The sequence below is a fragment of the Phaethon aethereus genome (assembly GCF_964289735.1).
Source record: "Phaethon aethereus genome assembly, chromosome: 1".
In the NCBI taxonomy this organism is placed as follows: domain Eukaryota; kingdom Metazoa; phylum Chordata; class Aves; order Phaethontiformes; family Phaethontidae; genus Phaethon; species Phaethon aethereus.
The window spans coordinates 132,209,087-132,280,901 of NC_138575.1; the positions used below are offsets into that span (position 1 = coordinate 132,209,087).

Here is a 71,815-nt window from a genome sequence, read left to right on the forward strand (position 1 = left end):
TGGGACAAAGAAGAAGGAAGAGGTGGAGGGACGTTTGGAGTGATGGCGTCTGTCTTCCCAAGAAACCATTACGCGTGACGGAGCCCTGCTTCCCTGGAGATGGCTGAACACCTGCCTGCCCGTGGGGAGTGGTGAACAAATTCCTTGTTTTGCTTTGCTTGCGTGCGCGGCTTTTGCTTTACCCATTAAACTGTCTTTATCTCAGACCATGGGTTTCCTCACTTTTACTCTTCCGATTCTCTTCCCCGTCCCACCGTGGGGGAGTGAGTGAGGCTGCGTGGGGCTTAGTCGCCAGCTGGGGCTAAACCACAACAGGGTCAAGTGAATTTTGACTTCTGTTCTCAACCTTTGAAATTCTGCAGTCGTGTTGGACAGACAATATTTTATTAATATACTCTCCTTTCCACTACCCATTCCGGTAGTAGTGAAGACATTGAATAGAGCTGGCCCTGGAGCGCCCATGTGGGATCTCCCCTTCACATGCCTGCTAAGGGTAACACTAAGTGTGCAAAATACGTGTATACACACACACAGAGTGCAAATGGGTATGAACAGAGTACAGAGATGGAGTTGAAATTTGACATGATAATTCCTTTCGTACCACAATAACTTGGGGATTTGAACACAATTAAATTTCATAGTAAATTTTTTTTTTCCAAACAGTGCCATTTGACACCATAATTTGTGTTTAAAGCGCAGATCAAAACTGCTACCACAAGAAATACTATGATTCTGTAACTATTTAAAAAAGACTGATGTAGCCTCTCCATGTTCGATTTAATTCTAGCACTCGTATACTAGACTCACGGTACATTTTTTGTAAAAATTAGTAGCGTGCTTGCCCCTTGCTCCCTCAGCCGTATTTTGGACACCAGTCATTAGATCATCTTTCTCTGTTTCTGTGGTTTAGTGAGGAAAGCAGAAAGTTGTTCATTTTGCCAGAATTACAGATTGCTTTCCTCTGCCAATGGAAGTTGTGTTGACTTAAGCTGGAGGGGAATGGGCTGAGATCACCCTTTTGCATTGGAATATCTTATGTGCGTGTGTGTGAGATAAATGAGGATGAGAATAAATGAGGGGAGAGAAGGAGGATGGCAGTGCGGGAGGGCAAGGTGCCAGAAGATCTTTCTCTGAAGAAAGAGAAAGCTGTCTGGAAATGTGCGTTGTCACTCCCAGAGGAGAGGGGGGAGGCCTGCGATGCAGTGCCTTCGCATGTCATGGAGGCGTGGTGGGACAATCCGTGGACCCTTGGGCAAACTGTCTTTCTGCAGAGCTGCGCATCACCTCCCTGTTTGTAGGGCATGCCGGAGATTTACCTGTTCTCCAGCCAATTACTGGCACGATGGGCCGTAAACACATTGCTGGAAAAATGCAGTCCTTTAAGCAGTGACCTAGTTAAGGCTCCTACGTCTGCAGAAATTTGGTTTTCCCACCTAGGCAGCTCCTAGCTAACCCCTGGTAAGCTGCTCCTTTTCTCTCCCACTCTCTCTTGAAGGCTGTAGCTCTCTCTTTGCAGGTGTAATTCAATCAAACAGGCATTGCATATTCCTCGCCAGTCATCGCCAGTCCCCCAGGCACTGACCGAGTCATTGCCTACCCATCGGCCTTGCCGGGAAGTTGCATAATGCTGCAGAGACACAATGGAGAAAGGGATATTTTTAAATGTGTGCTTTATTTTTTTTTTAAACCTGTATAAATAAATACAAAATGACAAAGAGGTTCATGTTTACTAAACATTGCATTTGATTGTATGACATTACACAGTGTGTGTCACAATAGTTCACCTTGTAATTGTGTCCTTTTAGCTGTTGGTGCATAATTCTATAACTCATAGGATACAATTAGTCCTGAAGCTGCATCCAGCCACCCTTTTAGTGGAACCCCTGAGTGCTTACAATTGCAAGAGTGTATTAGGGGAGCGCATGAGCCAATTGGCCAAAATTGGGGAATTTCATAAGAGAGGTCTGGCATAGCAAAAGAAGAAGCTAATGGGAGGGGTAGGATAGATTCTTGAGAAAAGAAAAACTATTAAAGCTTTGGAGCACTTTTATTTCTGATTTTCTTCCCTTAGCAGTTAACAGAAATATAGCCGAAGTAATCAAAGTCAGCAGAGATCACAGGTTCATTTAGGAATATGATTTTTTTCACGGTTGCTGAGAGCACGCAAATTGACAAACCTTGCATGATCAGTTTTTACCTGAAGAGCTGGTTCATATTTTGATAAGGGTAAAAACACACTCAACCACTTGATGTAATACTGATTCTCCAAACCACTTACCATCCTCACCCAGTGAAGGTCAACTGCCAAGGTTTTATAGACATACTCTGGTCATGATTTGCTTGCTTGCTTGCTTCTTTAAATCACACTCCACGTGCTTTTTCACACTCATTCTCTCTAATTCTCTTCAGAAGGCTTGAGTAGAGATAGTTTACCTTCACATTTAGAGCTTATAAAAGTATTTGCTGGAAACAATTTTTTCATTCTGTTTGGCCTGTTTAAAGCAAATTGTTGTTTTCAGGTAGACAGAATTTTGTATAGATTTTTTCCCATTATTCTGTGATATACGTATATTTCATATGTATTTTAGGAATGGGGGTAGCTGTAAAGGATGACCCTTGACTACTTGAGACCTATAGTTGGTCACCTAAGTATGGTTTACATTTGCTCACTGGCTGATTTAAGGTATATTAATGGGAACTATGCCTAAAGAAACAATTATGGAATTGAATGGTGTGTGAGCACCAGGGAACTGGTGACATTACACATAAGCCATAACAAGAAGTTAAAAACTGTAGAGAGGTTTTGGACTTTGACCATCTTTCTCTGGCTTTATTTTTCGTGGGTCAGGGGGGTTTTGGTAACATTTAGTTGATTCTGCATCCAAATCTGTCTTTCCACATGAGCACAATGTTTGCTACTGTTTGCGTTTGCTATTGCCCTCCTGTGAAGTGCTGTTCGCTTGTGGTTCATCTGCCCCGTCTTCCCCGGCTGGTGGAGTTGGAGCTCAACACCTTCCTTCCCTTCGGCATCATTTTGAAATAAGCTTGGTGGTATCATCTGCTTTACCGGGGAACTATTTACCAATTTACTGTTCCATAAAACGATTGTATCTAAACACAGGTACCCCCCTGCTTTGGTACCGGACATACTGCTGTTACCTGAGTGTGTGACAAGGTTGAGACATTATAGGAGTAAGTCACAAAAGATACGTCTTTTCTCAGCTCACCTTCTGCCTCTCCCCTCCTGCACAGAAGTTTTCGTAAATGATTTTATGTGCTTCGAATTCATCAGACTCAGTAAGACTTTCCTATCGGAACAAAGGCAAAAATGTCAACTTTTTTTTAAAAAAGAAAACCCAAAATTTTCTGTGGAAAATCTCAAATCCAGCAACTCTATCCTCCTCTCCTCCCCTTTCCAATGTTTTATTTCCACTGGGCAACAGGTTTTGAAGCCAGCTCTTATACTCTGCTTGGAGTGCACCAAAACCCCATAGTTCCTTCTGGCTTAGGAGTGGAACATTGAACAACTTTCGAAAATTTGGTAGTGGAAAATAAGGCATACAAAATCACTGGTAATTAAGCCTCATAAAATCAGCTGCCACTTAGCAAAGTAATGGGACTTTTACTTGCTCTCCTTCCCGCTGTGGCCACCTTCATTTCCAAATGTACTAGCAGAGGATAGAGATGGCAGGTGCAGAAAACCTTCTGGGGTGAATAAACCAGTTCATATTTAAAAAGATTTGTTTGATCTAAGCAAAGTATCTTTCACCGGTTGTCTCAGTAAAACCTGCAATATGAATCTCAGATGGGCTACGTGGCATGAAGCCAGAGGCCGAGGGACATCAAGCACTGGAAAAAGGCAAGCATGGGTACGCCTGAACATCTGCATCTACAGAGTACCGCAGAGGCCAGTTTTTCTTACAAGCTTTTAAAGAACGTTAAAAATACGAATGCCCTCTTTTGTACTCCTCTGATGAAGGAGCTTTGCCCTGCAGTGGCTCGGGTGTGGGTTGTTGCCCATCACATCTCTGCTGGTCCGTGCTCCCCTCTTTGTCCCAGGTCCTCGGTCACTTGGGCAGTGTCAGAGGGAGCGTCTGCCTCAGAAAGCGGACTGAAAAAATGAAACTCAGCCTTCGACTTCAAGGGGAAGAGGAAAAGTCATCTGGAACGTGACGGGCCATGCTTTGAAGAAGTGCTATCAGCTATAACTCCCGTGAAGTCTGTGGAGAGGTGCTGATGTACACAAAGAGTACATCATTAAAGTATTTTTCCCATCATTTTTTCCATTTCTCCCTTACCCAGACTCCACAGTTTAAAGCTCTGTTGGCTGCAGTTGTCAATAATTTAAAACTCTTACCTTATTTTCAGCCTGGTGCTGGAACAGACCACCTGAAGAGCTCTCCAGGGCTGTGAGTACATTTGAGAGTTTTTCTGTGTAGGTTTTTATGGAGTGCTCTACAATAAATGTAGGCATTTCTCATCTCAGTACACTTTTCGTTTCCCTTGACTTTCCCATTTCCAATATGTATTTGTCATTTCTACCTATGAAATATTCTCCATAAACTTATTTGCTTCTCACTTCAAACATTTTGTATTCTGAGATCTTGGCTTTTGAAGCACACGCTGGGCAAAAAAAGGAACTCACCGATGTTAGAAATCCTTTCTGTAATTCTGAAGTCACATGTCTCAGCTCCAAATTTCCCCTTTCTAAGCCCAATTCCTTTAACCTTTTCCTGTAAATTAGATTCTTCAGGCTTGGTGTCACCACTGCCTGTGAGATAATAACTCTTCCTTTGATGGAGAGGTTTGCAGAGTGCCAAATGAGCAGTTTAAATGGTGTTCTCTCTCTTTACTCTCCCCATTTCTGCAACTTCATATTATAAATCCACTGTATAGCATCCACACAGATGGAGATATTAAATATAATATGATGTTCTGACACTGAGCTTTGAATGTTTCTCCTTTCTAGACCTAATAATATATGTTATGTCACTTGGATATAATCGGAGATGTGTCAGAGCAGCAAAATGTTGTTGGCTTTCCTGTGATAGCTGCTGTACACCCTTCCAGCAGGATCCAAGCTGTTGACAGAAATGGCTCCCATCAGAGGGGCTAATGAGCAGGAATAGTCCTGAAATTATAATGTGGCCAGAGGCTCTGGAGCCAACGCCAGGAGAGGCTCAGCAGAATCCCACCTCTCTTGCAGCCAGGGGTACGGTGTACTGCTTCGTAAAGCTGTCAACAGGCAAGTCCAAAACAGCTTGCAAGAGCGTGCTGAGAGGAGAGAAAAGAGAGAAACTCAATTGCAGATGTTCTTGACTCAGGAATCGCCTTAAGAGAGCTGGTATTTCCCACTTCCCGCTGTAGGTAATGTGCCTGAGGGCTCACTTTGTCCGGAAAGAAAATCGATCACGTCTTCAAAATAAAAGAAAAAAAAAATCCCTCCAACACATGAGTATTTTATCAGGAAGGTACTGCTATTTCAGAAACATTAAAAGTCAGCTGCTCTTCTCTAAGCATTGTAGTAAAAAAGAGTGAGGGTCCATTCGTTATTTTTCAGTAAATTATGAGCCAGAATCTATTTGACTCACCTCTTTTTCTGTATGATATTGTATATATATCATGCTAAAGTCTCCAGCTCTGGGCTCCAGATTAGATTAGGAATGATATCTACCTTTCATTCCAAAGCAATGAGGTACTGAATCTATATTTGAATTCATATAATTAGGCCGCTGTAAATTTTTATTTTCCATACAAGGACAGACCCTTTGTTCCCAAACGCCTTACCAACTTCTCTGTTGCCCCCCTCCCCACCGCCCCGCTGACCCATTACGAATTTCAGAACAGCTAATCCATTCTGCCTGCCAGCTTTCAACTATGTTTCTGGGTTGGCTTTTCCTCCTCCTTATAAGGATGCAACTTGAGTTGGGCGTACAAAAAACATAATTGGCACGGGGGTGTATGCACTATATATATATATATTAGTGGGGCATCTCATTTTTCTGAATATAGCTGGCAAATATAAAATCATTTTTACTTGTAGCATCAGTGAACAGATTGCTTATTATGAAATATAATCAGTATGTGAAGGCATATTTTTTTGCAAATTGTGTTTTCTGGCATCAACTTGTTTGTATACATTTAAAATTTTGTTTCCAGTAAACTTCACCTGTGCGACTCAGCAATTTCTAGGAGGATAAGTGTCAGTCTTGCCCAATAGCATGTCTGTTCATGGAATAGATCATATTTAAGGAGACTGTATGTGGCCGAAGAGAATCAGAATAGAATATTCTGCATTCATTTATAACATACTCTATTGTATACAGTCCGGATGCCCAGCTACTGGGGTCTTTAACATGATTCTTGCATTTCCCATATCTATGAATTTTCAAGGGGACTTTTTTTCTGCTGATGGATTGTTAGATGTCTTATTCCCCAGTTCTTTCTAGCTAGGTGCTTGGCATATATTTCAGTTGTTCTCTGCCAGTAAACTGCAATCAGCAAAACAAATCCAGTTCTCCTCAATAAGTTCTATATTGCCATTAACCTTTACATGTTTAAATGATATTTACAGGATGAATGTAAATGTGAGCACACTTCACTGTTTTGAGTCCATAATCCTGCCTGGTTCTGTGTGCAAATTAGTTGTATGAAGAAGAAAGTGTGGTATTTTGGACTGACAATATTCTCATTTGTATGCAAGAGTGCAAGAATTGCACGTGGAAATGATGTATCTTTCGTCAACACTTGTTTGGCTCAACTGTACTCCTTGACAACCTAAAAATCAGACTTAACATGCCTTTATTCTGAAGGTATACAAATGGATGCATTTTCAGAATAAAACGTACTGATTACACATTTGGAAAACCTGATTTTTCTAAATTAGGTCTATGGAGAATTGCATGAACAGCTCTTGCTAACCTAGACAAATGAGGCACACCAGCCTCCTACGGGAGTTTTGCTCTTTTGAGTTCCTGTGCGATGCTTAGACGTAGCCTCTCCTACATTAGATTAGCAATTAGAAAATGGATATAATTGGATTTTCTGTTTCAGCCAGAATTTCTGCCAACAGTGCTTATGGATTCTGAATTTAAGGCAATGTAAGAAAGAACGCCTGGAAGTGACAGGGCCAGGAGCTGTAACAGGTGACAGAAGTCACCCTTCAACAGCAGACCCAAACTTCTCACTAAAGTGGCCAAAAGCCCATGGCAGCCAAAAGCCCACCAGCTCTCAGGCCTGCTGCTGTTTGCCATGACTGGGGCTTGGGACTGGCTCATCTGCTTTTTAGAATGAATTGATTTTTATTTCACTGCTGCAACCAGGTGTGACAGAGCAGCCGTAACTAGCACCCTTGTCACTCGGTGCGGTGGCTTGCTTCTCCATTGAAGCAGTTGGTCCAGGTGGGCCTACAGGGGTGCTGCTCTCCTTTCCCAAAACATTGGGAAAAGGTGTACAGGGTGGTCTACCTGGGTGTGGGAAGAGGATGATGGACCACAGTCTCCAGAAGCTGCGGTTCTGCTGGGGAACAGGAGAGGTGAGTCTCTCTGTGGTGATGGGGCTTCCTGACTTTGCGGCTGCTAAGGTGCCAGTAAGAAGATTTTTAATAGTTAATAATTCTGTTCAATAGTAATACTTCAGGTCTACCTACCAGATCTTGGAAGCTCTAGTTCTTGTCTGAGCAGATAACACTAGTTCTTGGTCAAATCAATTTGAGATTTTTACCTTAAGCTGTTGCTCTGTCTGTTCGGGCTGGGGTTCTGCTGCTGGGTTAGCTAGGAACCCCTCTGAAGAAAGGACTTGGATCCCAATAACATGGAAATGAATAGGTGTGAATCCATTTTCCCTGTGCTTGCTGCTGAGCAGCGTGCAGCCTGGGACAAGAGGGGCTACTGGAGAAGCAGTGTGCCCTTCGTCTTTGGGACGCTGCCAGCTCCGTGCTGCAGCAGGTGCCCCTGAACTGCTCCACCACTCCTCTCTGATGGGGGTCAGAAAGGACGCGCAGCCCGATTATTTGGGTTAGGCCAGGTAAATCGGTTTGTTGGGTTGGTGATTGATGGTGTGGGACTTCTGGAGCAGTCTGGGAGCACAGGAAGCAAAGAGAGAGACAGCCATTTTATTTTAGGCTTCTGCTATACATTGAGATTCATTATACAATTTTTTCCCTAAATTAATACAAAAATAGTAAAAATAGGTTAAAAAAAGCCCAAACGAAACCCCCTGACATCTTGCAAGCCATTTATTTGACGCACAGATTAAGACTTCTTGGAGCTTAAATAACCTAGATTTATTTATGATGACCTTTTTTTTTTTTTTTCTTTTCCTAAATTAAAAAAAGATGATGACTTGCAGAACGCCAACTGCATCAGACCGATTCGCACCTGAGAAGCGGCTGCTCCAGGCAGCCGCAGGTGATGCTGAGGTACCCTCTCTCCTGGCAGGAAGCTGTGCCAGGACCACGACGGGGCAAGTGGTGGCACATTGGGGCATGTCGATCTGTCCCAACCTATGCGTCATGGGCAAGAATGCATCTTCGAATCCCCTCCTGGGATGACTTTGCCATGTTTTTCTCAAAAAACCACCCCCCAAAAGTTCTCCCTTGCTCTTTCCTGGCAGCGGACAGGTTTCACAGGGGCTCCCTGGGGGCCCATCCCTGCCACAATTTGGAGTTAAAGCTCCCCACCCTGTTCTCTAACGAGACTGGGGAGTGGGTGAGGGGGCTTAAAGTTTCCCCTGTCCCTGCCCTGGGCTGAGGTCCCTGGGGCTGCCCTGCGGCGATGGTGCGGTGCCTGGCCGTGGGTGGAGGATGCTGCCTACCTTTGTGGAGGGAAAGTGGCTCTCTCCCTTCCACTCCCCCTTCTCATCAGAGCTCTGTGTACCCTGGGAAGGCTTACTTATTTAAAAATATTTGTAAGTAAATAAATGACAAGTAGTTTTAGCGATAAATGTAGGGATAAAACCATGGAAGGAATATTTTGCCCCTACGTAGCTAATTGTACAATTTGATTTGTACGAGTCGGGGTTTTAATACCCGCGAAGGCAGGGGAGGAAAAGGCTCTGAGTAATCCTTTCTGACCAGGGTCTTCCAAAAAGCGGCTTCCCACGGGGCTCGTGCCGTACCACGCGAGCTCTGGTTCGGCGAAACCCGGCAGCGCCGTCGCAACGCGAGGCGCGCGAGGAGAGGAGGGGGCCGGCTCCCGCGCGCTGCGGGCTGCGCGACCCCCGGGAGCCGCCAGGCCGGGCTGCGAGGCGCCGGCACGGGAAGCCTCCCCGCCGCTGTGCCCGGCGTCCCCGGGGCCCAGGCAGCAGAGCCGCCCCTGCCCCTCCTGTCCCACCATGCCGAAGCAGCGAGCGCAACTGGGGGTCCGCAGTGAACCCAAGGCGAACTCCGGTTAACTCCGCTCGCCTTCCCCGCACCTCCTTGAAGACACTATCTCCTTCCAAAGCTAACAAATAGGAGAAACACCAGCTTGCTAAGTTTTGAATCAATCAGTTCTTCTCTCCACAGAACCCACTTGCTAAAGAGCTGCTTCTGGCTTTCTCGCTTTTAAGAGAAGTCACGGTCCTCCTTCTGACTCTCCTGAACTCTGCCCAGTCATGCTGCCACTCCCTTTTGTTTTCTCTTTAAATAAAAATAAACCAGGTGTTGGTCGAGGTGGGCTTTGGTGGCTCACCGGAGCACAGTCAGCCTAGAGAAAAGCATTTAAAAGTACACCTTTCGATTTACAGTACATGTTTTACCTGAATTCAGCGCGGGCTCAGAATGCTTCTGAGAGCAGATGCGAATCCTCACGTGGCTCAACGTAACCTCAGGCCACTTTGGTACTGTTTTCCCTCCAGGTTCATGCAGTTGACCATGATAAGTGTGTTTGCTTGTCTTTGGAAAAGAAGCTCTTTTTCTTTGCCAGACAAGTTTTTCTCAGCTGTCACAGCTCTAATTTTAATCTAACTAGAACATTTTCACTTAAATCTTTGGGCAGAAAATTCTGGTTTCGTAAATTAATTTTTATAGCATAGTTATTCCAACTATACAAACTTTCCTCTCTTCATTTTTTCCTCCAATTAGAGTACTTGTAAATTGAAAATGAACTTGTACTAAGACAACATTAGGAATTATGATCTTAATGGTCATATGCACTTGGGTTTGTTTTTTTTCCCCCATGCTTTCCCCATAGTAAAAATATACTGTACCACATACCTTACTGTATGGAAATTTCAATGTTTATAGAAGATACATGTGCTCACTGAGTCAGAGTCCTATATAGTCTTGTTAGCTTTAGTTAAATTTTTGCTGCTAGATTTTAGTCAGTGCCTGACAGTGTCTAATACTGTTATACTCACTGAATTTATAAAAAAAATAGGGTCATCTATATTGCAAACAAAACCACAGTGATACCTGGGCTAAAAAGCCACTTAAGAGTATGACAAAAAACTGCTTAAGCCTAGGTAGTCTTCCAAAACAAAGGTTCACTAGTAAGGGTAAAATCTTATGCACAGTTAGCCACTGGGACTGCTTTGGACTGAGAACAGAGCACGGCATCCGCACCTATTAACCAATCGGCGCAGCGAGGACCAATTATCTTTGGTGAAGATAATCGCTCCAGAGGAAAAGGTCAATGAGGAGGAAGGCCGAAGTGGGTTAGCATAGTCTGAAACCTGGAGAACACGCCGTTTCTGCTTCATGTTGAGGTATTCAAGCTACCTGGAGAGAAGGAGTATTCGGTGCATCTCTCAGACACATCAGGATTCAGGCAGAAGTCTCATGGACCTGGGCTGAGTACACCCTGGACATTTTCATGGCTTTACCTCGCCAAGCCTGGAAGTGGGGAGCGGAGTGGCAGCTTGAGGTGAAACACGGTGAAAAATGTACATAAGCTCTTTTCGGCTCTGTTTTGGGGACGCTTCAGAGACTGTCTCCTGCCTTGCCTATCCTTCCCTGGGCGGAGGGGCATGGCTCCTCCTCCCCCTCGCAGTCCCGGGTGACCAGCAGCAGTTGCTAGTTACTGGTGGGGCAACACTGGTGGGGCACCGGGAGGAACTGCTAGGGGAGGAATCTGCTCTTAAACAGATTTTTAAGAATGGGGTGGACAAACATACTTCAGAAATGATTTAAATGTCGTTGGCTCTGTCTTGGGGCAAGGGGGGTGGGCTGCATGACTTCTCACCCTGTCTTCTGTGGACACCCAAGCACGTCCTGCGGCCCTTTGCCATAGGAGTGCCTCCAAATCCTTTTTCTGACGGGTTTGGAGATAGAGGAGTAATTTTATCACTGGCTTTATCACCTTCCTTGAAGATCTCTGAAGGCCTCACATGCTGAGATTTAATAAGAGATCTGTGAAACTACAAGCTGGTCTTTGGACATCTCTTTAAAGACGCTCCTATCTATGCGTTTCAATTAGACGTGAAGAGGTTTATAGTAGCCATCGTTGTGCCTGGTGGTTGCAAGTGATAGCATCAGGGATAGCAGAGGTGTAAAATCAGTGTTTGCCACGTATTCCTCTCTGCAGTGTACAGACAACCTCTTTCACACATCTCCCGTCTCCCGTGTCCCACAAGCCAGTAGATTGCTGCTGCCAAAAGGGGTTTGCAACTCCCCTGTAACTTCAGCTAATTTGCTAATGCCCTCAGAAGTTTAAAAGCCACTGCAGCCGCCTGTTGAACAGCCAGGAGAAAGGGTGACTGTTATGTAAATGACAGAATGACCGTCACAGAAAATCTACAGCAAAGTATATTTAAGGAGTGATTTTTGGCTGGACAACATAGCCCCAAGCCTGAGTCTAAAGGAAACAGGGGAAGCAGATCTTTCCTCTAGCCTCACATTCATTTGGCTGTCTTCAACGTGTCCGCCTGAGTTCTGCCAAGGCTGAAGTTTTGTTACAGCTTTCCAGCCGCTACCGCAGCAAATGTTGTTTGTTCAAGCAAAGAGCCTGTGCATCCCTGGACGCAGCTTCCTTTCCTTCTGCTCAGAGAAGGGACGTGTCCAGGGGAAAGTAAACGCTGCCAGCTGCAATGCCGACTTGTTTTGCTAGTCAGTATGTAACATTTTGCTTCAGGGCAAAATATCCGATTATCTTATTTTCTGCCAGGGAGGAAGCTTCAGAAGTATCTCTTTGCTTGAAAATTAATAGTCACTAGGCAGCATTTGCGGGTTTTGCACAGGGCATTCCGAGGGTTACTGGGATTGGGTGCTAAAGAGAAGTTTCCTGCGATGAAGCATGCCCTGGGTTTGTGACCACAGATGTGCTCATCACCGCACGGGTAACCCAGGCAGCCCCCCGAGGCGCAAGCCCCACGGCGCCCGCGGTGCCCCTTTGCCCTCCGGGTACTGCGATTGAGGCAGACCCTGTGCCAACTGCTGAAAACGCCTCAAGTACTTTCCTACTTTCTGGACAAGCTGTAGAAAGGAGCCTGGTCACCATACGTTCGCCTTGCGCTACAAAGCAATAGTCCATCTGCTCACGAGGCCACCCGACGCACCAGCCAGCTTCCTGCAACTGGGTTTTCGCAGGCAATGCATAGTCGAATACTCTCAGCAAAACCTACAGAATTGGCTTACGTATCCCCACTGGGGTTCAACCGCATGATAAAACCTTACAGTAATGAGCCTGTCGCTCTTAAGGGTGGAGAGGGTGGAGGAGGAACAAGATGCTTCTTTATCTGCATTACTCCACATCACAGATGCTGACAGAATTATTGATTTAGAACTCACAGCTCCAAAGAGACTCAGTAATGTAATCTTTTTAAGGTTTTTCTTTTTCTTCCCTCAGATGTGATGTTTTCAATAGGCGCCTTAGATATGGGCTCTTTGGGGATGTTGTTAAACTTGCTGCTGCTAAATGCAGTCCCAACCTTCAGTTTGTTCCACACAACTCTCCTGGTCTACTGTCTCTTGGAAGAGCCCATAGTTGCAAGGTCTATTGCTTTACAGGTACTCTAGGAAGATTGAGGGATTAAGTTACACATTACGTAAAACTACCCACTAATCCTCTTAGTGTGCATTACCAGTGAATGGCCTGAAATAGGCTCTCACTAGAAGAGCCCTAACATTCACTTTCTTGATGACATTTTAGTATTTGAGGTTTGTGTCATGGGTTTTGGTGCTGAAATATTCAGTACACCATCTTCTGTCTGCTGCTAGATCCACTTGCATGTGTTAGTAGAGTGCTAACAAAATTACAGTTGGTAAAGCAGATTACGTGTTTCACTAGTAGCGAGACATGTATAAAATAGAATTATATATTTTCTAGAGTGACAGAGTCACTGGGATTTTTTGTCCTTTTTTTGTTCTTTTTTTGTTCTTTTTTGTTTTTATAAGAAAAAGAAACAGCTATAAAACCATGATTAAAAATGTCACAAGGGATGATTTACATTTTAAAATTATATTATTAGGAAAAAAAAAGTGATTTATAACATAAAAGTGTTTGGAAAGTGTTTGGTTGCTGTGTACTGCCTTCTTTCCCAGTACAGTTTGTTATCTGTTATAGTCTTGCATAAATGTTTAGATTAGGGGAGAAAAGAAAAATGTGACGGCTACGACCTATAAGAGCTGACTCACTGACTTGAGTTATTGCTGTGCAGAAAGTTTGTAAAGCCTTTACATCCAGCAAACATTTAGTGCTACTTCAGCCTTGACAGTTGACCTTTCAATCTGATTGGGTTTAGCCACAATAATTGCAGCATCTGCAGTACAGGCGATGCAGACAGCTGCTTAGGAACCCAACTTCTCTCATTAGATCTTACTTCATGCATCTAAAATTGAACCCTTCTTTGCATGTGTGTGCAAATTTTCTCATAATACCTGTTATAGGAGCTGAGCAAGGTACAATCCCCCAGCTCTTTTTTAAAATTTATTTTTAATTTCTCCCATAATTTTGAATATTCCTGGATTTAGATTAGAGGGGGGAGGGAAAACCTCCAAACTCCTTCCTCTCTCCAGATATTTAGTCAGTATTGGTTTCTTTTTTTTTTTTCCCTCAGTAAGACCTAGTGTAAAAAAGGAACAAACAAGTTAGACTGTTGTAATTTGGTCAACCACTCGGGTGCTATCCATATCCACCATTTCAACACACTCTATTTCCTCACGGTTTTCAGGATTCTTCTTCTCTTTCCTCTTCTTCTTGGACGGTGGCAGGAAAGTCAGTATCACAGGTAAAATGGCAAAGCAGTGAAAGAAGGTGACTAATGCTATTAAAAACAAGCACCTGAACAGTGTACGGGTCAGATTTGAAGGCACAGCTGCAAGAGGAATCAGACCAACAATATAGCAGAGGTAGCTCTGCAAAATAGCTACCCCATGCACTTCCAGGGCATTTTTCACCCATTTAGTTCTTGTGAACTCTTTGCCCAGGACAAAGGTTGATAACAGTGGAGCACAGTTGTCAATTGTATAATTAATTCCGTAAATTAAGCACAACACAGAAATACAATCTAGTTCCACTTTCCACAAGGTCATAAAACCTATAACTCCAAACTCAACCGAGGCAACAGTTAGAGTGAGCCAGACATTGATCAGAGAGTCTGCCACCAGGAATGCAGAGAAGAAGAGCAGAAATAAAGCACTAATGCAGGAGTTTTGTAAGGGGGCTCCCACTGAAGAGGCGTAACGATCCATGTACACAAACGATGGATTGAAAACGATAAATTTCACCTTGGAGGTGAGAGAGAGTTTCCTCAGGGTCTCCAGGAGGTCATAAAGTTCTTCCCTCTTGGTTTCCATTGTCTTGGCCACCAAGAACATCCTGGAGGCCACGACATCGACTTCGTTGTTGTATTTCTTGGAAAAGATGATATCCTCTGAAAAATGGGCGAACTGAGGGGCCTTTAGGAAGGAGTTCCTCAACATATCAGTGAAGTTTTTCTTGGGCAATCCAGTAGATATGTTGAGTTTCCTAAGGTAATTTAAGTAGCTTTCGAACCAAGATATCCTCACAAAGCCCTTGGTATACTCCAGCACGTCCTCCTGGACACTGGTGTTCCAGTACTCGATTGACTCGTAGATGTAGAACCCAATCACTGGGCTGTAGTTACTGAAATACTTCTGCTGGGCAGTCGTATACTCAATGGTCCGTGTCGCAGTCGCTACGATGTTGCTCAGGTCTGACCCTTCACTGACCTGCAGGTAGCCCATTAAGGCAAAGGAAATATAAACAAGGTAAAAGAGAACTACAAAAGGCTTGACGTAAGTGTTTGTTATCCAGTCACAATAATAGCGTTTAAGGAACCACACCAAAAGATGACTCTCATAAGTGTTCGTTTCCTCTGAATCCGCTGTGTCCTCACTGAATTTGGCCGTCAGAAGAAACCTATACCATGCAGGCTTCTCTTGCAATACCTCTGGCTTTGGTACCTTTCTGCAGAAGATACTATGCTGGTAGTTGTTTTCTATGTAGCCAGTAAACACCAGGCTGGAACCATAAAAGGAGAGTACATAGAGGTAGTTGAAGAAGATTGCAATACAGGAATTGCAGCAGAAAATCCTGGCTGCTTCAATGTTAGTGAAGGGACTGGCACCTATTCCAAAAGTGACCAGGTACATGGCAGTGGTGAGAGAAAATGAGAGCATGGAGTCTGCAAACACGGCTGCAGTCCTCTCTTTAACGTGTTGGTCTTCTCTAGTTTTTCTCCAGGAGGACAACATTTCAAAAGTCCCATATAACCCATGACCTACAACAGAGAACAAAGTGAGTGTTTAAAGTAGTCGAATCAACATGTGGAGAAATGTAACGTGGATATGTTAAAAGACTCAAAGGAGACACAGCTTGCCGTTATGAATGCTTGAAGTAAACGTCCTGCAGAAGAGAGAAATTGTTATGTTGGTCAAAGAGCCAGGAGTGCATTCACTACCTGACTAGCAAACCTTACTGCCAGAGCTCGAGGAGAGTTCTGCATCGCTGGTGCAGGGTTGACGGGTTAAAGAAAAAGGATTTTTTTCTGGCTGGCTGTTTCATTTCATTATTTTGAAGCGCCTGTGATGGAAGATGCTTTGAAATTAGTTTTTCCTGGTGATGGGATCTGACCTGTGGTGAAAACAAAGAAATATGGCCTTGAAGTGCCTATGCTGGAAGCAGAGCATTGGTTGGCTGCTTTGTAGAACACCTGTAATAAAATGAAACCTTTATACAAGCTGAACATTTTCAAGTAAATCAGTCACTGATTTCTCCACTTCCTATACAAATTTTCCATCAGGAAAAAGAAATCCTAGAAATGGAACAAACAAAAAAAGCACAAACAAATTTTAGAGATGCAGAACGGTAGAACTGATATGGAACTGCTTAAGGCATTGGTCTTCTTATTTTAATACATCTAAGGGCTTGTAAAACCAAATATAGCTCTATTTTTCTTGGCAGTTCCTACATTTTGTAATGTATTTAATTAAAATGGACATAGCATTCATGAAAGGAAGTAAAGACCTACAGACATAAAATCCTGTGCTCAACCCCCAAGTGCAGGTAAATTGGGAAAAGTGCATGGTTTTATTTTAATCCCTGGTTGGTCATCTTTCTCTTACGGTTTCTTTTTTGTGACTGATAACCAAGGCGCATTTTGAGAACACAGACCTGTGCTTTTTCATAGTGGACCTGAGCGGGGAACGCAGCAATCAACCAGCTATCAGATGAGAGTGTCTGAGATAAAAGTAGGTTGGTGTTTTACACAGAGATGAATGTAAAAATATAGTCTTTGCATCACACCTAAAATGTAAGGCTTTAATATTTTCTCATAATAACTCGTATCATGTTCATCTTTACTTAATAGATCCGTTCCATCTAATCCCACCCTCTTTGCTGCCTTTTGATTACTCCTCCTCCTTATTATTTTCCTGTTTTTACTGTCCCCTGCCTACCTCTCTGGTCTGCTCTTGCATTGTCTCTGGAAATTCCCAAAAGCCAGTCCACAGTGTTTTGCTCTTACCCACTCCCTGATAAAATTAGATAAAATGATCGGTGCTGAATTAGTTGCTGATGACACTGAAGTGCAATCACTGGATTTTTAAAGCTGATGCGCTAGTCTGGCAGGTCAAGGTAATTCAGAGATCTTTGTTAGAATTTCAGGCTGGCTGCAGAGTACCAAAATTGCTGTATCGGCTCTGTTCTCTCCACCTGTAGATGATTATCACTTTTGCCACAAGGGCTATAAATATCAATCAAGAAACCCCCAAACAAATGAGGTATTCTGAAGAACCAGAAAACCAGAAAATATATTAGGGGGGGTGGAACTAGATCTTTAAGGTCCCTTCCAAGCCAAATCATTCTATGATTCTATGAATTTGATGATGTTTCACAGAATCACAGAATCATTAAGGTTGGAAAGGACCTTCAAGATCATCAAGTCCAACCATTAATCCAGCGCCACCATGTCCCCTAAACCATGTCCTGAAGCGCCACATCCACACGTTTTTTGAACACTTCCAGAGATGGTGACTCCACCACCTCCCTGGGCAGCCTGTTCCAATGCCTGACCACCCTCTCAGTGAAGAAATTTTTCCTAATATCCAATCTAAACCTCCCCTGGAGCAACTTGAGGCCATTTCCTCTTGTCCTATTGGTAGTTACTTGGGAGAAGCGACCAACACCCTTGTCGCCACAACCCCCTTTCAGGTAGTTGTAGAGAGCGATAAGGTCTCCCCTCAGCCTCCTCTTCTCCAGACTAAACAACCCCAGTTCCCTCAGCCGCTCCTCAGAAGACTTGTGCTCCAGATCCCTCACCAGCTTCGTTGCCCTTCTCTGGACACGCTCCAGCACCTCAACATCCTTCTTGTAGTGAGGGGCCCAAAACTGAACACAGGATTCAAGGTGCGGCCTCACCAGTGCCGAGTACAGGGGCACGATCACTTCCCTACTCCTGCTGGCCACACTGATACAGGCCAGGACGCTGTTGGCCTTCTTGGCCACCTGGGCACACTGCCGGCTCATGTTCAGCCGGCTGTCAACCAGCACCCCCAGGTCCCTTTCCGCCGGGCTGCTCTCCAGCCACTCCTCCCCAAGCCTGTAGCGTTGCATGGGGTTGTTGTGACCCAAGTGCAGGACCCGGCACTTGACCTTATTCAACCTCATACAGTTGACCTCTGCCCATTGATCCAGCCTGTCCCGATCCCTCTGCAGAGCCTTCCTGCCCTTGAGCAGATCAACACTCCCACCCAACTTGGTGTCATCTGCAAACTTAGTGAGGGAGCTTAGTTACTAATGTTTATTCTTAAATGCCTCATGTAGGCGAAACATTTAATTAACTTAACAAAATAACCCTTTTGTGGTCTGTACCTTTTACTGCAGGGGCAGCTGCGCTTGAGTCACTCCACCCTTCCTGCAAGGAATATCCCATCTACATTTTACGAGATGTCAGAGCTAATCGCTCTCATAATGCTGAAAATAAGTATGGGGTATTTTATAGAGAATTCAAAATACAGAACTCATGAGATAATAGGACAGTTGGTGTATCTCCTTAACACGGTCACCTGGTATTTAGAGTAACAAAGTCCGTGCTCTCATGTATATCAGATATCTTACCTACATTGTTGTTTGGAGTCACAGCACGGACCACGACTGTCCAATTTGTAGAAATATTATGCTCCTGGTTTTGGTATGGCATTTGGCATTCATCTTAATTTTCCCAAACAGTGTTTTACAGCTGCTTTCAGAGGCCAGGTCAAGACTGTCAATTTGATAACTAGCACCGTGGCCCCTTTTAAAGCTAATGGGGAATACTGGAACTCCCCAGACGTAAAATCAAGCAAAAAGCACAATCAGTGACTGGCACCCCGTTGCTAATTATGCTTCAAATAGTTATGTTCTAGGCTCAGTAGGGAAAGCTATTAAGCTTGCTTTCTGTGTGTTCTTTGTAAAGACAGACTGACCTTTATTTAAATGTAACTGATCACTTGCCAAAGCGGGGAGTGAGAGGTTTAATCCATTTATGGCTCCCATAAGTCCTGCAGACAGGCTCGTCTGAGAATTTCACATGGCATCATATGCATTAGCTTCGAGTGAGCAAAACAGTATAAAATGAGGTCATTGAATATTACAAATTACTTCTACTGTGAGCTTTAGCTATAGCATGTTTTTGTAAAAAAACATTTCAGTGTTAATAGGCTCTTGCCTAAAAATACTCAAATAGCTGTATTAATTTGGAAAGCCTTTGACTTTCCAATGAATAAAAGAATTTGGAGCTAATTAAAGATGATGCTGAGCATGAGTTTTTAACAGGTATAAGATTTTGGATAATGTCTGATAACATGACTCCTGATACTACATATTTTCTTTAAGTAGGAAACATAAAAACACAATTTGCTCTTACATAATCTTTGAGACTACCCTAAAATGGAATCTGATTTAGAGAACTGCTCAAGTAAATGCACGAAGAGGCATCACCGCATGTGCTCCGCAAAGCTAACAGAAAAACATTTAGATATTCTTCTATCTTAGGATAGGTTCCTTTTGTTGTTTGCTACACAATCTGCATGCTAGGAATTGCTATTTTCCTTCAATTGTACAATTTGTGATGCCTCATTCCATTTGTATAATAGTTACAAAATTCTCATATACCTTTAGGAAGACAAGCCTAAACAACAAACGTGCACACTTTTTGCACTAGTGGCACTATTGACCTGGTCCAGTATCCTCTGAGAAAAAGATTAAGCTCAAACTTGTGCACAAATTAGGCATGGCAGTCCAAAGATTAGCCCTATTTATTTAGCTAAAACGGGATTTACCTAGCCTAATTTACTCCTCTAAATACTGACTGCAAGCACAACTTGGGGTGACAATCTCCAACGTTGTCTAACTTGCTGATGCTTGTATTAATCCAGCCCGCAGAGATTAGGGCCAATAGCTCCATGGAAGCATTTTGTGAGAATTTCTTTCATTATTCTGTCATTTCAGAGTTTCCATTTTTGCATCTCTAACTAATTTGCACCGATAACCTCTCTTTCTCTTGATGGTGCTGTATCTTCCTTATATAATATTAACCAGAAGGTGGCCAATTTTTCCTTGCAAATAAACTCTGTAATTGCTTTAACTGATTTTCCTTTTTTACTAGAGATTTAGCCACAAATCTGTAATAATTTAAGCAATTTGTTCATTATTCACAGCCATTCAGTAAATAATAAATAGGAACTCAAACAGCTAATGGGCTACTGGAGATCTTTTCCTGTTGACATTTGCTATTATGATTCACTGGTCATGCCCTACAGTCAGGCTGTACAACCATGAGCTAAAAAGAAGGAGTACACGGAAAGACGGATTTTTTTAAGGAAAAGAGGTTCTGAATGGGCAAAAGAAAATCTTAGGGGAATAGGAGAAAGGTATTGGAGAAAATGGGGACCAAAATATTTCTTTCCTTACTCTCTTTTTCTACTACTTTGCATTGTAGGAGCTACTCCTACCACGTGTCTTGGATGACTGAGGACAGAAATTCTGGCTTTTGTAGCCAAACAAAATGAAGAAGATAAGATAGATAGTCACTTTTATTTCTGAGGAGCTTAAATGTTTTATGGGCTGAGGTGGGCTATCTTTAATTTTAGAAGGTAATAACAATACCAGCAATAAAAACAGTAAATTATGCCTAGCTTAAATACAGCACTTTTATGAGTAGCCTGAAAATGCTATAGTTTCATTTGCCTCCTTCAGGATCAAGTCTTTCAATTACACATACTCCACAGAATCAATGCAGAGCGTGCATGAAAAAAAAAAAAAGCACTTGTAGGAAGTTGTGAAAACTAAGGCAAATTTTTCTGTGGCTTAAAATTATCGAATTATCTACCTCATTTTAAACACTAATGTGCAGGCACTTAAACTGTTTTTTTTTAGTACCATTTTAAAATCCCCCAAAAGAAACGCATCCTTTCCCCTGCCAAGTGGTTGTTCAAGCCAGAGGCCTTTACGAAGGGGCATCAGCAGCCTAGGCTTAAAGTTGGCTCCCTTCCTGCCTGGCAAATGGCAGGACTGAAGCAGAGAGGGGTGAAGGGATTTAAAGCAGCCCCAGAGCCTGTGGGAGGGCAGTGAAGTGACCTCCCGGTCACCGGAGTCACAGACCAACTCTCTGTTCGCTTGGCTTAATTGCTTCCCGAAAACAAAGGCTGCTGCCTGCTTTTATTGTTTAAAGATTAAGGCATATGTTCAATTCTGCAGTAAAATCATGGGAGGTTTTGATCTTATCGTGGTAAGATGAGGTTTGGGTATTGAAATAGACTTCTTTTGTAACAGAAAGTAAGGGGAATGGCTGAGAACAAGGGTTTGGTTCTTCTTCTTGCAGCTTTACCCATCTATGAAAGTAGAGAGTAACAGCACACTGCGGCTCCCAGCTTTTTGTTCTTACTGTTTTGAAGGGGGGTCGGGTGTTTGACACCTGAGTACAATCTCTCCGAATAAAGTCTCGCTTACAGGTTGTGAAGTTCCAGCTTTCTGCGTGGAAGGTCACGTTTCAGGGGTAATTAATTTTATGCATCCCATTTTAATGCAGTGGCACACAAAATGCTAAGAATGATTGGTCTCCACCTCAGTGAGGCTGAATGCTGCACCAGTATGTGTGTTGCCCATTAACTGCCAGAATTAAGACTAATAAAGCACCAAACTTTCTTCTGAAGGGGCAGACCCCTCTAGCAGCAAAGATGGGTTAAGAGGTGTTTCCCCTTCTCGGGCTCTGCTTGCCCTCCCCTACCAAAGTCTGCTGCTCCCTCATTGCTACTAATTCACTTGTTTCTAGTCTAAATTGGACTAAAGGAATGCTCGGGATTAGAAACATCAGCAACCTCTTTTTTTGAGGGTTACTTTTTAATCTGAAATCTTTTCCAGACACGGATGGCACAAAAGACTGGCTGAAATTGGGAATGAGTCGTGGCAGGAAATATGGGAGCCTTGTAAACTGGGTAGGCAAAAAACTGAAGGGGAAGCATGCTCTGACGGAGTTACTGAGGTTAAGTCTGGATTTTGATTTAAGGTTTTTGCTTGTATTGTAATGGCCGCATCCTTGTAACACTATCCATTCAGCTGGACTAATGCTGTCTCACTTAGGTTGATTTAAGCCTGAAATCATCCCACTGAATAGGAGCACTTGTCTGCGAAAAGAATTTAGTGTGCTGTGAAAGAGTGTGTGAATTTACAGAGGACTAGCTATGTTGCACCAGCTTTCTTTGTGGAAATCTGTGGCCAGCTTGGTTCACATTCAAAGTGGAGTGAAATATCATCCGCAGAGACAAACCCCGGATGAATTAACATGAAATAGCTAGGATGCTATAAATTCATATCCCAGCTTGCTGCCAATGCAGGCAAGGTCTCAAGAACTGCACTTGTGCAATATTAGTACAGGGGAGATCAGAATCATACCGTAGGAATTGCCCTTTCCAAAATGATACCTGTAATAACATATATAACATATGATATAATGAAGGTGCAATGAATTTTCCTAGCTGACAGCATTAAAAATAACAACGTACACTGCTCTGGGATCGCTTTCCACAGTAATGTCAACAAAGAGGCTGAGATAATTTCCCCCTGCTGACTTATTTTTTCCAGCTAGATCAGTGAGCTCATCAGCTCCCATCTTCTGAAAAGCCAAGTGAAACAGCTAATCCGGACTCTTCTTTGTGACAGGAGTTGCAATCAACCAGTTGTTGACTAAATACACAACCTGCCTCATGCGGCCTCTCTCAGCAGGCACAATTTTAACTTGGAACATACAGCAGGTTCAAAGTGCTCCTGAATATGCAGGCAGAGCATGAGAATTTGCATCCAGTTAAAGCAAACATCTGGCTTTATACTCTCTTCTCACTAAAATAATAAAATACTGCAGCTAACCGAGATCCTTCGGTATGCAGACGGAATTAGCACCAAGCCTAACTTATATGACAGTTCTCACGGAGTTTATCACAATTTAGTGGCATGGGTTGCGCCAAACAGTTAGATCGTCGTTAGCACGCTGCTAGCTTGTTAGCTAACAAACTGTGGCTTACTCTAGCCGACGTCTACCTTTGTGGTCCACAAACAGCACCGCAATGCTACAGTTTTGCTGTGTGAATGTCAGACCTCAAAGAGGGTGCGTTATCGTTGGACATCCCACCATGTGCAGACTTGCCTGTCCCAAACATTTCTGCTGAGCAAAGAAAATGCACTGTAAATCCTACTTGCTTTTCCTACGCTTGCCTGAGTATTTTGGGGGGCCCAGTTCACAGCGTAGAGTAAAATTCTATAGGATACTAATATCCTATAAGGTACTCATCCCATCAGCTGTGTTTCCAGGCAGCAGTACTGCTCTTGGGAGAACAGTGGCAAGGGCACCGAAGGCTGTAGACAGTTGAGTAGTCCTAAATGTGTCCTCATTTGCAAAGTGAGTGAAGTCTCAGCCAGCCAAGCACAGCCTGACTTCATTTCACACCTCCAAGCGCAGGTTCAAAGGGCAAGTAAGCATGAAGGCTACGTGCAGGCATGGCAGCTGGATTAAGAAGAACACATGAAGAACGATACAGGATGGGATGTATTGGTATAAGCTGGTAGGCTGTATGTATCGCAACGCCTTCTTTACCTCCTGTCACACAAATCCTACGTGTCTGTATTCTAACTGGATTACAGGTATGAAAACATACCTCAAAAATATCAGTGCTGTTGGGTTCAGTGTTTGCCATTATTGCTTTAAAGACTACTAAATTTTACATGTATATCAGTAAGGTGTACTATGCCTCCAGATGTTAACATCTGACTTGGGATCTTCCCAAAAGAGAAACATACTGAAATTAGATACGTCAGTCTGTTAGGCATCTAGGCATGATACCAGGGGATCAATCTCTGGGATTGCTTTACATTTGAATATTAGGCATTTACCCTCAAATGTCAGGCTGATCTCTCCAACTGTGCTTACAACAGCACCGGCCATCCCAGTCAGAAAGCTCCAGGCATGCCCACGTATTTCTCAACTTACTACCGGGATCAAAACCACGAGCATCTTGGCGCGTTCACACCAGATAAAAATCTGCCTCAGACTCCGGAGAGAGAGTTGTGTTTTGTACTGCATCTACTTGGCAACAAAATAAGAGAAAATGAAATGTTTAATAATACGCTCTCAGTATCTGCTGTGTTTCACAGCTGTGGGCGGTTGTGCCCACAGAAGCGCACCGCTGAAGAGAAAGTGTCCCCGTACGACACACCGTATTGGTTGGAGCATGCAGAGAAGAAATCTTCAACTGGTGCTCAGCGCTTCACGCTATGAGACCACGACGTTATTTTTAGTCGTAGATCCTGCAGAAAGGCTCTCTGGGCCGTTAAGACTGTGCTCAAATTGCTCAATCAATGCACAGGCAGGAAAACAGGGTATTTTACTGGTAACTGGAAATCCAGTACAAGGTTTATGCCTCATTTGGGTCTGGTGTAGCGCTGCCATGCACAGCTTAATAGGGGGTAAGTTCCTTACAAGACTCATACGGATCTACCGCACCGGAGTAATTTCGATCCCAGTCTGCTGGCAATGAATGTCTGCCATAAAATCCAACCTTTTCTACATTTCTAAACTTAACTTTTGGAAATGCAGCACAGGGTTAGCTCTCTGTTCTTCTGTGAAGCAGTCTGCTTTGGTCAGCTGGAGACCTTTCTGAGTCATACTAAAAAGTACACATTTGCACAAAGAATGCACTGACAAAGCCCAATCACCCTCACACTCTTGGTCTCACCCTAAATGGTTGGGACACAGTCAGTGATGCTTGGGGTACATGATGGATCCCAGTTATAAACTCCCCTGTACTATCTTTTCCTGTGGCAAAAGAGCAACAATGAGCCAATGTTTCAGAAAATGGTACAATTCACAAGCTAATTTGAAGACCATGATCTACATATTACTATTGAAATGAAAATTGTTCTACATCTAAATTTCTAGCTCTGAAGAAATACCTACACATACACAAGACACATGTAGACATATCTGTCATTTTTCTACATATAGGGGAAAAGAAACAAAGAGAAGGAGCAATATTTTAAATAGGTACAATTAAACAATCCCTCAGTATTCATAGTCCTCGTCTTCACCACAATCCCTAATCAGCAATCGCAGAAACATGGTTTGCCAATTTTTATTTTTGGAGTATGTGTATTTTAAAGCTATTTATTATAAAAAAGCCATCTCACTTAATATTGCATTTTAAAATTTCTTTTTAAACCATACCAAATTCAATTCAAATCAATAATCTCTTATTTTAATGATTATATAGGTAATTCAGCAAGTACATGGTTAATCTTGAATAGTCCCATTGATTTCAGCAGAGTAAAATTTACTGATTTAGGCTTTGGGAAAATGCTGGTTTTTTTGCTTGGATCACCCTTTCTTAGTATTGAACCAACGTAATATTTCAGGTTTTGTCGTTATAGTGATAGCAAGAATATCAGATAAGCTCATTTTAAAAACAGTAATACATTTGAGAGAAAACTTGAGTGTCTCTTCTATTTTGAGAAAGACAGATAAGCAAAGCAATTTATGGTTCAAAATCTACTTTTATATAGAAAGTGAATATTTAATTCCACTTAAGAATCGGTAAAGGCTTCTTTTAGTGTCTAAATAACAGACTGTCCTCTCTGTTTAAACGTGTGGCTTGCTTTCCTCTGTTTTCATGAAAGACCTGGCAAAAGTTAAAAGCTGTGTCTTGTTCAGCGCAACGGACAGAGCTGAGCGTTAGCAAAATCTGATTTTAGCTGCCGGGATATTTACGCCTGCACGGCACCCTCATCTCCTGACTACCCAGACCTTGTGCAGATCCGAACCGAAAGCGTTTGAGCCAAACCTGCGCCGTACGTGCCAGCCTGCAGTTCTGGAGCAAACTCCCCTGCCCTTCCAGTAACACCTCTTCGCCGCCTTTAACTCAGAAACGTCGGAAAATCTCCCAGGAAGCACAGTGCCCTGCCTAAGCCATTATTTGAAGAGACGGGGAGAAGGCTTAGTTTTGCGGCGTGGGGATGACAAGAGGAGGAGCGCGCAGGGCTGCAGTTGCCCGTCACTGCTGCGGGCATGGGGTACGGACCCCGGGGTGCGCAGGAGGAGCCAGGACCACCCTCTGCACCAGGACGGGATGCCAGGATAGTAAAGGAATGACAGATGTGGCCAGCAAGACTGATCTCCCCCATGACGTACATACCTCAAGCCTCTCTAGCCAAAGAGGTGGTTAGATGTAGAGTTATATGTTAAGTACTACTGGGCTCGTCTTGCATATGGCATGCTTAGATTCATACCTGCAGACAAAATTACAAACAGATTTTCCCCACAAAGTGTCTTTCTTACAGATTTTATGCATGCTGTGTAAAAAAAAATACATAAAGGCAAATGAAAGCTACTTGCAAGCATCTGTACAAGGTTAATGTTTACCATGTTACAGAACAGCCAAGTGACGTATAGTACATGACGTTTCCTGAAGACAGAGTAAGACACAGTGTGTGAGTATATCTGGGGAAAAATCATGTTTTAAATCTGTTTTAAATTTCTAAGCCCACAAGCCAAAATATCAATTGCTTCTAGGAGTGTTTCAGAGTGGAATATAGATCAGTTTACCATACTTCAAGTTCCCCTTTTCTGGTGAGAAAGCTGCAACAAAAACACCTCAGGCGTACCCTTAAACTCTCCTGTTTAAGCGACGTTTGTCATTACTCTTACTCCTGATTTATAAATCAACCATATGTGAAACACAATGTTCAAAAAGTTGCAAAACTTCAGTTAAAGCACAGAAGACCTATTATTTTTACTGACCCTCCCAAAAAAGAAAAATCATTGCAAGTTTGGAACTCAGCTCAGACTTTACTTATTCCAGTTTAGCTTAATCAATCTCTGCCAGTGTCCTCTGCCAGAACACAGAGGTCTCATGACCTGAAAATGGCAGGGCCCTCCCTGCCACACAGGCCTCTCAGCTATTGCCTATTTGGGGGATGTCATTTATTAGATGCACAAAACAGGCACCACCTCTCCCACAGAAAGACATAAAATGAAAAGTCACATCAGTTCCTGCTGACCTTCCCAGGTCTCCATTGACCATCTGATTCCAGTATGCAAAGTATACCACATATATATATATATTCCCTACATGTATATATAGAGATAGCAAAAAGTTTTCTTTTCTCTAACCTGTGAATTTTCAATATATTTTCATGTATATGGAAGCTTCTCCTGAGGGAATTCACTACCTGAAGAAAATCAGGATGTCAGAGGCAAGCTCTCAGTACCTTTGACTGTTTGGGACTTCTTTTGATGAGCCCTTCCATTAAACCATCACACGCACTGACTTCTCTGCAGTTAAGAGAATGCAGACAGTGCAAGTATAACATCTTTCTGCTGCTGTTTTCATAAATGAATGCTCATTAAATGCACTGTATCACCTGTAACACTTTTCACATGAAATACGTGCATATTGGAGCACCACCAGTCAAGAGGCCATGCCTGATCTTACTCAATGACTATACAGTACTTGGTTTCAATATTAAACTGTCCTCTGGACTGCCTACAGATACAGCTCCTCTTTTCCAAAAGGTCATTATATTTACTGAGTCAACACTCTTCTGAAGCCAAGAAGCACATATGCGTGCAAGGATTCCACTAGGGTTTGTGGTGATGAGGGGGGAACATGGACACATGTTGGTTGTGTCATCACCACACATGGCCAGCTGCACACTCTACTTGCTGCTTTTGCACTGCACAGGAAAGAGTTAGTAAAAGCGTCTAAAATACTCTGCCACCATTCGTATTTTAAGCCTATTTCCTTCCCACGCATTAGTGGCTTCTTGGTGTTCACGTTCCTCAAGGGGCTTGGGGCATCATCTTTCAGGAGGAGAACTGGAGAGAAGGAGACCAGCAGGTGGAGGAGGTGGTTAATCGCCTTCGCTGACTTTGGCAAGCGGACTCGCTTGAGTGAGTGAGAAGGGGTGGCCTGGGGGCCTAATTCTGCTCTTCCCCATGAGGAACAGAAATGCCTGGTGATGCCTGAGGGACTGCAGAAGATGCATGGCTGCTTAGAGAGCTCAGGAAGAGACTGAGAGACTGAGGAGAGAAAAAGGAGGGGAAAAAGGAATGACTAGGAAAATGACATGCCTGGGATTCTGCTCAGGGTAAATAAAACAAGATAATTTTATTTATTTCTTAAAAGGGGAATGAAAGAAACAAACCACAAAATGTTTTAGGAGTATAACTGTGCTGCATGGGGTTGAACTGGGAAAGCTGCAGATGGAGTGACAAAAAACCAAGTGTACTTCCAGGGCACTCTAGGAGTCCTTTGGCAGCATGAATAAAGCAAAGGATGAATGGTGGAAATCATTGGGAAATCTGAAGCAGCTGAGATATGACTGCAAGGTATCGCAGCTGGGGTATCTGGGGACCTGTTTGGGAGCCAAGGAAGTTATTCAAGAATATAGGGAGAAGGGTAGGAGCAATGGGCCCAGCTGTGGCTAAGGAGAGGGGAGGATGGGAGAGAAGAGAAATTAAAAAAAAACAACCCAAAACCAAAATGGCAGAGGGGATACACTGGCAGGAGTTGGGAAAACAGGAGAAAGGATGAAGGAAGCTTAAGGAGACCAAAAGATGCTGACAGCTATGCAGGCGTCAGGAAGGAGATGCTGGAGCAGGGAGACGGGCGAGACCTGCTGGTGGAGGCTGCCAGAGGTTGCAAACGAGATGGGTGAGATGGGAGAAAGGGGCAGGGGCGCAGCAAGCTGAGGCAGCCAGCTGAGGGAGGATGTGCTGCTGCCTGGCCTGAAGAGACAGCAAAGGGGCAGCTGGACCAGGCGAGTGAGAAAGCTCAGCTCGGGGAGTAAAATAGAGACTCAGTAAGCTTCACATTTTTATTAACTGGCGACAGAAAGATTGGTGGAAAAGTACTATACAAAGTCAAACATTTTTGTGTGTGTGTGTGTGTTACCTTTGCGTGTGGACTGAAGGTCATCAGGGAGAACTGTGCAGGGGCTGGTTTTTCTCTTTGTAACTCTCTCCATGTAACCAATGTTGACACTTCAGTTTTATTGAATATAGCAAACACTTGGGTGCTTGATAGGGAGGATAATGAATGCTTTTAAGGTGTACAAATTTGGCATATGTTGCAATTCCCTACCAGCATGTTCTTCCAGAAAACTGAAGAAGGAGCGGGGCTGGGCTCCTTATTGGCACTGATGTGCAGCTCCAGTGAGACTCATGTGCTGGCACGAGTACCCTTGTCCTCTCAGGGTTGTCGCAATGGTTGTTAGCTGCCCTCCTTGGTTTAGCTACCTGTGGCCTTCATGGTCCCTATCCTTCAGAAATCCTCTTGCTTGCCCTCCTGTGCTTTTCACTCCCATCATCAAACACATCGGTCTCCCCTCTTCTTCTGTTTCATAGAATCACAGAATCATAGAACCATTAAGGTTGGAAAAGACTTTTAAGATCATCAAGTCCAACCGTCAACCCAACACCACCATGCCCACTAAACCATGTCCTGAAGTGCCATATCCACATGTTTTTTGAACACCTCCAGTGATGGTGACTCCACCACCTCCCTGGGCAGCCTGGTCCAACGTTTGACCACTCTCTCTGTAAAGACATTTTTCCTAATGTCTCCAGCACCTCAACATCCTTCTTGTACTGAGGGGCCCAAAACTGAACACAGGATTCGAGGTGTGGCCTCACCAGTGTACAGGGCACAATCACTTCCCTACTCCTGCTGGCCACACTAGTTCTGATACAGGCCAGGACGCTGGGCACACTGCTGGCACATGTTCAGCCGGCTGTCAACCAGCACCCCCAGGTCCTTTTCCACCAGGTAGCTCTCCAGCCACTCCTACCCAAGCCTGTAGCGTGAGGCTGCACCTTGAATACTGTGTTCAGCTTTGGGCCCCTCACTACAAGAAGGATGCTGAGGTGCTGGAGCATGTCCAGAGAAGGGCAACGAAGCTGGTAAGGGGTCTGGAGCACAAGTCTGATGAGGAGCAGCTGAGGGAACTGGGGTTGTTCAGTCTGGAGAAGAGGAGGCTGAGGGGAGACCTTATCGCTCTCTACAACTACCTGAAAGGGGGTTGTGGCAACGAGGGTGTTGGTCTCTTCTCCCAAGTAACTAGTGATAGGATGAGAGGAAATGGCCTCAAGTTGCACCAGGGGAGGTTTAGATTGGATATTAGGAAAAATTTCTTCACCGAGAGGGTGGTCAAGCATTGGAACAGGCTGCCCAGGCAGGTGGTGGAGTCACCATCACTGGAAGTGTTCAAAAAACGTGTGGATGTGGCGCTTCAGGACATGGTTTAGGGGACACGGTGGCGCTGGATTAATGGTTGGACTTGATGATCTTGAAGGTCCTTTCCAACCTCAGTGATTCTGTGTGTGATTCTGTGTGTTCCATGGGGTTGTTGTGACCCAAGCGCAGGACCCAGCACAAAACATTTCCTAATGTTTTCCTTTCAACCTTCTTTCCCAACTGCCTCTGACCTCAGATCCCACCTTTGCTGCTCCAACTTTCTGCGTCCATAAAGCCCCTGTACAGATACCTCAGCTCACTCCACCAGCCTGGCTCTCCCCCAGGCAGGCCATGTGGAAGGTACGCGTGCCCAACAAATTTCTGTTTCTGAGAAGCGATCGGCACTTCTCTGCACCCATGAGGTGCTCCTACAAGCCCTGGTACCTCTGGGTACCTCCCAAAGCGTTCTGCACCCCTCCTGCTCCTGTGGCCCCTCCTGCCAGCCCTGAGCAGTCTTCTTCTCCCCTTGACTTTCCCCGACCCGTGACTGAACCTCAGGAGGACTCTGCCTGGGCCCTGCCCGACACGTCCACCTGCTCCTTCCCAGCTGTCCCTCCCCCGGACCTGCTCCGTTGACCATTTTCGCCTTCTCTCTTCCCAGTGAGGCCGTACCGAGAGGGCGGGACGCGATGGCGGCCGGAGGGGAGCGGTAAGAAGCGGTGTTCGCGTGCGTCCCTGCCCTGCCCGGTTTCACAGGAGGCCCGGCCGCCGCCTCTGTTTGCGGCGTGCTGCGAGCTCAGGCCGCTCTCGCCACCACCGACCGGTTGTCCCCTGCCAGCACCGGGGGCTCAATACAAGCCCCTGGAGCCGGCCCTGCGTCCCTGCCCGTGCCTGGCAGCGCCTGGCGTTCCGGCGCCCTTTCACAGGGCCGATGCTTTTCACGAGCATGGTGGCTGAAGAGAGCTGCCCCTCCCCGGCGGCACCGCAGGAGTTTCTAGAGGAATAGGAAAACCAGCCACGCCAAAAACTTGTTCAGCCAGCTTGTTGTCCAATGGTTTGTTTGGTAAACTGTGCGGTTATTTTTGTTCGAGGAAACTGGTATTTTTAAAGGATTGGCAGTTATTAAACAGCATTTAATGTGTAAGGGAAACTTACGATGAATACATTAGCATCTGTGCCAGACCAAACATCTGTAGTTTTTAGTGGAGCAGGCAATAGGAAATCAGAATTTTAATTCTGCTTTCCAGCTGACACTATAAATCAGCTATTTTAAATTCAGCCAAATTGAAGAGTTAAGTTTTTTGGTTCTTAGGGTCAAAAATGAATAGCTTTAACCCAGCAAAGTATTCCACATGAACGAGGCATGTGAGTAATCTTATCCTTAAAACTACTTGTTTACACACTGATAAATGCAGATGATCGTTTTAAAAAACCTCAGAGGCATATGCTAATTCAAAACATGCCCAGATGAATGGTGGGAGCCTGCCAAGCTTCACAGGTTTTAGGCTTCAGTTTTACGTTAGAAGCACCTGTATAAACCCAGAGGTCAGGAAGAAAAGTTCCCAGTTTGACTTGACAAGACACCCCACGAGGAGTGCGCGGCTGCAGCCAGCCTGCCCTCGGCTAGCTCGCCCCCAGCGCAGCCCCTCTGTGGGGGCTCAGCTGGCCCCGGGCACGGCCTCCCACCCTACTTCGTCCCCACAGCGGGACCTCCGGTCACCAAAGGGGACATCTGCTATTTCGGTACCTGCTGGGGAAGGAGGTCTCTGGCAACATCTCTCCTGGCTTCAATTTTTGCCATTCAGTCAGCAACCAGTGAGGGCTAAAAAGAAACCTGCCACAACATAAAAATCGTCACGGTGGTGACGTACTCCAGCTATGTACAGTCATCAATGACTGAGTTATTCTGATTTAATGAGTTACCTTTTGTGAGCCGAGTTACAATAACCCACCTCAATTAAAGAGTAAGGTAACTTAGACTAAACTACTATGAAAGTGATTAAATCCAAAGCACGAAGTGTTTAAAACAGTGTGTCGTATTTAACAGGTGGGGTAGGCAAAAGATGTTCCTGTCTACACTTACACAGTCTGAGCTTAGGAGTGCAACTTGGTAAGCCATGGTAATTTAATAGTTTAAAATTGTCCTGTTGATGCAAAAGCTAAGGATTCAACACCTACAGAGGCTGGTAGCCTTCACTATAGCTTGTTTGCTCTTGGAAATGGCTGATGCAGAAGGGATGTCACAGAAAACAGGATGAATGAAATTGAGTATTACAGGGCACGTTGAATGGATTATTTTGCAGATGTATTGCCTAAATTATTAGGATGGGCTTGTGACTGGACAAACTACTTAAACTATTCAGAAAGTAATTCTGGAAAATATGAAAAAGTCAGTAATTGCAAAACATTGCTGACCAACTTCAGTTAATGCATCTTGGAAGGACAGTGATGGTCTCAAGATGAACTTAATGAAGAGAAGAAATGGTATGGGCTAATAAGCTACAATTCAGCAAGGACAAGGGCAAACTTCTACATGTTGGTTGGAATAACTGATTGTGCAAACAGGGCAGAAAGTGATATGAAGGATGTGTGAATTACCATGTGCTACCAACCAAATGCCAACCATTTCATTCTGCTGAGAAAAAAAATGTCATATGGGGATGTATGAACAGGAGTGCCATATGCAAGATGTGCGAAATCATCCTCCTACTCTACTTGCTGCTGAAAGCCTCAGCCTAAATCCTGCACCCGGATTTCGGCACCACACTCCACAGAAGATGTGTAGCGGCCAAAAGCAAGAAGATTGCTGGCAGTCTGGTAAGCATAGTCTGAGGCAACCTGGGATGAAAGGGAAGAGGACTGGGCAGCTGAGAGTGGTCCCAAATATGCAAAGAGAAAGAAAAGAAATTGTTTTCCAGAGGCAGTGGATGAATAAGGAGGACAGTTGAGTTGCAAGAGGGGAATTCAGGTTAGACGTGATGCAAACGCTATAGCGGTGAAACACAGGGGGAAGCGGCCCAAGGAGGAGACAACGTGCAGGGCGAGAAGCGTCTGTTAGGAAAGACGTAATCTTGTCCTGTGGCAGAGGGCAGATGATGTCTGGAGAGTGTCCCCCGACTCTGGCTCTGCAATGCTGACAAAAAGTTAAAAATCCTCAGCTGCTATAAACCGGGGAAACTTCATTAATAATTTATATGAGTAAAGGGGCCTTGCCCAAAATGTGTCCAGTGTAATAATTTTTTCTATCTAATTTTTGCTTTTAGCCATGAGATTATGAGTAATAGCTATGGGGCTACACTGTTCGCCAGGAATCTTTTAGCTTTCTAAAGGTCAGTTAATCTATGATCTAATCTGATGGTCACTGAAATTAAGTGGAAGTAGTTCAGCAGGCTATAATGGAGGGTTGGTTTGTGTCTCTAGCCTTCAGTTACCTTGAGTTAAAGCATCCTTTATAAGCAAAACAACATATAGGAATTAAATAAATTTTGAAATGCATGCTGAACCTTTCTGTTGTGCTGCAGGGGAAAAAAAAAAAAAGAAACCCTGCCTTTCTAGCTATCTGCTGGTTTAAAACAGTTCTTGTTAAAAACTCCAGAGTGTCTTTAGTGCCTTCTGTTCACCTGTTGATATTCCTGTCCCTAGGGAGATTTTATGCAGCTGGGGAAGGCAAGATTCACAAATTTGGCTGCTCTGTCTTGACTTGTTCACAGTGAGAGCTGAGCTGCGTATTTGAAACTTACTCCTTTTAAGAGTGGAATACTTCAACTAAGCAAGACAAAAAAAAAAAAAACAGGAAAAAAAAAAGAAAAGAAAAGCGGAGTTGGCTATACAGCTCAGCAGTTAAAGGAGAACTAAAATAGGAGAGTGAAACTTTTCATAGTTATCTGTAAGTCTTCAAGGTTTTCAAGTCTCACCATAGTCAGTCTTAGTGAATTAAAGATCTGAAAGGTTGTCCCAGTGAGCAGATGCTTTGGTCCCTCAACAGAGATAGTATTTCATATTTTTGAGTTGCTTTCCCCAGGTGCTTTCATTTCATACGGCTGGACTTTAGGCTGCTTTTCTACTACTCTTGCAACACATCTGGAGATCCCCTCCTATGTAATACTATATGTAAGATAAGATACACTACTTAGTTTGAGGAATCAATTTTATAATACATGCACAGGCATAAAAACCCACAAAAGAAACCAAAGACTCAGGTCAGAAAGCTAGCCTTCTTTGCACTCTGACTTTCTTATGCTGCGTTTCCTCTAGATTATGATACAGCTTAATTTTCATGGATGTCACCTGAAAATGAGAGCCGATATAATGTAGCTGAATTCTCTCTGTCGCCGAATATACTCTGTATGTTAACTGGTAGTGTGATGCACTGAAGCACAGTCTTTAATTAAAGCGCAACACCACCACAAAAAGCTCCGGTACGAGCATGGCATAGGCACCTGGTGCGGGATATAAAAGTAGCTGTGCTGAAACATGTTGTATTGCTACACGATGTGACTAAGTCAGTGGAGACGCTCTTACTCTTGAAACCTCAAGTATTACTGAGCACTGATTTTCAGCGGAGGAAGCTGATATCAAATCACTGCATGTATTATTTTTCTCCACAAATGAATGACGCCGCAAACGAGGACATGCTAAGCACCTACAGCGCACAAAGCTTTTCACGCTGGTTATGAAGCAAACACAAACAAAGGGGCTGTGAGCTCCCCAGAGCTCTCGTTTTGTCTCCCGTGAAGTCCTCCTGCCTGCTTGGGTGCAACGTGCGGCATCCCACAGGAGCCCTGGTGCCAAGGGGAGAGGGCACTGATTTTGGGCCGGGAGCAAGCTGACCGCCCTTCTCCTCCTCTCCTTCCTACCCTCGAGGAAAGCAAAACCAAACCAAAACCACCTCATATGCCACAGTGAGTGAAGGCCGTACGAAGACCGGGGCGATGAAGATGCCTCTGCTGGCACCAGAGCCGGGGAGTGGCCGATGCCGCAGGATGCGCTGGCACTAACCAGACGGGTCTGTCCCTGACCGGGGGAGGCAAAGCCCTCCAGCCCAGGGCTGTGAAGCCCTCCCTACGCTCACTCAGCCAACACAGGGGCTTCAGGAGAAACGCAACCCAGAACCAACCACAGCCCCTGCCCCGCGGACAGGCGCCTGCCAAGCCGGGACAGCGCCGCTCTGCTCCCCGAAGGAGCCGGTGCCCTCGAAACGCCTGGCACGCGCAGCCCCTTTGATCTGTCGGCACAGCTGACGCCGTCTTTGTGGCACGGGGACCCCAGCAAAGGTCTCCCTCCGACGCTGGCCACCAAAACCAGAACCAAACATCCACAGAAAAGCAGCTGGGCTCCCCCTCTCCACAAGGCATGGTGTTCGCACATCCGCGCTCCTTGCCACCACACGGGCACCGTGCCCTATGGTGGGGTGCTACGTGCACCAGGGCCTGAAGTGTGACTTTAACGTCCCGGCACGGTGCAAACAGCTTAGGCAAAGGGGCCGTCTGGATTCGGCACGGGGCAGCGCTGCAGGTGGGAGGGACCGGGAGCCATGCAGTGATGCTTCTCTGCTTGCTGGGAAATGCGTCAGGGAGGCACAAACACACAAAAGAGAGAGGAGAGAGGAGATAGTTACCTAACATGACGAAGGGGATTCCCAGGAAGGTGGAATTGTATTTCCCACCAGTGAGATTGATGATCCCAGCTGCAGTCAGGGTGGCAAGGGTCACAGTCAGCAATCCCAGCAGGCCAAGCCAGGGTTTGCTGCGGACACAATCCTGCATGGAGCAGCAGAGAATGGCCAAGGTGACCACAAGGACCAAGCTTGTGATCAGGTAGCGTTCTGACACCCTGCTCGTCTTCTGGAAATCCTCCTTCAGCGAAGAAGAAGTGAAAGGATACATTTTCACTTTCCTGTTGGATTTCTGGAAAAGTTCAACAGTGTCACAAAAAATGGATTCCCACTTCTCTGCCACCATGTCATTCAAGGAGTTGATTGCCTGCAAGTAGTAGGTGAGCTGAATGGCTTCTGCAGACTTCACCCGGTCTTTGCTGTGCACAGTAACCCCACCAAGCTGATGCCCGTTATACACTTCCCTGCCATCCTTTAAGTGAGTAATCGGATAAGTGATTGCAAAATTAGTTCGATTAGAAGAACGAGCAGCCTTTAATTCCTCCAGTACATGCACTATGTCGTCCACTATGCATGTCTTGTCATTGTTCAGGATACATATATGGGCAAACGTGTAATTGAAACCAGGTCTTTGAACTTGGATCCTGGTCACAGCAGAGTGCAACTACAAGGGAAAGAGAAATCACACACGTTATTCATCAGTTCATCTCGCACAGTAGCAGCCAGAACAACAGCGGCTCCTCGCCTCCGTCCCTTTCCTATTCGATCTAAGCAATAACAACAGAAGTTCTGGTGACTGCGGTATTAATAGCACACTCATGGCAACGAAAGGAAACATGCATTAAAATTAGCAGTATTATTCCCCTATGTCCTTTGCTGGTAACTCAGGTAGGTTGTGACTTGCATCTGTGCCGCGTGCATCTGCCATTCGTCCCCTCCAAATCAGCAAACTCAAAAGGCCCGGGACTGCCACTTCCGAGCGATCCGGGCTAAGGTGAAAGGGGCAGCGACAGCCCGACCGTGTCCGGGGATAACTGTCGTGCTCAGGATTGCCAAACTACTCCCTCGACAGATAACCTTCAGGCACAAAAGGCAGAAGAGGAATGTGACCGGGGGTGCTGCCTGCGCGGGACGCGGCGGCTGGCTGCGGCAAGAGGACTAGCACTCGCTCCGAGTAAAGGGCAGGCCACATCTGCACATCCTAAGTATAGACGTTGTCGGCATAGCAGGAATAAGATAGCTGGTATTAATTAATTTGCCCTCTTTCCCCCTCCCTCTTTTCCCCCCATCAAATCCTCAGCAAGTCTGAGAGCGGGAAGTCATGGCAGAGAATGACACTGGTTTTCTCTTCTTCTCTCCAGGAGGCTGTGTTAATCAGAGAAGGTCCTAATTTTAGGGCCTGCAGGTTGTTACCCCTTATTGTTTGGTCCAGCAGCTCTTAGTGCAGCCTCCTTTTTAAGTGGTTTTGCATCCTTCTGAAATTTGCCGTGCCTGAGCTGTGACCCAAACTGCATTCAGTTATTTTTGAGCATCAGAAGGGCAGAAAAATTACCCCCTCTTCTTGAAAAAATATAGAAAACTCTTGCAACCTTTTCTGAATCTGTTTTAGTCAACACAGAATAAGCAAGAAATCTAAAAGACAGTAAGGGAATAGCCCCAATAGGTTGAGGTTACAATATTTTTCAAAAGTAAAATTTAGTTTGAAAAAAAAAATTAAAAATGTAAAAATTTAGAAAAAAAAATAGAAAAGAGTTTGCCGTTGTTGGGAGTCTTAGCAAAGTGCAAGCTGGTTTTTTTGCATGTGGGTGCATTTTCCTTGTACCCACCACCATCACCATTTAAATCCTTCTGTGCCACTCTTGTTGTGCAGAAGGTACCAAGACCTTCTGTAAGGACGCTGCCGAGGTCAAGGTGATCTTACCCACCACCAGAAGTCTGAGCAGACTTCCCCTGCGGCTGTGATGTCCTTCGTCGTGGGTAGCCATGAAGTTCAGGGAAAGGGCTTCCTCTGCTCTTTTCCAGCTGGCACAGGGGGTACCCGATATCCCAAATGCTGGGGGGCCCTGCACACCGCTGCGTACGTGCTTTGCACATGGTTCAGTGAGATATGGGATTCTCTGGAGGTGTCAGCAGGGATGACGCAGAGGGGCACGCACCCCTCATGCTGCCCGGTCCCAGCGACCCCCCCATGGACCCCAGTATGCACAGCCCGGTCGCTCGGGTGGTGTCTGCTGCCACGGGGGGAGCACATCACCGGATCTGCTCTGAGGATCTGCATGGATTTATCTTTTGGTCCCTTTTATACCGAGGGAAATGGTGGTAGGAGCATTGCAAAGGTGTGGCGACACAACCAGGGCTGATAAAAAAGAAGGAGAAGCCTTCCTTTACCTGCAAAGCGGGGAGATCACAGCTCTTCCAGGGAACTGAGGAGCCAAATTAAGAATGACTATAATGTCTTTTCCTTAAGGGGGGAATAGTTATTTTCTGCCTTCAGATTTTGAGTGACAATGAAAACTGGCTACCAGGAGATGATTCCTTTTTTTTTTTTCCTACTTGCATATGCTGTTTTCCACTGCAATCCAAAGAGGGCAGGAGGCTTTTATACCCAGAAAAGAGGCTGGGATCAGGTGATATTTAATGGAACTAGTTCCTTCTGAAGACAAACGCTTATTAAAAAAAAAGAAGATATGGTACATGAGAACAGTAAAGCTTATATACTCATCTGGTGGCATTGGACAAAATATTTAATAATCATGGCTAAAATCCCATGTCAGTTGAAGTTAAACAGTCATAAGGACTTTAGTGTGGTACTTCAGACTTATTTGCAGGAAAAAAAACCCATTTATATGATACTATGAATCTGATTGTTTTGTGATTATATGGCATAATCTGTGATGGGTATATATTTAGTTCCTCGGGATGATATGACATCATACAGGGAAAACTTACAAAATTCCTATATTCTCAACTTGTTTCTCTAGCAGCTTGGGGGTGTATTTTTCCACAATTGAGTAGTTTTTATTTTTGACAGAACAGTTCAATATTGACATTGGAAAGACAGGTTTGAGACATGAACTGAACTAACAAATCTTTTCACAGTACTGTGAGAACATGATACCTGGCCATGGCGAGAAGCAAAATTCACCATCATGGTCGGGAGAACACACAACTGTCTGTGCAACAGATTAGGGGCCTTTGCACAGCTCTCTTCTAAAATTAAACAAATTAAAAGATTTGCAGGAACATGCCAAAGAAATGAGCCTGTATGGGGAATCTTTCCTGTTTTTCCATTTTTTTTCTGCAAAACTCTGCTTTCCAAGAGCTGTTTTGGGGTACGAATTCAAATGTATGTCATTACAGTTAGAGGAAAGTGTCCTGATTTACCAAATCAAAGACAGATATCTGATTTTAAATTTTTTACAATGGCAGCTACTCTATGGTTTTCATTGACAACGATTGTAAAATCAGATGCCATATAACAAAGTGCAGCTCAGCACAACTGGGAGGAATGGAAGGAATTTCTTGCCTGTATTAGCGTCACAATACAACTCCTTCAGAGAGTGACACAACGCAGAAGAAACTAAACTGTCATGCAACTTTTATCAATGTGTGTTGCTATTTACCCACCCTGTCTCACTGCTGCGTTTGCTTCCTTCTACATCTGAAGCACTTTCTTTTAATATTTAGGTTATAAAATAACCTCATCTGTCACTGCTGTTACTTCATCTTCAGCAAAAGGCTAGAAGCTAAATGTCATACCTAAAATACTCATTTCCTCTTGGAAACGATCATTTCGGAGTCAGGAGCCTGTTCTGCGGTGGTGCTTCCTCTGAGGCCGTGCTGGGCTGCACCGGGCGCCGCGTCGCGGGCACCTGCCTATCGCACCTCCCAGCGCTGGGGCTTCGGAGGGAGAGGGGAGCAGGCAGCCAGCTCTGTGCCCCAGCACATCCCGGCAGCCGAGCCGCCCCTGGAGCCTGCTGCAAGCTCGTGCTGTTTAGAGCGGCTCTGAGACGTACTCCGAGTTTCGCCAGTGGCCGCACCGTTTGGTCTTGGAGTGGAGGCAAACAGCCAAAGGGGACAAAAACCTACCATTCCCTCCATCCCAACAAAGTCCACTGAGGGCTAACCCAGCATGCCCGAGGGTTCAGCTCCGGGAAGCCTGACTCAGACTTTCATCCTCAAGATAAACACATTGCTTTACCTGCACTTTGTTTTTTCAGACCAGACCCCAGAACACGGACCTCCCCACCTCAGTGCCGGGTAGGGGTGCGCTGCAGCGCGGCTGCAGACTGCCTCTCCCTTCGCTGGTCCGTGGCAGCCCGTGCACCATGGGGCTGCCTCCTCTTCCCTGCCGAAAGCTGCAGTCCCATGGCACTCCCCTCTCTGCTGCCATGCTGGGGATTCAACTGCGGCCACACGGATTTTTCCACTTGCATCCAGAGCCCACACCCATAGCCCCGGGTGACTGGCCTCCGCAAAAAACAGAAGGTCCAAGAGGTTACAAGGGCATGTCCTATGAGTTCAAGGAATTACACGGTCTGCAATTTGGCTTGCCCACGGTACACCAGGAGGTCCCCCAGGAAACTTCAGTTTGTTAACAGGAGTCGGTAAAGGCTGTTGTGTGATGGGGACAACATTAGCAATATGCTAATGCATAATGCATATTGCACTCCTCAATGCAGCAGATTTTAATAGCAAGTAGCCATATTCTGAATAAACCTGGCACCTAGTACTGGGACAAGCGACCGATCACCAGGTTCTCATTTATCCAGCTGTTTCCTTATCCTTACCAATCCTATTAGGAGAAAGGGAGATTTAAAGGAATAACAAAAGCTGAATGAATGTTTTTTCCTGAAGGGAGACATGCACTGCTTGCTCATCGCTCACAGCTTTTTCAGCTAGCTAGCAGTGCAAGGAACCAAAAAGCACTTTACTGCTGAGATGCCAGAGCACTGCAGCATGAGGACTGCACAGTACCGCCTAAGCTATCTTGCCACGGTGGCACACTGTCCCTGAAAGCACTCAGGCATGAAATAATAACTTACACCTCCCCCTTTCATTGCTGTTTAAACAGTGACCATCACTTGCAATTCCCTTCTCCCTTCCGAAAATGGTGTTTATCTGGGTCCCATACCACGCCAGAGATTTCTAGAACAGAGTTTTCTCTTCCTCCAGCCTTTAGCCATTCACATTTGGTAACATCTTGGTCTTGGTCTTTGTTTACTCTAAGTCCCACGCTCACTCAGCTATTTATTTTAGAGAGAGAGGAAAGATGGCTTCAACTGGGAGACAAATCCCTTCCTGCAAATACTTCGAGGTGAGGGCTGTGCTGGTCTCACGTCTCCACACCAAGCCACGTTTCAGCCTGCGGCACGGCTGACGGATGAGATGTGGCGAAATCGCACTGCCCCGCCAGCCGATTTTGCCTGCAGGCCCAGGAGCAGATACCAGGAGGCAAAACCCAAAATCCCTTCACTTACCCTGGGCTAAACCATTCGCTCCAGGGCCTCAGTGTGCTGCGACTGCAAAGATTTCTTCAAGCTGTTTTTGGCTGCTGGTCCTCCTACCCCTGCCATCGGCACAAGAAGGCAGGTGCCGGGAACCACAGCCCCCCAGTAGGCTCAGTTTGGCTGTCCTGGGATGGCCAAGCCCTGCACCAGGCTCTTGCGGGACGGCTCTTCCCCGCACAAGAGCTTGGCACAACTTTCAGCAGAGGCAGCGAAGCTGAACCTGGAGGCAAAGTGGTTCTACTTAGAGATGTATACTCAGGACAGAAAGGAAAGCTTCATTTTATTCTTAAATCCATGCAAAAGATGCAGAGAGCTACAAGAATGGGAGAGGAAAACCTCTAGCCCCTTGGCTTTGTAGAGAAGTCTTGTCTTTAATTCAAAAGTGAGCAGGTATTACCAGAATTTTGTCAATTTAATCAGGTAACAAAAAGGTCTGCAGCCTCCCTGCGAAGCAAACAGATCCCATCCCAGCAGGAAGGGGTTAGAAACTGCTGATTCATTTGCAAAATGGTCCAATCCCAGAAATCCTTTAAGACCACATTACGTAATCTGCTATCCCGATCAAAGCTATGGGCAAAGGGGATGAGGCACGAGGACCCAGTGATGGCCACTGGTGTCCCACACGGGTCTCACCTTGCTGGCAGCACAGCTTTGCTCCCAGGGAAGCTCGGCGGTGAGAGCAACAGCAACCTGCAGTGGGACCCTTCAGTCTTGCCAAGTTCTCATTCCCAGCTCGTGGGAAGACATCCCGACTCCCGTGGGAGCTGCATCAGAGTCGCAGCCACCATTTTTAATATTAAGGATATTAACTACCTTCTACTTATCCTACATACTGCAAAAATGTGTTTGGTTTTGCTGCTGAGCGGTGATGTGCGGTGTTTTATAGGGGATGTTACTCATCGTAAGGACTTGACTATGCTTTGTCACTTGACATATAGCTGACGAATGGCCAACTAGACAAAACTAGCTAGATATACAGATGTCCTCCTGTACTGCAGATGATCTGGCACATAAAGAGACATGTTTTACTCACAGGAGTAAGATCTTTGCAATGACATATTACTTTTTTGTAGTCGTTGCTATTATTTGACTCTATTTAGTCTTTCAGTCTACATCTGATGGTTCAAATTAAAAATGAGCTTCACTCCAGTCAGTGTTGCCAACTCTTACAATTTTTTTAACTGTCATTTTCACTGAGTCTGTTTCTTCTCTGAGCCCTGGAGCCTGAAGTATTGTGATTTTTTAAAAAAACCTCAGCTTTCATTAAAAAAAAAAGAAAGAAATGTCTGATCTCATGGTTATGGAGGAAAGCCTGAGAAGGCTCAAAAATAAAGTGAAGAATGAACTCATTATCTATTACTGCTTAAAATCTCATCACTGTTTTGGGCTCAAGACTCAAAAACTAGAAAGCAGGATTAAGACAACGATTTTAAATATAGGCTTCATTTTCATGTGAGGCTGGTTTACGCTTTTGGTAATTTTTACAGGTAACTTGTGCCAAGGAAAACGAAGAGGAGAAAAAGCCTTTGATGGATTACTATAAATTTCTCCACTTTTTCTGTGATCTCAGTAATCTCTGGCATTTCCTATCTTTGCAGAGTGCTTTTTTATTCACTTCAGGAGATGGCCTCAGTCAAAATGTAAACGGGTTCTGAGAAGGAAAAGACTTGCACAGCTCCCAGCTTAATTCATGAAAGAAAACACTGTGGGGTCTGCAGACATGGGCAGAGCTAAAATACTAAGAGTGTATTTTCATCAGAAGAAGGTGCAGAGAGGGAAGGCAAGGGAGACCCCAAACAGGGCTGTGCCCTGCTGTCAGAGTACCACGGGTGCACGGCAGAGGTTCAAAGAGGGCTGGTGGGCAGCATCCTCCTGACCAAGACATTCTGGCCGGCGGAGACCGCGTGCACAGCCGATGGAGGAAGCCAACAGATCCTAATGGCTCAGGAGAAACATTAGAAGTTGCCGCCAGAGAGCGTGCAGCGAGGAATGCTATGAGTAGCTGGGCTGTGTTCCTAGCAGTCGTACAATCAGGTTTCCTGAAGAGACACCAAGATACTAGTTAAGCAAGCTATGTATTTTTGCAACTAATTTTTTCAGCTGTCCAAAACATGGTGAATTATGTTTTCTCCAAACAATTTTCATGTAAATAAAATCTAAAAATTGTTCAAACTACAAGTCATCAACTGAGGGACAACTATTAGTGCTCAAAGTGGCAGATGTACGTGCATTTACATTTCCATCTGCCTTCTTGATAGCTACAGAAAATTGCTAGATATGATTTTTCTTTTCTAATCTGAAGTGGAGGAGCTTTTCTAATCAACGTGGTCTTAATTCTGACCATTGCCCTGGCAGTTCCAGCTGGATTTGTCCCACTGAGAGAAGACCACTACGGTTTTTGGGCTGACCACTGCTGGAGGACACGACCCCTCTGCGCAGCCTGGTGCATGGCTCCGAGATCGACTTTTCACGATGGGAAAAGAGATGAGGACTTCACTCCTGCGGCTGATCTCGCATCAGCTCTACGGTGGCCTTCTCCACACGTCCCAGATCTCTCTGTAAACACCTCTCTGTCCTCACAGCACTTCTCAGTGAGCTGGAGACACAGTGCAGCCTTGCAGGGAAGGCTCCTCCAGCAGAAGCGCGATCAACGGTCCCTTCCTTGCTGCAGAAAACCTCAATAGCTGCAACTTCATAGCCCATCGTGCTAATTAACAACTCGCCCTTCCAACAGGAGAGCGGGGGTTCTCCTCCTCTAAACCCCAGCTTAAAGACAAGGACCAGTCACAGCTCTCGGGAATCCCAAACGTGGTGGCTAGGGAGCCCTGGCAGCTCTCCTCAGGGCACTGCCTGGAGCACCAGCGGCCCTGACCTCCAACACCTGCCCTGCCTTCTTGCTGCGCTTTCCCGGAGCGGCGACGTCCCCATCACACACGTCCAGCCATGTAATGAGAAAATCTGGCCCCTGTTAAGTGGGAGGTGAGATCTGACCTTTAAAGGCTGGAAGGGCAACGCAGCACGGAGCGCTGGGCTGCGGCATGGCACGAGGGAGAGGCAGGGACCCTATCCCGGCTGGGGTGGCCGGCGCAGCTGGAGTAGGGCAGGGGCCGGCAGGGACCAGCGGGATGTGGTTGTCCTCCCAGGCACGGGCAACTTCAGGACTTCTGCTCCAGTCCTGGCCGGCGCTGTGGGAGAGATCAAACCCTCTCGCCCGCAGGAACCAAGCCGAGGAGCTGCTGCTGCCGCTGGGAGCTTGGGAGGGTTTCTGCATGCACTTCCACGCTGCCCTTGCAGCATGCTATTTATCTTCCCTCTTTCCTGGCTGGGCCCAGATCTTACCTGCGTATCTTAATTCTCATCTGTTTTCGCATAAGATACATTTTAGCCCTGCAGCATTGTGCTGCTATGACAACAGGCTTGCACTTCTGCTGCTTTCACACCCTTGTTTTTCTTGTATCAGGACTCTTCCCCTCATCTTACAGCCTTGCTCTAAAGACATGTCTTAATCCTTTTTTTTTTTTTTTTTTAAGCAGAACTCACTATTTGTTCTGTTGACTGTTTCCCTAGTAGTGTTTTTAGTGCTGGAGCTACCTAGAGGTGGAGACCTACTGTATCTATTGCTAGATCTGCAGTTGACTGCCTGTGTCCAGGCATTCAAAAGTGGCCGAAGTTTTATAATAAAGGGTACCTTGCATTAGCCAGGATCATGACAAACCCAGCTTTTGGCTCTGCTGAACAACCTATTTCCACCGACTTTGAAAATAATGGCTTAAGTGTGCCATGTTTGTACAGCAAAGCAATCGGAAATACCACAGACACGGCAACATAAATATGGTTATTTCCTCTGCAAGTTTCCTCACATGTAGAAAGTAAGTGAGGAAATCTGGGAAGACTGTAGACAGAGTGTGCAGGCACACATGCTAACCAGGACATGACAATTAAGGAGCAGAGAGAGGAAATAAAAACCCAACAAGTATGAGGTCTACAAAACTTTGAAGTTAAACTGTTTCGTTCTGCAGTAATCAGAAGTTATGCAGTTCTTAAACAAATGTGTCTTCAAACAGAAATACGTAATTTTACTATTTGCTTGCATGTTCAAATAGATATTTAATCAGTTATCTAGACCTATTGATAGGTAGTTCATATGAGACAGGTGATACGTATAAGCACTGTCTGAAAATATGTAGTTAGGAGAGGCTTCTTTAAAAAAATATAAACTCTCATCTACAGATTTTCATTTCATTCCCTTTTCATCTTTGTGTCTTGTCATCTTAAGTAGAGTTTTTGCCAAAAAAATACTAGTACTGTGTTATTGTTATAAACACAATAACATTAAGTGGAAGAAAGGATATCCTTCTGCAAAAAAAGGAAACCTTTCATTTAAAAAAAAAAAAAAGTCTTTTGTATTATAACAAGTTAACTTGCTGTAAATATAGAGGCATGAACAGGCTCAAAATGACAGGTGTCTCAAATTCTGGCTAAATCAGAATATATTTTCTGGGGTTCAAAAAATCTGGCTAGGTCTGTATTTCCAGTAAGTCTGTATGCTTTCATCCTACCAAGTTTCTAGCTGCAAGTGGAAATACCACCATGAAATGGTAGGAGGGCTCTTCAAACACTATTTTTAAGTGGGATACTAGGCTTAGACAACTTGTACAGACTTTACATAATCATCTGAACTTTTGCACCATGGTCCACATCAAATATCCCAATTAATTTTGTTTCTCCATGCACTTACTGGAAATATAGGGGTAAAAGCACACTTTCTTCAGTTAGGTGTTTTTACTTCCTACCTCTCTCTCAAGAGTAGAATCTTGAGGAAGAAAGGTCCTGCACACCGACAGCACAGGGTGCCGGTGCCAGTGCCCTGTGCTCAGCTATAGAGCAGGTACAGCAGAGAGCAAAATTTCATTATTGCCCTCCCACAGTATCTCAGTCTCAGGATGCATCTCTCGCACATCCAAGACTCGACCGAGGATTTTTGTTGGATCATCTATTCAAGGCCAGAGATTCAGGGTATGTTCAGGTTCTCCTTTTCTTCTGCAAATGACTATGCTAGCTGGAAACACACTGTTGGGATGGCAGGCACAGAACGGTTTAAGTATTTACGGGGGGGTTATGAGAACTAGGGATACAAAAATAAAATTAAAAAAAAATAAAAAAGGTACTCGGTATCATCTCCAAATCGAAACTATTATATAAGGCAGCGATACGCCTCCCTGGTAATGAGGGGAGAGCTTGTGCGGAGCAGCTTGTACATTCAGCAAGACCTGCCGCTGTCATGTGAGCGGCCAGTGTCGCGCTGGCAGATGCATGCTGCCAGCGGGGAGTCCTACGGCAGCTCCCGCTCTGGGAGTGCTGCTTGAGATCTGGGCCCGTGACAGTCGTGAGGCTGAGCCCTTCCCTAAATCTCTTCCCAGCCAGCCAACAGGGTACCGTGCAGTAGGGCTGATGGCGAGCTTCTCTGGCTGATCACGTGCCCATGAGGAATTGCACTAAGCCAATACTAAGAGTATTCTAGAGATGCCACCAAAGCAGTTATTTCATTACCTGATTAATTGTTTAGGATGCTAGAGTGATTAAGTTTTGACAGGACCGGCTATGTTTCAGTTTCAACTGCTCAGACACCAAACTTTGTATCTCTTTTACTAAGGGGACAATAACAGGAGCTGAGTTCTTCCTCTGCTGAAACCAGAGGAAATCTTCTCCTACCCTCACCACGTGCCTACGGTAGCTGCAGCAGTTCAAGGCTCGTTCCCTTCCCTCCTTGGCTGTCGTGGTGGGATATGGCAGGTAAGGAAACTGAGAAGAGGTGCTGGTAGAGCAGCCGGCGCCTGCCTGGGGCAACCATCCTCCTGGGTCTCCCGTGCTCCTGCTAGTGGGTGGAGATGCAGCAACAACCACGCAGGAAGAGCCGGTGTCCGACCTGACACCTCAGCAAAACCTCTCCCTCGGGGAGGTCATCCTTCTCCAGAGAAAGAAAGAAAAGCAGATGCTGCCATATAGGTTCTCTGTCCTGACCGTGCCTACACAGCACCATTTTCAGGAATGCAGGTGGGATTACTCCATGGTTTCACCCAGGACACTGATTTAGAAGCACAGCACTTGGAGTTGTTTGGCTCTGGACCGGGGCTGGGGGGCTAACTTCAGATGCCTTTGCTCTCTTCTCCGCTCCATGCAACTAGATAGATATATATAGGAAAACCTTGATGGCCACCTTTCTCTTTCCCCTTCCCCTGGTGAGCCCTGCTGACACAAAATGATGTAGCCCTGCATCACCACAGATTTAACACCGCTGGGAGCTGGGAGCCCTCCCTCCTGTTTTGCTGTGCTTTGACCCACGGGGCCATCCGCAGGGCTGGACAGGCAGCTGCCTGAGCCTGGCTCTGCCCACAAACAGGAGAATAATTAGGACAAAAGACATACTGAAATTAATTAGATAAGTAAAGAGTTGGAAATAATGCATCAAATATGCTTGACAATGTCAGATTAACAGTAAGAGTAAACAGTCAAATGGCAATAGTGTTCATTATCTCACTAAATGAAAAATAATCATTTTGTTGGCAAATTCTGTCTATTAAAAATGAGGCAGTGTTAAATACTGACAGAACTTTAAGTTATAGCTCTTTTGCTGATGTGATAAATCTTATGCAGAAGTTTGCTTGCGGAAAGATTCTGAGTAGCATTTATTTGTGTGTCACTGTGCTATTGATAAAACTACAGATCTCTACAGAAAGCAGTGCAGAGAATATTATCATTATTATCCTATGACTGAATATATGTGCACATACTGGATGCGAATACAATTCATGGTAGAAGAAAATGAAGGAATGAAAACCGTCTCTCTGGAGTTTTCTCATTTGCCAGTAACATTCCTGTTACTGTACTTAGTGAGTCGATGCTCATTAAATCTGTTTGCTGATTACTGTTGGGTAATATGTCAACAGCAAAAAAAGGAAAACATAAGATACTGAGTGGCTCTGTACTATAGTTCTGTATGTGGCTACAGTGGAAATAAAATATAAATAAATCCACCGTTAACAGTTATTTCCTTGTTTAGTAAAGAGGGAGGTCTCCCCCAATACAGCAAGTATTTGCATCTATCGTCTCATTTTAGAAGAGACACTCCCTGAAGCTATTAAAAAGAATTAACATTGGCTTTTGTATAGGTTGACAGTTTGACATTCAAGAGGGAAGGAAAAAAAAAAAAGCAATGCTGAGTTTCCGGGGTTTCCATAAGGCAACCGTGAAAACATGCAGGACTGAGCTTGCCACACCTCTGGTTATTTGTAAATGTTCCTTCCCTTTTTCTTGGGTGAACTTGACCCTCTTAACACACAGTTTTTGCACCTGTCCTCCCTGTTTTTCCTTCCGAGATTGTTCGAAACTACAGGGGTGTGAACTAGAGTACCAGCTTCCACAAACGCAGATTTCCGACATGTTATGGCATATAGTACGGTGAGATGTCCTGTCAGATTGTGACCCGCAGGCTCCGTGCCGCTCGAGTGACAGGGAAAGATGCTGTCCGCTCTAACTTGAACCGGCAGCACACGCTGCACCATGCCTGCAATCCCACAGCTGAGCTGGATTTTCCTTCATCTATGAAACCAGCATTTTCTGTGATGGTGGGTTGGGAGTGGAGGGGAAAAAAACACTACCCGCTAAAAATAATCAGCTGAGTTATGTCGTTTGCCTTCATGAGCAGTGAGAAGGAGGTTTTGTGCTACCCCTCTCCAGGCAGAAGTGCAGTCCAGACACAGCAGCAGCCCCCAAAAGCGTTCTCGGCAGCCTGGCAGATCGGTACCTAACTGTTTTTGAAGTTAGAGTTTATCAAACCCCGAGTCGCCTTAACTCGGGAGCACGACTGCAAGACGAGTAGAGAGGCGCCGAAAAATTATTTAAGCAAGCAGCCTGCCATTCTCGCTCACCCAAAGCAAATAAAACCGAAGCAGGGGAAAAAATGGAAAAGGGGAAACAAAAAAAAAAAGGGAAGGGGGGGCAGGGGAGCCCGCCGGCGCTAGCCGGGAGCGCGGTGGGGCAGGCATCCCAACTGTTGCAGGGCGGGTAAGCGGCGGTGGCAGCGCCGGCGTGGCGGGCGGGCAGAGGCCAGCACGCACGAGTGGGTCGGTGGGCGCGGGCAGGTGCGGGGCGCGATGATGCGGGGCGCCGGGGGCCCGCCGCGGTTACCTTGAGGATGAGATCGGTGTGGTGCTGGTCCAGCATGTTGGCCTTGCGGAAGGAGGTGATGATCACCCTGCCGTACCTCCCCGGCGTCTGTAGGTCGGAGTAGAGCCGGTGCTTGGAGCGGTTCACCGGGAAGAGGCTGTCCACCAGGTTCCTCTCGATCTTGGCCAGGCTGTGCGTGGGGGCCAGGAGGTGCTCCACGCTCTCCTCCACCTGATAGCGGCTGAAGCTGGCGCCCAGCAGGATGGAGATGAGCACGGGCGCCGAGGCGAAGAACACCGGGTGGCTGGCGACGAAGTGGCCGAGCCGGGAGAAGGTCGTCCCCAGCCCCCTGTGCAAGACCTGCCGCAACATCCTAGTGCGGAGGGCGCGCAGGAGGGCGAGCGTCGCGCCGGGGCCCTCGCAGCTCCCCCACGGCCCCCGCAAGACCATGGGGCAGCCCCGCCGGGCGCCGCCTCCCCGCCGGCCGCGGCTGCGGGGGGCCGGGGGCCGCCGCCGCGCGTGTCTGTGGGCGTATGTGTGCGGCGTGGGTGTGCGCGCCTGCCCGCCCGTGTGCGTGCGCGGGGCGCCTGGGGCGCTCGTCCCCCCGCAACGCCGCCGTGCCCGGGAGGAGTTTCCCAGCGCCTCCTTGCCCGACTTGCCAACCCGCCGCCCCTCGCCGCGGCGCGGAGCGGCGGCGCGGACCGCCGCGGGAAGGGGGGCAGCCCCGCCGCCGCGGCCCCACCGCCCCTCGCCGCGGGAAGGGGAAGGGGCAGGCGCCGCTCCCCGCCCCCGCCGCGGAGTTTGCGCGGGAGCGGGGCTGCCCGCAGACTGCTGACTAATCCCCCGGCCGCGGCGGGCGGGGCGGGCGCGGAAAGCCCTCCGCGGCGCCCCCGCCGCCGGCGCCCTCCGCCCCGGGGCGCGGGGCCACGCCGGGCGGCGCCTAGCACCGGGCGGCGGGGCGCAGCGCGGCGCCTCCCGCCGGGGCCGCCCCGCGGGCCGCGCTCGGGACGCCGCGGCGCGCGGGGCCCCGCCCGGCTACCGCCCGGCCCCGCCCGCCGCCGGCCCCGCCGCGCCGCCACATCCCCGCCCCGCCCGGGCCGCCCGCGCCCCCGACGGGCGGGCGTAGCGGCCGCCCCCCCGAGGAGGGGCAGTTGGATGCGTGTCGGGGCGGGGGGGGCTTTGGCTCGGGGTCGCGCTGCCAGGAACGTCTGCCCGCTTGCCCCGGCGGCGGGCAGGGGGAGGGGGGCGCGTACCGGGGTGCCCGACGGCTCGCCCCACGCTCCCGCCGCGCAGCCTACCGCGGCGGCGGCGCCAGCGCGGCCCGGCCCGCCGGCCCCGCGCGGCCGGAGTGGGCATGTGCGAGCGGCGCCGCCGCACATGCCCATTGGGGAAGGCGGGCGCCGGCAGCGAGGCTGCCCCTGCCCGCCGCGGGGTTCCCGGTCGCCCGCCGCCGCTGCCGGGACCGTGGCGCGGCGTGGGAGCGAGCGTCGCGCCGCTCTCCTTAACCAGAAGCCGGCAACCCCAGCGACGCGCGGCTGAGCGCGCTGCCCACCTGTGCGTGGGTAGGTGCCGTCCCCGCGGGGTGCGGTCGCGGGGGGGGGACGACGGCCTCGTTCTGAAACACGAGTTGCCATTAAACCACAGAAAAGAGCGTTGGCCGCCTCAGCTGCGGCCCTTGGCGCATTGAGGGGCGCGGGCCACTGCCTCTGGCTGGTGGCCATAGGCCGTTACTTGCCCCGTCGAAGGCGTTGGTGTCAGGCGTACAGTGCCTACCCAGGCCGGCGGTTTTACGCATCGGCCAAAAGGGAGCTTCTGTTGGATGGCGGTTACGCCTGTTGCTGCAGGAAGTGGCAGCAGCTGCCAGTAGAGTGACAGTCGTCCTTGTTGTTACATTTCAGTAGCGTCTGACCTAAGCTAATGTTTTGTCATGGACGCTTCACGCACAAAAACCTCCTTGACATCATTCCCGTCTCCTCACACACAGCTCGGTCACACAGCTTGAATGTTAAAATTCTTTCCTTGCACCGCTTCTCAAGTGGTGAGCGAGCGAAGGGCTTGGCTGAGCGGCACCGAGTTATGGCTGGTGAGGTCCCCACGTCCCCGCTTCTTCAGGGGGTTCGTGCCCAAGTCCAGGAAGTGCTCCAGGCGGTACCCTGCCTGCCGGCGGCATGGCTGCCCCTAAGCCGCCCAGTCCAGGGGTGCCACGGTTTGTAAAACGATCGCGCCCCTGCTCGCTTCCACTCCCACGGAGGTGGGCCCCCACTGCTTCCATCAGTCCTACATCAGTTTAAGAAAAAAAAAAAAATTGAATATAATTTAAAGAAAACTTCAAAGATGGAAACAGAAGCAGAAGCGCAGACGTGGGAGAGGATTGGGCCCAAATTTGGGTGAAGTTTGGGGTCGGGTCAGGCCTCAGAGCCCAGCTGTCTCGTCTCCCAGACCAGTGCTCCCCCCGGCAGCTGCCCGTTTCCAGCTGTACGCAGTTCACAGCATGGGCTTAGTCACAATACTGTATATTGGGGGGAAACGTTGGGACGTGCCTAGTGCTTTATGTCATTAGCAACAAAGCAAAGAGCTTTTGTCATTGCTGCTGACAGTATTATCTGTGCTGGTATATTTTTTTGGTCTCCATTAAAAATATTTTATCAATATTAAAAATGAAGGGGATTATTAATTATTTCAGTAACCATCCAGTGGCTGAGTCGCAGTTCTCCAGGGTACCTCAGGAAAACGAGCTTGAGGACCTGACAGCCAGCCCAGTTCTCAGCACATCAGCACTGGGTAAGTGGGGACAGAGAGGAAAACCGATGTATCGGCTGTTCCTCTTGTCTTCCCAGACCAGCGTCTGTTTTACTGCCCATTGTACCCAGCACCAGGCCGCACTGTTAGCTGTGGTGGAAATGATGTCTTGCCAGAAGTAGTCATGGGTTTTTACCCTACAAAATTATGCCTCCCCTTGGCCCAGGGAATTGCCCTGCCTTTGACCGTGGGGTTGCCCATAGGGGAGGGACATACTGGGGTGGGACGTGAGGCAGCGTCACACGCGCTGCTGGAAACACGCACAGGGCGGCTGCGTGTGCTATAACCGCACTGAGCGAGAACGTTACAACGCTGCAAGCGCCCTGCAGGTGTTACCAAACCAGAGGGGAAACCTTCTGCATACTCCTGACTCTGCAGGTGGTGAAATCACCTCGTTACTGACCATCACTGCTCTGGCATTCCAAAAATCGCCATCAGAATATGTTCTGTGGTAGTATGGTCAGGAGTGGAGCAGCTGGAGGCCTCCTGTGGTAGTCTGTGAAGAGCAAAGCTCTCGCCTCTGTTGTAGGGAGCATGTGCCGGGCAGCGCGCATTTGACCTGCTGAGCATTAAGCAGCTCTGCCTATCTTTTGGAGGAAATGGAAGGGTAGGATTTCTATCACGCATACGTGCTACTCTGCTGCAGCTCTGAATGGCGCTTTACCAAATAGATAATGATGTCTCATTGCTCTAGAGAGTTTCCAAACTAAATTAAGAGGAGAACGATGGGAAGAGATGACCATACAATGAGGTGCAGATGCTGGGAAGAGGGATAATGAGGGGGAGGACAAATATGATTATGTCCTTTCAAAGCAAACGCCTCAGGGCAGCTACTTTTGGGGACAGAGTGTAAAAGGGAGGTGGGGAAGACGTGACTCATAAAGACAGCATCTACACAGGGTTCAAGTCTGCTCTCAAGAGCAGACCTGTCTGCTGTGAAACACTTGTTGACTCTCAGACCTGTGCAAAGACACTGCCTTGACCCGTGTGCAGGAGCTTTCAAGGCCAAACGGGTCCAGTGGCTTAGCATGAGGCCATGCTGTTGTTCCTGGGGTCTGCAAGGCCTGGGTGGGCCGAGCACCCCACAGCCCAGGCCACAGGGCTTTAGCTCTTTGCGAGCACAAGCAGGATGCATTTGAACATCCAGAAACGAGCATCCCTCTATGCATCTGCTCAAATCTTGTTACGATGCCAAGTTTTAAAACTAATGTGAGAGGAAGAAGTGCACAAGTTTTTACTTAAAATCACCTCTTCCTCCTACCTCCTTGAAAGGGGTCCAATGAAAGAAAAAGCAGAGAGAAGTGATGGAGGAGGGGATTCTTGATGAGTAACTTCAGATGAGTGAAGAGGGCCTAGGGGAAAGGAAAGGTGGCAGGAGCAGCTGGGATGGCTGTGGGAGGTATGCAGAGAATCAGGATTTTGCGTTGTTTAGTTAGGCATGAGGAACCAGAGAAGATATTTTAGGAGTGTGTGCAGGGGATTTAGTGCTGCGAATGGGGAATGATTTTTGCAACAGAGCACTGAGCAATGTGTGATGCAGGTTCCAGCTGGAGCTTGGAGAGAATGAGGTTACCCACAGTGAGGAGATGGGTAACAAAGACCTTTTTTTATTTTAAAGGGAACTAAAAGGAAAATTTTCAAGGAGAGTTTAATAATTATGGCTAGATTCTTAAGGGATGCAAAAACCTTTTTCACTGAAGTTCTCTGTTAGGCTTATTTATACCTGCTGAAAGTCTGGCTGGTGACGTGCAAAGCCGTGCTTTGTGCCAAGGGATCAAAACAACATGTAGTCAGCCCAGGATGGCTGGGGAGAGCAATAGCTCTCATTGCATCACCTGACCGAGCTCTTCTCTGTATTTCTTGGGCTTGGGTCTGGGACCTGGGCCAATGCCAATTAAATTGGTGAGGGCGCAGACAAGGTTAATGATAAAATTAATCTCCCATTGCTGATTGCTGTGGGAACCTTACAACTTGTAGCTTTTGTCCGTTTGCGGTTAACAGAAAAGCGAAGCAGAAGGAGGCCTCTTCCTTATTTCCAGCCTGGGTCCCATCACAGTAGGAAGATTACCCAAAAGTATCACTCTTTTCACTGATACATGCAGCACTTCTCCCACAAGGATGGTGATTTGCTTATACTGAAAAGGGCTTTCTAGAAGCAACCATAGGAAATTGTAAGCCGGTCTTGGTGCCATTAATAGTTTATATTTAATCAATGAAACTGTTCACTTTTCTCTTTTTGTCCCCTCAGTCCCACCTTCTCTTGGCTGGCACCAAAGAGTGGGGCACGATGGGCACAAACAGCATGATCACAGTTTGAGAACCCCAAAACTAAGGTGGTTTTTAAAAGTCTGCAACCAGAGAAAGCAGAAATGAAATAGAGGATCAAAGCAGAATTTTTAGCATGTGTGATCTTTCTCTGAACAAGTCCTGTGGGGCATGAAGCATGGGGCTATTTGGACAACAGCTGCCTTCTTAACCCAACATACAAACCATGAAGCGATACCCTGCCAAGGGATGGCGACACGTTTTGCAGTCTGCATCCACAGATTTCATTGCCAGAATTCAAGATGGCTGAATTCTTACGTCCTGAAACAGGCTACTGAAAAAATCGATTGTCTTGACACTTTTCCTTCAGCATGTGTAAGCCCCTAGTGTTCACCAAACGGAATGGAAGAGAGAGGTAAAGATGACGAAAAGCTGTGGCTGTGCACGCGCTTTAGCGTTGTGCTCCCCAGTGCCCTGACGTTCTGCCACCCGTGACAGGACATACATACTCTAATTGAACTTGCTAATGCAGATCTTGGGAGAAGTCACAGGAACTGGAATATCTTTTTGCATCAGCTAAAAGGAAAGAAATCCTCCCTCCTGCATGACAACATCTCTTTTTTGCAGCCTGTCCGGTAAAATGCAAACACGTAAATGCTCCTTGCTGGCCTGTTCCTCCTACTGGATACAGAGAAGTATAAAAAGAATGTAAATCACCAAAGAAATACTTTGACAGCTGGCACCTGATTCTTTCCCAAGTGCCCTGATGGTCACTCTTTGGCAGCTCTTTGCTGATTCATGAGGACTGCTAAGAGAAAGCGTGTGTGACATCTTTTATAGAGTGTAATAAAAAGAGCGAAGTGCCCTGTGTGGCTGGCACTGCAGTTTTGCGGTCTGTTTCTGAGATGCTCCATTAGCCTGCTGCTGGCAGTGATGACACAAAAACTGGAGATCCCCGATTGTACCATTAACATGAACAGATTGAAAAAACAAACCAGAATGTAACAGGGCGCCTGTGCTTTTTTTTTCTCTGCTTGTATGAAAACTCAGTAGAGGGGAAGGATGGTTCTGTTCCCTTGCATATTGGCATAGGCTGCACAAAAACATGGCTCTGCTTTTATTAGGGTTCTCCCATATTACATTAGGCTAGATTTACTTCTTAAGATGAAACCTTTGGATCATCACTCTCTGGCTACATTTTTGACTAGGCCATCTGATATTTGTGATTGACCAGATTATTAATCATGGCCTCTCACCTGCTTATTTTAAAACGGTGACTGCTGACGCGTCTGTCAGCCTTAGGGAACGGTCTTTCCTTCACTGTAAACAATAATGGCCTGAAAAAAAGAAGTCCTTCCTTGCAGAAAGATGGATTAAGTTTTTATTTTGAAATGCAGTCTAACCGGTCCTGATGTACTGAAATGTTACAGCTAATATAAGCAGACGAGTCAATTTACAGCTTTCATACTACATTTTAAGAAACAAAACAAGCAGACAAGACAGCACAATAAATCTGCCTGGTATCCCAGTCTGGTTGATGTTAATTGAACACAGTTGTATCAGATAACTGGATGATGCAGCTTCCTAAAAAAGTAGGAAATGCACAAATTTTGTCAAGGTCCTGAATTTGCCCAAAGAAGGAGAGGACAGACTTAAACAATATATTCTTTGGGAAAAAAGTCTGTGAGCCAGTGAAGAAGCATAGCTGTGTATGTGCTATCCTGTGTACACAATACAAAATTCTTATTAGAATAACCCTGATGATACTAGAAAAACAATTATATTATTCAGGATTCAAGGGACCAAAAGAAAAAAGAGGTATCATTTGTGGATAAACTATTTTAGGAAAATGGGAATTTATAATCTAAATATCACCGTTAAGTGTATAAAATATATGGCTTGCTTTGCTTTAAAGCACTGCTTTAAGAGGCAAACAAGTTTTAGTATAAAACAAAACATTAACTGGGAGTTTAGTAAATATGTCTGGAGACACTGGCATTTTGGCAGAGTGTAACTCCTAGAATAGTGTGAATGTTTCTTTTCTGTTTACATGCCTTCATACAAAACTGGGCAAAACAAGTAGGCTGCAAGTGAAAGCAGAAGAAAACACATGGGGCTATTGAAATAGGTTAGCGTCTGATTTCAGATTTAGGAATAAATATTCACATATGCACACATATATAAACATGTATATGTGAATGCACACACACATGTGTACCATATATATGGCATATATGTAAATGCTTTTATATATATATATTTGCATAGACAGGCTTAAATGAAAGCAGGGGACATTTAAGTCAGATACTAAAAAAGGTTTCTAACAGTGACATCTTTCTAATAGTAATGTAGAGCACTAGGGTCACCTGGGAAGCATGTAGGCTTTCCAGTATTGGAGGATTTTAAAAGCAAGCTGGATAAATGTGTAAGGTGTGACGTAAGTATTGCTAATCCCACTTTGGGGTAGAAGAATGGACTAGGTATCTCTGAGGACTCTTGTCAGCCAGGACAATTTCCTGTGACGCTAAGATATAGCCAAAGCATAGTTTAGGTGTTGCACATCCACGTCTGATGAAGTATAAGAAAAATAGCCTGTGATTTGCAGATGCAGAGACACTTATTGCTGAGCACAGAGGACAGCTCCTCCCTAGCTCACCTACAAGAGGAAACATGGGTTTGGTGGTAGTCCCTGGCAGAGCAACCAAGCTGTATAGACAGGTCTGATCAGCCTACTGCTCCCCTGCTTTACTGCTTCACATTCTGACTTATGTCCCATTTATAGCCTTTGGCTAGGCTTTGTGTCTCTAAAGCTGTTAGTAAAGACAATTATCTAAATATAAATTACAGATGTACAGCTTTGGGACAGCACACTGACTCAGAATTGTCTTCATGCTGCTCTGTCACGTTCTTCCACCTGCATCTAGATTGCATATTGAGTCATATTGACCGTGTAGATGGCTATATAAAGTAAGAGACCTTCAGTAAAGGACATTTAAAAAAAACCTTAATTTTTCTCCCGTCTTTCAGAATGTGTGTATGAACTGGTATCAGATTGACTAGATTTTAGACAATATCACAGAGACTTTGCATCATTTGCAGGATGCAGTGCAGAAGATAGACCAAGGACTGAAAGCTGCAGGAATCAAGTTCTACCACTGCTGTATGGTCACAGGTGATTTACTGTTAATCTCCCCTTGCCTCGGTTTCCCCATCTTTAAAACTGGGATGATAAAGGTTGTCTGTCTCTCACAGGCAGTGGAATGAGCATAATCAGCAATTTAACAGCACTTAGGAAATACATTATGATATACCAATGTGGAGTTGTATTCAGACCAGAGAACTCTTATTTATAAGTTCATTCTTAATGTTATGCTTTGTTACGCTTTATCAACTGTTACTAAATGTCAAAATGAGCCAAGTAATACAGTGAAAAGTACAGGGGAAGTGAGTTTTAATTATTCTTTAACCATCCCATTTTCAGCTTCCCACAAAAATATGCATCCTATTGTTACAGCCGTGCCCCAGTGCTTTCTCAACATATACCAGGCAATTGCACCAGGTACATGCTTGACAAGAGTTTGGATGTACCTCTGTGGTGTTTCTGTGCTGTGCCTTGAGCTGCTGCTGTCGTCCTTTCTGTCTGTCACAAACATGTCTTTCCCTTCATTGCTGTAAGTACCCATGAATGAAGTCAGAGACTGGCTACAATTAGGAGAAAAGAGTAGAAGAGGACCAATTAGGACCTTTTAGTAGCAAAACAAACAAACCAACCTAAACAGCCACAGTATTTTAAAGCAGGGGATTTGCCGTTCATACATCCCTTATGTTACATGGGATAAATGTACCACAGCTGTATTCGAATAGTCCCTAAAAATGCCCCATTACTTGCTTACCCCGTGTTGCCATGTAATGAATATGCAGGACAGGAGCTGAAGATTTCTTTGAGGACTGTGTTTAGGGTAAGACAACAGTCTGCCTGGTTTTATTGTTAGGCACTAAAAATCTCTCATGACAAAGCATGGAATGTACAGTGTGGGAAGAAACCCACTGCACTAAGTCACAGGTGTACATTTTATGAGCACGTGAAATTCATACACCATTTGATAGAGAGCGCTTACGCTTAAGCCGTACATTTTCAGTTCAGAAGCATTAGATATTTAAACACGTGTGTATTCAAAGTAAGAAAACACCATATTCCTTTTTGTCTTACATGCTTTTCATAGGAGTGGCTTGATTTTCTGATTGTTCCTGAGATAAAAAGAGAAGCAGGGAATTATCGTACTGTATGAGGTACATTTGATCTCTGTAGGGTTTTTGGGTTTGCTTTCTATGAAAGCTGCATTCCAAACAGCGCTTTCTGCTCATGAATATAGAATTATACTATTACTGTAACTGTAATATGTTATTTTACATTTTAATCGAGGAGCTGGTGTTCTACCCGGGTAAGTGCCCATCAGCATTAGATGACACACAATTAAAGCAAAGTGTGAAAACCTAATTTTCTAAGGCAAATGTTTAAAATTGCATATGTGCCTTTTTTTGTATCAAAAGCCCTTATCAAGCTGTACACTGGCTTTCCTAGCAAATACGAACGTGCAGACCATGGCAGTATGAATCATCAGCTTACCCCTGATCAGAATTCAGGGTATATTCTGGTTTGTGTACAATACTAATTGAGTTTGGCTTTGCACCTGAAAGCACACACTTTATTTTGACTGCATGAGAATATCATATGAGGAAAGACTGTTTTATATTTCAGTGAAATTTAGTGTACATTTGAGGAAATCAGTATTTTTTTTCCTCAAGGCTGCTGCAAGCTTACATTTTGGTTCATGGGAGATGAATGTTATTCCTAAGACTAAAAACAGTATTTCATTATTCTGTAATATTTATGTCACAGTAGTACTTTGAGCCTCCTCTTGCTGTTCCTGTAAAATTCTTCCCAAATTCACTAAATCGTAATAATCTCGAAAGTCACTATTTGCACATGCTTAGCAGATGGTTCCTAAGAGATGGCTGCTTAAATCACACTGTATTTAGCATGCTCAGTTTGGGACTTTGCAATTGCTTTTTTTGGAAGCCAGGGGCTGCTCTGGCCCCTGGAAATTCTGCTAAATTCAGGGAGATTGTTTTCCTGTGGGGTTTTTTTTTGTTGTTTTTTTTTTTTAATGCATCCTCCTCTGGTATCATGGAAGATGAATTAGTCTGACTGGAATGGGGAGGAACAGAGGTGCATGGAGATACAGAAATCTTAGGAAGCTGATGGTGAATAAGGTGCAGAGGGGAGCTAGGACCGGCAGGTGGGATGTAACAGGAAGAGAGTGAATCCCAGGCTTGAGGAACACATTACTTACAGGAGAGGAAAATGAACAGAGACATGTGTCTGTAACCACCACCATACATTCCCTCTCTTCGTATTCCTGGGTCTCTTCTGTTACCAGAGAAGAGTAGCGACAATCACAGTAAAGGGAGTGTTTCATCCTCCCTTGGAAAGCTGCCATTTTGGCTTGTGAGGTCGAAGCCTGTAAATTAAGAGTTTAGATCTGCCAATCAGTCCTCTGAGACGATACTTCATGCAGGAATTCATGGGGGGGGAGCCTTTTGCTTTAAAATCACATACCCCTCCCCACTCTGTTCCAGAATTTATATACAGATATACGCTTAAAGAGCGTTCAGGTTGCAGAGTCAAGCAGTGAAATTTCCAGAAACACCTAACTTGAGATGCCAATACGACCTTAATTTGGCCTCAGCGTGCACACACATTTTACTTTATGCAACACATTGGTAACGCAATAGATTTTTTTAGGATTAAGCCCTTCTTTTTTAGGTGTCCAGGATCAATTAAGGAAGGAGTCAGAGCTGCGTATGTTATGAGCCTGTTCCCTAGAGGCCAGACCCTGCGTCATTTGCTGTAGGTGCTAGAAGAAAGCTGTAACTGGAACGAAGAGGAAAGAGGAAAGGAAGGATTCATGAGTTACGTAGCTGTGTATGCTTGTGCAAATCAGATTTTGTCCTTGCCTCTCACTGCTATGTCTGACTGCCTGAGGACTCTGACACTTGAGAGCTGGGAAGCATGATTTTGTCTGGGTAAAAGTATGGGAAGAAAGGGCTGGAGTGAGGAAGAGCTGCAGTAAGGTGGGTGAACTCAACCTTGGCTTCTGAAATTGGTTATCTGTCTTCTTGTCAGCGCTGGGAGATCCTCTAAGTGAAAGAAAAAAATCAAGGTAAGTAGCACTAATCCCTGGGTCACTGATCTGCAGCCAGAGGTCCAGGTGGCTTGGAAGGGCCTGGACAGAGGTGAAACTGGCTGCAGCTCAAGAAAGGAGGAAAGGGAGCAGGATATGAAGAGTGACCAGGCTTTCGCACAATCAAGCTCACAGATGTGAGAAAAAAGGTAATGAGAAAAGGAAACCTTCAGCAAGGTGGAGTTCAGGGTCGAGAAAGATTATGAAGCTTCACTGTCTCTTGGTAAAGATTCACGATTTCTTCCCATTTGCCATTGCTGAGGCTCTGCTTCTTTTAGCGGTCACTGGGGATGCCACCAGCCTGCCGACGCATCAGCCGCCACAGACTGTAAACACAGAGGATTACCTGAAAGAAAAAGTCGATTAGCTCTTGTAAAGAAAAAAGCGCCTTCCATTTACACTGACCGCGATACTGTGGATTCCCCTTGCCTCCAGTTCTTGGAAAGAGCCTACGAAGGAGCTCGCCGGCGCCCTGGTGACGCCCTCGGCCAAATCCTGGCCCTGTGGCGAGGCAACATCCCCGCTTCTGCTGTGCCCTGTTTCCATATCAGATCCTGAGTTTTCTGCTCTTCCTTGTTCGCCTTTACTCTGTCCTCGGTTTCCCTCTCCGCCGGCCCACACCTCCTCCCCTCAGACCCGGTGTAAGCTCCCACCGCCTCGGCCGCCCGGGGCCGCCGCGGGCCGTGCTCGCCTTCCCCTCGGACAGCGGGCAGCCCCGCGCTTTTCCCTTCAAGGTGGAAATAAAAAGGTAAAAAAACGGGTGGCGGGGAGGGAAGGCGCCAGCGGCTCCCCCCACGCCGAGGCGACCGCGGTGGGCGGCCGGGCCGCGGCGGCCGCCGGGGGGCGGTGTTGCGCAGCGCTTCCGCGGGCACGGCGGGGCCGGGCGGGGCCGGTGCTGCGGCCCGGTCCGCTGGTGGTGGTGTCTGGCGCAGGGGCCGGCCCTGAGGGCCCTGCCTGCACGACCTGCCCCGCTGGTGGACGGCACCGCGGAGGGGCCGGCGCCTGGAGGCTTTACGGGGCTGAGGCACCATTTCGTGGCCGCGGGGATGGTTGGCGTCTCCTGAGGTGGCCCGGCCCCGCGGCGTGGGCCAAGCTGGGGGGCGTGGGCCAGCCATGAGCGCTCTCCTCCTTGTTCCCGCTCTCTGCCACCTCTTTGCATTCGCGGGCGTGGAAGTTATTCCTGATGCAGACGGTGCAGGGGAGCGCTGGCTGCCGGGCCATGACTTCCCGCCTGCTAACGGCCGCCGGAGCCCGGCGGGGCACCAAGCGGGCCTTGGCGGCAGGCTGCGGCTGAGGGTGGCTGTGGGAGTTCTTGCGTCGTTTGGGAGAACAAGTCAAATGACTTGGACACTTCAGCTTCTTCGCTGCAAAAGCAGCTGGTGTGAGGCTGCATTAGGCATATGGGTGTTATCCAGCCAGCATATCAAATATGAAGCAATACAATATTTCTGCCCAAAAGAAATGGTCAGGTTCTGTTCTTCATGGATATTTTTTTCACCTTCCAGATACTGGTGGATACTGCTGCAGAGAAGAAAGGCAAATCCAATGCCATGGAAGAAAGACTGAAAGTGTAAGCATCTAGGGCCAGCCCTGGTATGGCACCGAAGTGTAGGGAGTCAAAGCATTTCTAGCAGCAGCAGCAGACGAGCGTCTCTGAGCAAGTGTCAGAGTGTCTTGGCAACAGTACAAGATGTCTGCAACTTTCCTTCGCTTATGCAGAAAACACGTCATGTAGGCAGTGCAGTGGTGCGTGAACACAGCAGTGTAGGCTTGGTTTTGAAATATTTGCATTGAAAGCAAAGGCGTGTTCGGTCGGTGTAGGGAGACTGAAAATTTTGTGACAGAGGCTATGGCATTTCTCTCTCTGGCCATTAATTGGTTGTTACAAGCCTGCAGTGCAGTCATCCCCCCACCCCTTCCTCTCCTTCAAAAATTCTTTATTCTAATAGTAATATTAGTTTTAAGTGGTGTAGAACATGAACTAGTTTCTTTGGTAACCAAGTCGGTTACACACCCACACAAAGTTAGAATCTGCTAGGTGCAGACATTTTCCCTTTTAGAAAAGATGTGGGTTTTGAAAACCACAGCAGTAGGGCAGCAGTGTATGTTCTCAGGGAGTAATTCCAGAAAAAGTTCCATATACCATATGCAGATTTATATCTAAGTCCTGATCTTTTGTTTATGCACACATATGGAACTTGAATATATTACCTATATATTGATTTCTCCAGCGACTTCAGGGTTATATACTTCTTTCTCATCCCAGTATTTCATTCTTCCTACTTTTCCCCCCATTCCTCCCCACTGGTAGAGATAGGTGGCTGTGAAAGAACACAGTAGGAATACAGCACAGGTGAATAAGCTTGCAAATACCTGCTGCATTACTTCTTACTTTATTTGGTGTAAGTAAAAATTTGCACTGTTCCTTAATCTGTCCCCTGAAATTATAGAGATGAACTGCAGTGGCTTTTGTAGATAGCTTCTTTTTAGGGATTTAAATATAAAAGTGGCCTTTGTGTTCTTAGTAGGTTTTTTGAAGCAAATAGATACATGCAGGATTAAAATTAATTTGTGAATATGAATTGTAACAATTAATATGACTAATAATCCCTGTCATATTGTCTTGATCACGATCAGTAGCTTAGTCTATAGCAGAACCAGAAGCTTGGAGACTTTTATTGCACTTTCTGTAGTGACACATCAAATCCCCACAAAATTAAAACATGTAAATTTTTAAACATTCTTCCCTTGTTCCTGTATATGAGGCAAGATGGCAGTAGTACCTGAGAACTGAAAGGTAGCCATAAACAGAGGCTGAGCCTGACAAGGCCGTTTCACTGTTCTTGTCTGAATGAAGCGTTAAAAAGGAAACAAACAATAAATAGGGAAGCGTGAATTAGAAGGGTTTGCTGTCTTTCCTGTTCTGAATCATCAGTCATAAAACAGAATAGTAGGTATGTTTTTAGTTAAATATGTTTTTTATGCTAATGCGTTGTTTTTTAACTGCAGTTTCTCTAGAGTGGGAAAAGCCTGACACAAATACAGAGAGCACCTGAAAGTACTCTTATGCGGTACTTGTTATTTCATAACATCCCTTCCTGCGCTACAACAAAGTACATAACATGCTGTGCAATTCTGCACTAGAGAGCTGGAAAGGTTGTATTTCCTAGTTTACAGGAGCCTGATGAAGATTGAGCTGGGTGATGTGCAGTAAGCACTTTTTATAGACCTGCATAGTTAAAATTTAATCCATTATAAATAAAAAGTAATGAAAACATTTGTTGGAAGAAAAGCCTGACTTGAAGAAAACAGACACTTATTGCCATCCTCTTCTGGGTCACTTACATCATCCTGTGGCCACATCACTTTCTTAAGCCTGCAGGGAACATTTCCCTCTGGGCTTCTGCACATTCTGCTGTCTCCTCCTGGTGCCAGACACAATCCTTTCTACAGCATCTTTTTCAGGGGGTTCCTGTCTCTCATTGCCATAGAGACAGCGTGTACCTATTAGAGGCACCACAGAGATGTGCTCACTGGAACCCAGGGATGGCTGGAGACGGCAGACCACGAGCAGACCTGTAGGCTTAAGGTGCTGTGGAGAAGATTTTGCAGCCAGGTCCTGAGCTGTGTAGCTGTTTCAGTACAGAAGGGCAACAGGCTCCAGAAATCCCCAGCAGGTGAAATGAGATCATGGGGTGCAGCCAAAAGGCTTAAGGAACTTATTCCTAATGTCCTGGGTTATCTGAACCATGGCCTAACACTATTTCTGTTAAAGATGATGCATAGCATTATTTCATATTCTCAGTAATAACCAAAATGCTGCGCAGAGTAGGAAGGCTGGACTTGTAATACAAGAGCTAAGCAAGGACTCAAGTCAGCCTTGTTTCCCCCCTCTGGCCCAATGTTTCTGTGTGGTCCAGACCAAATTGTCTTCCTCTGTTTCTTCTCTTCAGAATACGGGTGTTATTTTCTTTTCCCCCTTTGTAGGGTAAGTGGGAGCCTATGGCTGTCATCCAGCCAATCCGCATGCACATACACACTGTGCAGTCACTTCCACATTTGCTCCAGAACAGGTCTATTGCACCCCCTGAGCAATTCAGCAAGCTTGAGCACCTTTGGTGCCCTGCCATGGGCATGTAGTCGCCTGCATCCACTTTGGAGAGGCAGACTCCAAGGCAAGGTGCCTCAAAGCACAGTCTGTCACCAGGTATCCTAAGTCCTGCTTGTAGTAAGCCATGTTGGCACTTTGAGTCTAAACTGCAGCTGGAGTAACAGGAGTGTAGGTGCAAATTTTTTTTTTTTTTTACTGGGTGTAAGCCTCTGTGGAGTCCCAAACTTGAAGTAGCACCACTATTTTCACAGGAATGTATATGGTTACGCTTATGGTGAGCAGCAGCTATAAGGCAGAATGTTGTTTCTGCTGAGCTGGTGCATGCCCTCTCCCATGCTTGCAGGTTAGAGTAGTGGGAAAGAAACGGGGAGCAGAGAGAATCATGCCCCCTCTTCCCCCAGCTGGCCACTGCACTGGGCAGCACACCGCATCAGGGGCAGACCTGGAACACGTGGCATGTCTACATGCAGGCGCCTGGTGCAAAGACCCTTGGTCCTGTGCTGGCCAAGCGGTGTCCCCAGGCGGTAAGACAAGGTTAACAAACATGCAGTCAGGCTAATAAAGCTTGACTCTCAAGGGGGCTAATTAGCTTCTGTACAGCAGCGTGGCAAAATGAATGGCCGCTCTGCAGCTAGATCACTGGGCACAGTACCATGCAGAGCAGCTCTGCTTTCCTTGTCTGCTGGGGAGAATCTTCTACTCATGCAGCCGTGGTGAAGCCACGAGGACAAGGGATGCAGCTGCCAGTAAGGAGTCGAGGTACAAAGGTGGTATCCATCACTACTGTTGTTTCTGTAATGATAGCTAAAAATAGTAAAAGGCCATCATTTACAGATACAGTTTCGTACTGATACTCTAGCACTTCCAGCCTGTTAGCGCCATTTTCCTGCTTTTTCTTCTTTTCTCTATCTCTTCACAAAACATGTCTTAGTCCACAGCAGCCCTTAAAAATGTGTAAGAATATGTTAGCATGTGGGCTGCAGTATAAGCACTACTGTTATTGACTGTGAAGAGAAACCAGCTTGTAAGAAAACTTGGTGTTAGCTGTACAAAGAAGCTCAAGAGAACCAGTGCCTACAAGGTGAACGAGTATGCAAACTGTTGAGGGATGTCTGTGGAGGGAATAGGTTTCCCAAAAAAGGAGGTGATGGGGGACAGTTTCCCAGTTTTTATGCTCTCAGCCTTCCGTTGTGAATTAGCAACTGAAACTCATCATATGGCCCTCATTTAGAAAAGCTCGAGTGTGAGCATTTATTACTTTTGGGTTTGTGTGTATGTGCTTACATTTGCTTATTTACTCAAGCCACAGCCGTTGTCCCCACCTTGAAGGGATGGAGGACGTGGCTCAGCTACCTGCAGTATGTGGAAATCCTCTGTGCATCTGGTCCCTGGGTCAGGTCCGGGTTTCCTTTTATCTGGAGTCTCTCAGTGTTGAGGTTGCCAAACAACAGCAGCCCTAAAGTAAAAGTGCCTAGTGTTGCAATGGCCTTATAAGAGCTTTACATTGCTTTCATTGAAACTCGGATTAAGCTCATAGTAATGGCCTTCGTGTGCTGCAAATACATTAACACACTTCTCTGAGACAGACCCTGCTTCCATTACGCTAGTTCCTGTGGCACACAGGAATTATTGCCTACCAGAAAAGTGTTAAGTGAAATGTCGCCAGGGGATTATCACCTCCCTTTCCTGCATGGTTTTGCTAAACTGAGCAGGAGAAGAGGAGCTCCCACCGCCCTGCTAGGAAGCCTTGAGGAAGAACCCTGGTTTGTGCTTTGCTTTTAAGGGTTTTTTTCAATAAGGAGGGAAGAAACATTGTTTTGCTATATGTTTTTCTGGTATGATGAACTGGCCTTCCAACAATTCTAGCTGCCTTTGTGGGAAACATGGCGTAGCCCAGGAAGATTCACCTAATGTGATGCTCTTCCTCTCCCCATTTCCCCACATGCTCAAACATGTCTCCAGTAGGATTTTACTGTCCGTACATTACTTACAAGAACGAACTGTAAGTTTAGTCCCTTGTACCTTTTGAGATCGTAGTATTCCTCATCTGCCAGCCTTTGCTGCCAGCATAAGCAAAGGTTTTTTGACCTTAGTGTCTTTTTCTTACCCTGGTCACTCTCATCTTCCCTAAGATTAATGTGCTGTACTGTGAACTCAGGTTGTTATTCGCTGTGATTATTAGCTAATTGTGATTTATGCAAAGTGGTGTCACCTCAGATGAGGTGTGTACACATGCAGTTGATGGCAAGATGAAAATTGCTTGACATGTTGATATTTTATGATGTTAGACGGATACATCCTGGAATGTATTTCACTCGTGTAATGCTGTAGTAGCAGGCGATCATAAGACTTTTTCTACAGCCTGGGACAAAGATACATGGATTTAGGCAGTGATAGATTAAAAAATAATTGTGGTGCAGTGCTGATGCCAGTTTAAAAAGTTAGATGTTGAAAACAGCATTTGAGGTTTTCAAGCCTCTGTCGTAGGAGTCCTATCTGGGCCAAGCTGAAGGGCTCACCTCCTCTTTATTTTGCATTTTCCCATGTGCTCCCAAACACACAAGGCACCTGCAGTACAGAAGCAAAGGTGCAACCGCTGCCCTATGGCGCGGGGCTGGGGAGGGGGCTGCAAGCTGCTGCACTGCTCATGCCTGCCAAATGTGGTCCCTCTTCTTGCCCCGAGAAAGTATTACCTAATCTTTGTGAGAAAAATAGGAATCATAAGCAGGCAAACAGAAGGGAGGGAGGTGGGGAAAGCAAGGATAACACCATTTCCCACTGTAGCGTGACTGTATCTCGGGGTCCATTCCATCGCAGCCTTTCCTCCTCCCTGCCTTGACCCTCCTGCCCACTCTCCAGGCAGCTTGAGTGGGGACTGGAATGAGGCGAGGGAGGTGCTCTGGGAGCGAACTGAAAACCAAGAAGTGTGTGGAGCAAAACACAAGAGCTTGGGAAGAGGCACCAGGTGTAGGGACACAAACGGGCAGATGTCCTGGGGTAGGCTGGCAGCTGAAGGTGACTTTCAAGCAGAGCACATACAGTCCTCGATCTAGACCTTTCCAGAATTGTGGCTGGGTGTATTTTACTGAGGAAATTTGAGGATATTTAAGTTGGTGGTGTGGACAAAGCAGTGACAGTGGCGGCTGCAGAAAAAGCCGGTATCACCGAGGTGGCAAGAGAGTGATGCGTGGGACCCTCGTTGCTGAGGGTACAGCTGGGGAGTTTGAATGTGGCACCCGCAAGGTGGAGGAAATCGCCTGCTTGTCGAGCCACAGAACCAACACCTACAAAACTTTGGCTTCTTGTAAGGCCTCCTGTGAGAGACTTTTTATTTTCTGTGACTCAGCTTCCATAACCGCTAAACAGAAAAACGGTGTATTTGTCAATGTCATGGGAGTCAGCGCATCAGTGCTGGAAAATTGCTGTGAGGTCTTTGGACGGACAGTACCATGAAAAGCACTTTAGTCCAAGCATGATCGTAAAAACAGTTAGCCTGGTATTTTACCATTTGTGTTTTAAAACACATATTCTTAATACCATGTTCTGCAGAATGAGCTAGTATTGCTGTTCATTTAAAAGTGACTTGCAATGTCTTTTCTGGTTTTGTGATTTAAAAAATGCCGACTTTGTTTTGCTTGCTGGCTCCTTTTTAAAAAAAGCAATAATATGTCTTTTTTTTTTTTTTTAAATTCATGTTTGGAAGATGTAAGATTAGAGCTGGATGAAAATTGGAGGGTTTTTTCCTAATGTTAACTTTTATCCAACCAAGAAAAAATGTTAAATTATCAAAATCAGAAAAAAAAATCTGATAGGGAAATAGTGAAATAGGCATATAAGCCAGTTTCTGAATTACATTTTTTTAAGATTTTGTAGTCTATTGAAAATGTTAATGTCATTATTTTGCCCCAATTGGAGCCAAATGGCACATGTGTCTGGCGACACAGACGGAGCTCGCGCTCAGGCACGTGGCTGTCCAAGTATCCGGCTGCAAAGAGTGCCTGAGCCTGTCGGTTGTTCCAGAGACCGACGGGGACGCTACCTGCGTGCGGTGCGACCAGGTCAGCGACCTGCTCAGTCTGGTGGCAGAGCTGAAAGAGGAAGTGGAGAGGCTGAGGAGCATTAGGGAGTGTGAGAGGGAGATAGATTGGTGGAGCCACTCCCTGGCGGCCCTGAGGCAGGGGCAGCTGGTGGAGGCTCCACAAGCAGCAGGAGATCCCCTGTCCTCTTGCTGCCGGGCAGAAGGAGAGGACCTAAGAGATAAGGGGAAATGGAAGCAAGTCCCTCCTCGGAGAGGTTGGCGAATCTTCTCCCGGCCTCCCTCACCGTCCCAGCTGCCCTTACACAACAGGTATGGGGCTCTGGAACGTGAGGGACAGGAACATGAGGACCCTGACGAAGGTCCGTCCGAGGAGGTGCCTAGGGTGAGTCAATGAGCCCCACACATCAAGACGTCCTTAGTTAAGAAAAAGAGGAGGGTGATTGTCGTAGGCGACTCCCTTCTGAGGGGTACAGAGGGCCCAATATGTCGACCAGACCCAACTCACAGGGAAGTCTGCTGCCTCCCTGGGGCCTGGGTGAGAGACGTCACCAGGAAACTCCCTGGTCTGGTTCGGCCCACTGATTACTACCCACTGTTGGTCATGCAGGTTGGCAACGACGAGGTTGTGCTAAGAAGCCCAAAGGCAGTCAAAAAGGACTTGAGAGCACTGGGGCGACTGATCGATGGAGCGGGAGCACAGGTAGTGTTTTCATCAATCCCTTCAGTGGCAGGGAAGAATGCTGAAAGGAACAGGAAAGCACACCTGATCAACACGTGGCTTAGGGGCTGGTGCCGTTGTCAGAATTTTGGGTTTTTTGACCATGGGGCGGTTTACACGGCACCGGGCCTCCTCGCAGCTGATGGAGTGCAACTGACGCCGAGGGGCAAAAGGATTCTTGCTCATGAGCTGGCAGGCCTCATTGAGAGGGCTTTAAACTAGATTTGGAGGAGGGAGGGGATAAAACCGGGCTCACTAGAGTTGAACCTAGGGGTAGGTTCAACGTGCCAGAGTTGAAATTGATAGCCCAGCTCAGGTGCATCTACACCAATGCACGCAGCATGGGCACCAAACAGGAGGAGCTGGAAGCCATTGTGCAGCGCGACAGCTATGACGTAGTTGCCATCACAGAAACATGGTGGGATGCTTCTCATGACTGGAGTGCTGCAATGGATGGCTATAAGCTCTTCCGAAGGGATAGGCAGGGAAGGAGAGGCGGTGGGGTGGCTCTGTATGTTAGGGAGTGTTTTGATTGCATAGAAATCAAAGATTGTGAAGACCAAGTAGAGTGCTTGTGGGTAGGGATGAGGGGGAAGGCCAATGAGGCAGATATCCTGCTGCGAGTCTGTTACAGGCCACCCAACCAGGATGAAGAGATGGATGAGACATTCTATAAGCGACTGGCGGAGCTCTCGCATTCGCTGGCCCTTGTTCTTGTGGGGGACTTCAACCTACCGGACATCTGCTGGAAGTATAACACAGCAGAGAGGAAACAATCTGGGAGGCTCCTGGAGTGTGTGGAGGATAACTTCCTGACACAGCTGGTGAGTGAGCCCACCAGGGGAGGTGCCTTACTGGACCTGCTGTTTACAAACAGAGAAGGACTGGTGAGAGATGTGGTGGTCGGAGGCCGTCTTGGGCTTAGCGACCACGACATGATAGAATTCTCAGTTGTGAGGGAAGTAAGGAGAGGGGTCAGCAAAACTGCTATCATGGACTTCTGGAGGGCAGACTTTGGCCTGTTCAGGTCACTGATTGAGAGAGTCCCTTGGGAGACAGTCCTGAAGGACAAAGGGGTCCAGGAAGGCTGGACAGTCTTCAAGAAGGAAATCTTAAAGGCGCAGGAGCAAACGGTCCCCATGTGCCGTAAGAAGAGCTGGCGGGGAAGGCGACTGGCCTGGCTGAACAGGGAGATTTTGCTGGGACTCAGGGAAAAGAGGAGAGTTTATCACCTCTGGAAGAAGGGGCAGGCAACTCACAAAGAGTACAAGGATCTCGTTAGGTCAAGCAGGGACAAAATTAGAAAGGCAAAAGCCCAGCTAGAGCTCAGTCTGGCCACAGTCGTAAAGGATAATAAAAAATGTTTTTACAAATATATTAACAACAAAAAGAGAGGCAAGGAGAATTTCCATCCCCTACTGGATATGGCGGGGAACATTGTCTCCAAGGACGAGGACAAGGCTGAGGTACTTAATGCCTTCTTTGCCTCAGTCTTTAATAGCCAGTCCAGGTACCCACAGGGTATTCAGCCCCCTGAGCTGGAAGATGGGGATGGAGAGCACAATGTACTCCTCATAATCCAGGAGGAAGCAGTCAAGGACATGCTAAACCACCTGGACACCCACAAGTCTATGGGGCCTGATGAGATCCACCCGAGAGTACTGAGAGAGCTGGTGGAGGAGCTTGCCAAGCCACTCTCCATCATTTATCAGCAGTCCAGGTCCCAGAAGACTGGAGGCTTGCCAATGTGACGCCCGTCTACAAGAAAGGCCGGAAGGAGGATCCTGGGAACTACAGGCCTGTCAGCCTGACCTCTGTACCGGGGAAGATTATGGAGCGGTTGGTCTTGAGAGTGCTCACAGGGCATCTGCAGGACAACCAAAGGCTCAGGCCTAGCCAGCATGGGTTCATGAAAGGCAGGTCCTGCTTGACCAACCTGATCTCCTTCTACGACCAGGTGACCTGCCTAGTGGATGAGGGAAAGACTCTGGACGTTGTCTACCTGGACTTTAGTAAAGCCTTTGACAGCGTCTCCCACAGCATTCTCCTGCAGAAACTGGTGGCTCGTGGCTTAGACGGGTTTACTCTTCGCTGGGTGAGGAACTGGCTGGATGGCCGAGCCCAGAGAGTTGTGGTGAATGGCGTTAAATCTGGCTGGCGGCCGGTCACAAGCGGTGTTCCCCAGGGCTCGGTTCTGGGGCCAGTCTTGTTC

At 46.3% G+C, this 71,815-nt stretch overlaps 1 protein-coding gene across 1 annotated transcript; it reads right to left on the reverse strand.

Moving 5' to 3' along the window:
• Positions 1–13,738: 13,738 nt before the first annotated feature.
• On the reverse strand, positions 13,739–50,166 carry PTCHD1 (patched domain containing 1). The gene is made up of 3 exons (XM_082013020.1): positions 49,448–50,166; positions 35,754–36,414; positions 13,739–15,660 (listed from the first exon to the last, which is right to left on the reverse strand). The coding sequence occupies exons 1-3, from the start codon at positions 49,874–49,876 to the stop codon at positions 14,006–14,008; spliced, it is 2,745 nt and encodes a 914-aa protein (XP_081869146.1). The 5' UTR covers positions 49,877–50,166; the 3' UTR covers positions 13,739–14,005.
• Positions 50,167–71,815: the final 21,649 nt, after the last annotated feature.

What these genes read in the sequence shown, in the direction of transcription:
- PTCHD1 (XM_082013020.1), bottom strand. Translation starts at nt 49,876, where the DNA reads ATGGTCTTGCGGGGGCCGTGGGGGAGCTGCGAGGGCCCCGGCGCGACG. An exon ending in ACACCGATCTCATCCTCAAG is followed by an intron (nt 36,415 to 49,447) that starts GTAACCGCGGCG and finishes TTTCCCTTGTAG; the next exon opens with TTGCACTCTGCTGTGACCAG. An exon ending in AATCCCCTTCGTCATGTTAG is followed by an intron (nt 15,661 to 35,753) that starts GTAACTATCTCC and finishes TCTCTGTTGTAG; the next exon opens with GTCATGGGTTATATGGGACT.